At 32.9% G+C, this 72089-nt stretch overlaps 1 protein-coding gene across 1 annotated transcript; it reads left to right on the top strand.

Annotated features, from left to right (window-relative positions):
- The first annotated feature begins 18720 nt into the window (after positions 1-18720).
- Positions 18721-50498, top strand: SLC5A7 (solute carrier family 5 member 7). Its single transcript, XM_051984295.1, has 8 exons — positions 18721-18942; positions 24880-24993; positions 26970-27125; positions 35718-35866; positions 38286-38429; positions 42362-42515; positions 44896-45113; positions 46771-50498. The coding sequence occupies exons 1-8, from the start codon at positions 18765-18767 to the stop codon at positions 47398-47400; spliced, it is 1743 nt and encodes a 580-aa protein (XP_051840255.1). The 5' UTR covers positions 18721-18764; the 3' UTR covers positions 47401-50498.
- The last annotated feature ends 21591 nt before the right edge of the window (positions 50499-72089 follow it).

The raw sequence follows: 72089 nt of genomic DNA, 5'->3' as shown, positions 1-72089 counted from the left end.
TATTGTTTTTGGAAGAAAAGTAGAACAAAGAAGTGGAGGTCTCTTGCTCAGGCAACTCCAGCTGACCTTTTCATTCTTTTTTTTTTTCCTATTTGATTTGTACATCAAATATGGACCATCTTAGAGGTTTAAATGTAGTCCTCTGACATATAGCTTTTTGCCAGTTTTGCTAATTGGAATACAGGGAGTATTTTGAAGGAACACTAACAAATAAGAGTTGAAAGGAATTTTCTAAAATTAAATCACATAGGAGACTGACGTCAGTGAGAATAGACCCAACATTAGCAAAAGCAATTCAAATGATAAATGTAACCTAACCCTAACAGCTTCTGCTAATTTTTCTTTGTTGGTAAGGTATTCTAGTCATTTCTGTCTTTTTGTGACTTTTTTTGAAGGGTTTTATACTGTAGTGGGTTGCTATTTCTTCTGCAGATCATTTCACAGATGAGGAACCTGAGAGAAACAGGGTTCAATGACATGCTCCAGGTCACACAGCTAGTGAGTATCGAAAGTCAAATTTGAATTCAAGTCCTCCTAACTCCAGGCCTAGTGCTCTATCCACTATGTCATCTAGCTGCCTACAAGTTTTCCTAGGTACTGATTAATATTGAGACATGAACGAAAATTGTACTCAAAGATCATGGAGAGATTTGATAATTGAAGACAAATATCATCAAACAACTAATCAAAGATTTCTAGTATCAATAGCAATTGCTTATTCAGCAAAGATGTCCAGCTGCAGAGATATTTAGCAAATATGTCATAGCAGAGATGAGAGAATTGCAAAAGACTGAATAAATCCCAACAAAAAAAACTAAATTAATGTCTCAATAAAGTATAGCAAAACAGCCTAGCAGCTTAATAACATGATTAAAATTAAAGCCTTAGAAATCGTAAGCTCATAGGATTAGAACTGGGAGAGACATTACAGTAGGACTCAGGAAAGTCAATGACTTGTTCAAGATCACACAGATTAATTATCAGAAGCAGAATTATGAACCCAAATCCTCTGACTCCAGAGCAAAGGCACTTTCTATTGTAACATCCTAATACTTTCCATCTTTGCAACTCAACAATTGCTAGCAGAAAAGATAATGTGAACTTTTATGGTATTATATCAACATTGTCTGCTCTAGTTGGCTTGAGTTTATAATATTGTCTTTATTTATATTGATGTCATTATATGTAGTATATATTTATTTATTTACACATATATACTCTTCTTGTTTTGGTCTGTTTTTGTCACTGGGTATCTTCATATAAGTCCTGTTTTTCTGAGTTCTTCATATCTCTTAAAATATGGTCACTTCTCATTAAAGTTTGTTCACACATTTCCCCAATGCTGGATACTTATTTTTTCCTATTTTAAAAAATTACAAATAATCCTGCAATCATCATTATGTTTGTGACAGCAAAGAAGTAAATAGGTTTTGAACCTGTTTGAATAAGTTTTGAACAAAAAACAAAATGGGTTTTACTTAGAGAAGAATGACTAAACAAGTCATGGTAGTCATGATTTATTATACAAATCATCTATTACATGCAAATTATTTATTATACAAATCAGACAAATAAAAATCAGTAAAAATATAATGCAAAGAAATATAAGATGTACAATAAAAATAAGCAGGAAGAATTCAGAAAGCCATGAGAAGACCTACATGAGTTGATGTAGTATGAAATAAACAGAACCAGAAAAATAATACACATAATGAAGACAACAGTATAAATGAAAACAAAAATCACAAAAAAAAACAACAAAAGTAAAACAATATCATATAATTATACTGACTAGCTTGATCCTAGGTGAGAGTTGAAAAAAATAACATTTCTTCATTCAAGATGCAGAAAAGTATAGGTATAAAATAATGCATGTACAATTAAATATTGTAGATGTATTAACTAGTTAACCCTGGGGTTTTTTTTCAGCACATCAAATTTTTGCTAGAAAGGGTAACTTTTTGAAATGGTAATATTCATAAGTAAAAATATTATAAAAATAAAAAGTATCAATAAAACTGGGTAAAATAATAATCAAATGTATACATATGCTATTGTGAACATTTTTGTACAGGGGTGTTTTATTGTATAACTTCTCCTTAGGGATATATATTCCCAGAAGTGGAATCTATGTATCAAAATACATGAATTTTTTTTTTATCTTTTCTGATATCCACAAATTCCAATTTGTTCAAGAACTCTTTCTCAATCTATGGTGGTAAAAGGTATCATCTTCCCTGTTTCTATCATTTATATATAATGTAAGCTTTTATTGCTAAAATATTACATATTTTAGCTTATAAAATTAGTATGAGATACCATTCTAATACTGTCAATCTCCTTTCTAACTTTTCTACAAGCTTTTCATGAATAATTTTCATTTCAAAATTTCAGCAAATGCTATACATGAGGTTTAAATTATTGTCTTGTTAACCATCTAGACTTAAAAAAATGATGTAGAAAATATTCAACTGAAGATTAAGTATAAAAATGTTTTTGCAAGCTTTTTTTTCATAACCAATTGTTAAATATTTAATATCAGAGTTTAGTTCTTTATTCTAGATGTTGAGATCTTTTAGTTCATTAAACACTATGCTATTTTCCTTTCCTTTCCTTTCTTTTATTAATTCTTCCAAAAAAGAGAGAAAGAAAATCAGCATCATATGCTTACTACTTCTTTTGCTGAAAACAAGCCAATGTCTGTCTGCTTTTGTCCTCAAAGATTTCTCTTCTTTTCTTCTATCTACTCAATACTATCAGAAAATTTTGGCAATATCATAGTTATTATTACTATCTACTTCTATTTTTGATGAAGTTGAGAAAAAATTACCTTGTAATAACACATTATCTTTTATATGAACTAGATAAATTAGATATTTTTATCATTATATAAAAGTAAAAAGATGTACGCTTAACTTCTGCAGGTTAATTGAAAAATGGGGATTTGAAACAAATAACTTATTTGCATATGGCTTTAATTTCTTCTATCATCTTTTGAAAGCTTTTATTCCATTATATCCATCTTGGATATTATAACTATTTGGTAAAGTGACATCTATTTAAAATGTTCTTAAATTTTAATGAATTATTAATAATAATAGTTACAACATATAACACTTATTAAGGATCAAGCACTGTGCTAAGTTCTATATATATAATTACCTTATTTAATCTTTACAAATTGATCCGGGAGATAGATAATATTTTCCCTATTTTATAATAGAAAAACTGAGGCAAACAGAAGTTAAATGACTTTTCTAGTGTTGCATGGTAGATGAACTCAGATCTTGTGGACTTTAGGCCTACTATACTAGGCCCACTAGTATCCACTATACTCTTATTGCTTCTAGGAATCTTGGCAGTTGTAGGTCACAAATCTATCTGTGATTATATTCCAGTTTCAGTTCAAATTTAGTTATTGTCTTCTCACAGATATATTTGTAGAATGACAACTTGTAATTTGTTTGTTTATGAAGTATAACATATTTCTCTCTGAGTATTTGATAAGGCCTAAGTTTTTGTAACTCAAATTGGTATATTGTGCAGTTCGTGATGGCATTTTTAATGCATAATATGCATATTCATATCTTCTCTCCATTTCATGAACACTCATAGTTTGTCTTCTTTAGTGGTCATTATCATCTGCATAAAAATATTTTCAATAGGTGAGCAGCAGAGGTGTATTCTTCAATACACAGAAAAATAGAGATGATCATAGCTCACAGATTGCCCAGTGGTAACACCAAAAGACATCAAATATTCTGTGATACTTAAAGGTATTAATTTTCTCAGTCATGATGAATGTGACACAATTAAAGTTAAATTCATTGGTCAATATTGTGTAAATTCTATTCATTTAGTTAAAAAAATACAAACACTTGCCCCTCCCCAAATCTAGAATGCCTTTCTTTCTCTACAGTATTGTAAGAAATACTAATATCAATAATATTTACCCATTCTTTCAGTTTCCAATGATGTCATTTATGTGGGTCAAATGATTGTATGTCTTTAAGCAAGTAATTTAAACTCACTGGGCCTTAGTTTTCTCATCTAGAAAATAAAGGTGAACAAAATGGTCGTGAAGATCATTTCCCAATTCTTTATCTTCTTTTCGAACTCCTTTGCCCTCTTGATAGCTCTTTAAAACAGGGTGTTATAATGCTTAAATAAGATAATGTATTTAAAACAGTTTTTCCAAATCTTAAAGCATTATATATATATATATGTTATATATATATATATAATTGTATTATATAAATTATATATATTATACAAATTTATATTATATTAATTTATGTTATATAAATGCCAGTTATTTTTATTTTAAATTATTGTTATTATCATTAGCATACAGCCACTAGGTCTTTAATCTTGGTATGACTTCATTTTCTGAGTCTTATACTGCCCTCCTACTGAGATCAGACAATGTATATAGAACAATGTAGAAGTATGCTGGTCAATATTTATTAATAGGCTTCTCAGCAAATACCCAAAAAAACACACATACTTTTTCAATTTGATCTGCATTATTAATAATTTTTTGAGTCTAAAATTTAACAAAACAATAAATCAACACTCTATTTTTAGGGTTTTACCAATTTCTGAAGAATAAATGCTCACCCAAAAAATTGAACAATTACTTCTCACAAGTTTGAACTTGGTTCAGCACAATTCTGCTTTGAACTCTATAATTTTATAGAAATCTTTCATACAAATTGGATATAGAAGGATTAGTTAGCAAATCAACCTCTTGAGTGATAAACCTGTGACTTCTATTTTCTTTCTTTATATTTTTCTTTCCTCCTTCCTTCCTTCCTTCCTTCCTTCCTTCCTTTCTTCTTTCCTTCTTTTCTTCCTTCCTTTCTTCCTACCTTCCTTTCTTCCCTCCTTTCTTCTTTCCTGCCATTTTTCCATCCTTCTTTGTTAACTTCCTTTCTTGGATCTTGTAGAAAAATCTGGGAAGATCAGTAGTGTAGCCTAGAGAAGAATGAAGAAGAAAAGCAAGAGTAATACTAAAGACATAACACACAGGTACCTGGCACATAGTAAGTGTTAATAAATGAATAGAAATTTTCTAGTCTTCACTCATAACAAAAAGTAGCAAATATACAGTATCAAAGCAAAAACATTGAATCATTCTGTATTGCTTTTAATAATCAGATCTAATAGAAAATGTACTTTGTGAGTTAATAGTATTCAAACCACTGTTTGAAGAACAGTTGCCTAACAAAGAGATTACTCTTTCAAAAAGTGTCATAGTTTGAAACAAGGAGTTAGGGTCATATAATCTTCAAGGAAATCCTAGATTTACTTCATATTGTAGGTTTTACATTAAGTTACAAAGTAAAAACAGAATCATTTGTCAAAAGGAAAGGGGAAGCTGATGCAAGTTACATTAATGTAGTTAAATCAAAATATAATATAGAGCTTCAAGGACTGGAGGATAAGATAAAGATCTGGTAGCTTCTAAGATTTAAACAATAGAAGTATCATTAGAATAAATTAAATACTATCTTATACTGCTGATGTCTTATGTTTTATAGTGGGTGCTATAATTTGCATATAGGTGATTTGTTTTAATTACTAAGAGCTTACACGTGTAGAAATCCAATACATTTTAGCTGAAGATTTGAATTACTTAATTTCATTTTGTTTGTAGATTTGAAATGCTAAAATATTTTCACTTATAATGAATGATACCAAGCTTCAATTTACCTTTAGTGAATTTGTTCTCAAAAATGAATGCTTAACATCATATGCTAAATTTAATTTTGGAATCTATCCCAAATATTTCAGCACTATTTAGATATTATGAATTATGTTGGTTATTATCCAGCTTGCTTTCTGTCTATAATTCTAATTTGGTACTGCATCAGTTTTGTTATTCTAGATTAGTGACCAGTGAACTCTGAAGTGAATGTCAGAAAGTGGCATGCCAAGGCACGCTGCTTGGCATTCCAACTCATGCCCTGACCTCAACTCCAGCATCAGTACAACGAGAGCCAGACTTTGACTAACAACTGCCTCTCTTTGCCTTAAGTTGTGCCTGCCAAGGCCAAAGGAACATCAGCAATGTCATACTGAGTAAGAGCTACGGATCATCTAGCCTCATAGTTATCTCTGATAGTGTCACCCAGGGACATTTGTGGGAGCTTTTAAAAAGTGTCCCATTACATCATCTTCAAAAGTCAGAAACATCTCCCTGCACCTCAAAGTCCTAGTTTCTTTTTTAATAATTTCCAACAAATGTATATATATATACATATATATATATACACATATACATATATATATGTATTTATATGTTTTCTGTGTATTTATCTAACCCTTCTGAAAAAGAAAAATTCTTTTTCAGCTTCCATCACCTTTTATCACCATTTGGGGGTCACTACTTAAGAATATTTACTGTCTTCTGTAGAAAGAAATTCATCCTCTTATTTTTCCTTAAATCACTTTCTCCATACTTCAAGGCAGGCAAAGGTGATAGCATGGAACAGTAGACAGAAACCTGGATTGGAATCTTATCTCTGCTACGTGGGGTTGTTAGATGATAAAGGGAACAATTGAAGCTGTATCTTCTCAGAACCAGCTTCACATAAGTTCATATAAATCTTTAGGTGTTTCTCTCAATTTCTCAGATTCATTATTTCTTATAATTCAGTAACATCCCATTATATTCACATATTTTGCATTTTACTATATTGACTGGAATTTACTGGATTTTATTGTATTTACAGGAATAATACTGGTGTTAAGATGATGAATCCTCATTTCAGGGAAAATCTGGGCTCATTGAAATTACTGCATAATTTCCCAATCCAATGTAGCATGTTATTTTGTTTCTATTCATCTGTGAGTTGGACCCACTTATTGTTTATTTCCTGTGACCATCCAAGATATGTGTACTGATGGACTATATCAATGCCCATCATACTATATAAACAACAGGCATTTTTTATCCACTCGTGTGCTTCTTTGTATGGATAGATATATTAAACCATTTATCATGATTATAAATTTTGTCTTGGAAGCTTTGCAGTATTCCACGGTTTGATATAATAAGCACAATTTATCCATCAAAAGAAGCATATGAAAGGGATGGGGAAAGGATGGCTGATCATTAATCTTCTATATGAATTCTGTGCAGGATATCCTCTAAACATTTTGGTAAGTATCCATCTTGTGATTTTATGATATGAATATGCTTATTTGATGGTAATAAGCAGAATTATCAAAAACAACTATCTTTTTCAAGGAATACTAGGTGATTTTGACATATGGCGGTGACATACATTTTGATAAAAAATAGCCTTTAATGCAATATCTTGCTTCACTGAAACAAATGTTTTTGATAGTGAACAATAAGTCCAGTAGAATCTTGTATTCTCTGCACTTTTTAGTCAGTTGTTTTGCTACCAAATAGCATTTGTGATATTTGTTCTCTTATATTTGTTTGTGTATATATATGTATAAGCACATGTATGTGTGTGTGTGTGTGTGTGTATACACATATATTATTTTTTGTTTGTTTGTTTGTTTTGCTGAGGCAATTGGGTTTAAGTGACTTGCCCAGGGTCACACAGCTAAAAAGTGTTAAGTGTCTGAGGCCAGATTTGAATTCAGGTCCTCCTCACTTATGGACTAGTGCTCTATCCATTGCACCACCTAGCTGATATATATAGATATAGATATAGATATAGATATAGATATAGATATAGATATAGATATAGATATAGATATATGTAGATACATAATTTGTTCTCTAACAATTCTCTTTTTACTGACTGTTCTCTTGTACCTTTATCAAAGATGCCCTCAATAGGCATTTGGGATATACATATTTGACATCATAGTACCTTGTTTTTATTTTTTATTTATAAAAGCTTTTTACTTGCAAAACATATGCAAGGTAGTTTTTCAACATTGATCCTTGCAAAGCCTTCTATTCCAAATTATTTCCTCCTTCCTTCCACTCCCTCCCTTAGATGGCAGGTAGTTCAATACATGTTAAATATGTTAAAATATCTGTTAAATCATGGGATATTTAATAAATATTTTATAGAGTTAGAAAAATAAGCATATTCAGGCTATAGTTATTAATATTCTCTAAATCATTTTTTCCAATAATAATGGTTGGGGTTTTTTCCTATGCATTCCTTTTCAAAAATATTTACAATTGATCACTCAGTATCCTCATATCTAGCACAGAACCCTGCTGAGAACACTCAAATTCACCTGTTCTGCCTATCTTTTTTTTTTCTTTAGGACAATTTCTACTTCTTTATGTAACTCATAAAAACTATCATGAAGTTGTAACTTCAGTGTACAAAAACTTTATAATAGAGGACTATCTTTCCTATTTTTTGGTCTGCTTATCCCCATCTTCCAATTTTGTCCTCAAAAGCTCTAGGGATGATCTGAATCACTAAATTTTATACTCCCTCCCTCTGCTTCTCATTGTTTTATGCAATAATTATGCTCAGAATATTTCACTATCTTCCTCCATAAGATATCACAAATGAATATATATATTTTAAACTCAAAACTTTTAGCTGTTGTTTTGCCTTTGCTTTGTAAAGTAAAATGGTTTTTTAGCTCTTTTGGTCTTTTTCTTATGATTATTATTTCAAATCAATTAACTTTTTTTAATAGCTTTTTATTTACAAGTTATATGCATGGGTAATTTTACAGTATTGACAATTGCCAAACCTTTTGTTCCAATTTTTCCCCTCCTTACTTCCACCCCTTCCCCTAGATGGCAGGATGATCAATACATGGTAAATATATTAGAGTATAAGTTAAATACAAAATAAGTATACATGACCAAACCGTTATTTTGCTGTATAAAAAGAATCAGACTCTGAAATATTGTACAATTAGCCTATGAAGGAAATCCAAAATGCAGGCGGGCAAAAATATAGGGATTGGGAATTCAACGTAATGGTTCTTAGTCATCTCCTAGAGTTTTTTTTTTGCTGGGTGTAGCTAGTTCAGTTCATTACTGCTCCATTGGAACTGATTTGGTTCATCTCATTGCTAAAGATGGCCAGGTCCATCAGAATTGATCATCATAGAGTATTGTTGTTGAAGTATATAATGATCTTCTGGCCCTGCTTATTTCACTCAGCATCAGTTCATGTTAAGCTCTCCAGGCCTTTCTGAAATCATCCTGTTGGTCATTTCTAACCAAACAATAAATCAATTAACTTTTAATGGTGATAGCTAGTGACCATATTTATTCATTTATCCATTTTTTATTTCTTCTTTTTGTTACAAATATATACACATATATATCTTATTTTGAAATGTCAGATTGGAGCTCTTTTGACTATTCATTTTATCTTGTTTTTTATTCTTTTATTTATATTTTTATTCTTTCAAATTTGACAGTGATTTTGGTCTTTGCTCTTAACAAGTTGATGATTCAATAGATAATTTAAAAGTCCCATATCAATAATTAATCATATCTTATCCACTAAAGATATAATCAACTCAATTTTTTGATGTTACTTCATGCTTATTACCTCTGATGGCATAATATGTAATCCAACAGTTCCACAATCATGTTCCCTCTGAAAGTTACTCCACATTTAATTCATGAATGAGAAATTATGTGCAAAACACTATGTTAAAGAATGTTTTGGATCAGCAGCTACTTAAAATAACAGCTGACCAGTCACTACTGATGTCCCTTTTATCTAGCAGCCAGTGGTTACATTAGTCCAAAGCATTTACTTGAAATAAAAGTCAAGGTCAACCACAAAGTGTTAAATTAAGCAGAGGCATTTCAGGCTTCTAGTCTCAAAACAGCTGCTCCATCCCACACTGGGAGCTGTGTGGCTATATGGCATGTGTGTGTGTGTGTGTGTGTGTGTGTGTGTGTGTGTAAGTCTGAGGGCAGGGTAGATAGAGTAGAAAGGAGTGACCTTCTAAACAACTTCTTCCACATCAAAGCAGGAGAAGCACAAACCAGGTGCTAGGTAAGTCTATATCCCAGCAGCATTTGGCTCTCCTTTTTTGCCCTGCCCCCAAGCCACTTCTTTTCTCTTCTAGTCAGACTGCCTCATCTATAATATTTACTTCTTCTCTTCCCCATATATTAAGATAGTAGAGTGTATTGGACACTGCTTCATGCTAAAGGACAATGGACATCTCTTCCTGTTTCTATTCCTTCACTAGCCCATCATATTCAATTAGCATATTTCTTGTCCCTTCATCTTGTCCCTCCATTATAAAAGGAAGCATTATTATATTGCAAATTATCACACAGATACCTGAGAAATTTAATCCCTAAATAGGATACTTCAGTCATAATATTGTATGATTTATTCTGGTTCTGCTCACTTTGTATTACAAGATACATAAACAAGCTTTCCCAGGTTTCTCTGAAATGATATCTAAGTCATATTCCATTTTATTCATATGTAGCAATTTCTTCAGTCATTCCTCAATTAATAGTTACTATCTTATTTCCCAATTCTTTGCCACCATAAAAATAAATTTTATAAATATGTAAATTTATATAAATATAACAAATATTTTTTTGCATATATAGGTGCTTTTTCTCTTTTTGCGGGGGAGTTTAGGCCATATATATTATGACTAGATCAAAGAGAATGTAAGTTTAGTAAGTTTGGGAGCATAGTTTCAAAATGATTTTGCATCCCATCACTTCTCCTAATAGATGTGATAGATTCAATTCAAAATGCAGAACATGATATACATACATTTTTGCACGTGCAGCATATGAGAATGCATTTTGTTTAACAAATTTGTTAGGAGATTTGTTTGTGTTCCAATAAAGGTGGAGAGAAAGCAAATGGCTATTAAAAATTAATTTATGTTTTTACATACATATACAAATATACACCTATGGAAATATATGAATGAATAATAAAAGAGATTAGATAAACCAATAGATAAGTAGACAGATAGACAGATATAGATAGATAGATAGATGATAAAATATGCCTATTACCCTTACATTATGAGGCTTCTTTTAGTCTACAATGCTTTTTCTTTTGTTGATGCGAATTCATATTTATCAATATGTTATTCACAAGTTTTCTTTACTATCCTTTTCCTTAAATTAAAGTTCCCAAATATCAAAGTATATATTGAGCAAATGGATTAGGCTTTCTCAAGTTCTTTATAGACTTACTCCATGCAATTACAATTATGCAATAGATGCAGATAGATCTATTTCAATTTCCTTTCATGGTATTCTTTTTGGGAATATTTGTCAAGAATGCTGAATGATGAAATGACCAATTGTTCAACAAAATGATGTTGTGTGTATATATATATATATATATACATATATATATATATGTATATATATATATATATACACACACACACACACACACACACACACAATAAAACAAATTTACTAACTCCATTATTTCTCTCATCAAGGAGAATCTGAGTCATTCTTCCATTTAGTTACACTATTTTTGTCTTTTTATTTTGTTGATCACGAAAATGCTAATATTAGTATGATTCAGTTCCTTCATTATGACAACACTGGAGTGCTCACAGTTAGAGTACAAAGAGTTAAATTAAGGTTTATAGAGAGTCTAAAACTTGTATGTTCACAAGAACTCTTTATTACTTTTCTACTACTTCATTGGGCAGCTAGGTGGTACAGTGAATAGAATGCCAAGCCTGAAGTCAGAAAGACTCATCACAAGTTCATATCTAAACTCAGACTTACTACCAGCGTGATCCTGGACAAATACTTAACCCCAATTTCCTTATTTATAAAATGAGCTGAAGAAGGAAAAGACAAACTGTTACATTATCACTACCAAGAAAATTCTAAATGATGTCAAAAGGAGTTGGACACAACTAAAATGATTGAACAACAACCAATTTGCTGTCATCATTGCAGAAACTAAAAGGGGTCACAAGGTACTCAGTGCCATTTTGCATTTTTATGAGTTGTCATAGTTTCCATAAAGTCATACTTAAGTGTCCTGTTGTGGCACAAAAGTGGCCATTGGCTCTCAAATTCTATGCCAGCAGAGTGTGAATCCTGATAAAATCTATCTTGACAAAAAAATATCATTTGCATTTATAAATAGACTATACCCATTTTCCTGGGATCACACTAATTAAATAAAAACAGACTCAAAATTTGCAGGCTGTCCACTACAGGTTGGATACTTTGGTCATGGATAACTTTCTTACACACAAAGACATAAGACATATCTATTCATATTTTTGGTTACTTTTTTAAATATTTAAGTTTTATGTTATCCATCTTGGTCACATATGTCAAAAATTAGTTAGTCTAAATGCAGCTCACAAGGAGGCATGCATAGATATTTCTGAAATCTTGCTTTAGCTCTTCAAAATGAATATATTTTTAATTTTTAAAATGCCATATCCATTTTTTTAGATTTTTATTATAGTCATTTCTGCATATATCTTCTTCCTGACCTAGTCTCCTATCATAATTAAACACTCCTTTGTTAAAAATAAATAAACGATCCTACCAGAATTGAACTCTCCTTTGTTAAAAATAAATGAATAAAGCCTGTTAATTAAAAAAAAATTAAACAATAACCAAGTCCAACAAGATATTCAACATTCTGCCCTCATTGTGTCCTGCCTTTCTTCTAAGAGTAAGGATATATATTTCATTTTCTATTCTCAGGCAGATTATTGGTTTCTTAATTGCTCAGAATTTGACTTCTGTTTATAATGTTCTACTGGCTCTGCTTATTTTATTCTCAGTTCATATAAATCATACTGTTTTTCTGACTTCTTTATATTTGATATTCCTAACTGAACAATAATATTTCATTATATTTATATAAATAGTTTGTTCATTTATTACCCAATTTCTGAACATTTTTTTTTCAAGTTCTTTGCTACCAGAAGTCAAGCTGCTGGATCATTTATTTTGTTTTTGGTTGCTTTTAAATATAAGACCAATATAATAATCAACATTTCAAAGGATATGAATAATTTCACAACTCTTCTCACATCTTTCCAAGTTGTTATCTGGAAAGGCCACATCAATTCACACCTGTACCAACACTGTATTAGATGTGTCTCTCTTTTCACAGTCCCTGCAACATTGTTCCTATTTTCCCATTTTTTAAAATCTTTGCCATTTTGCAAGATAAAGAGTAAACACTCAGAACTGTTTTAATTGATATTTTATAAATTATTATTAGTGATCTAAAACATGCTTTTATATGGTCATAAATAATTGTCATTCTACTTTTGAATGATGTTAATTTATATCTTTTGACCACATATGAGTCAATTCTTTATATGGCTGGGATATCGAGATTTTATCAGCCATATGGGATTTCTCCATTCAACAATTTCTTTTTCTCGTTTTCTCTGCATTGCTTTTGTTTAATTTTATATAACTAAAATTGTCCATTTTGTATTTTGTTGCTAACTCTATTTTTTGTTTGGTTAAAAATCTCCTTACTCAAGAATTGTGATAGCTACTTCTTTTTTCCTCTTCTACTTTATTTTTTTTTTTACATTTTGACCTTTATTTTTCAAGTTGCATATCTATTTGAAAGATATTTTAATATATATTATAAGATATAGGTCAAAAGCTAATTTCTTCCAAATAGAATTCTAGTTTTTCCAGAACTCTTTGTCAAATACTGAGTCCTTCCCCTGGTAATTTATATATTTTTCAATTTATCAAACACCGCTACAAAATTTCACAGGAATCCCTATTTTAACTTCATTCAGTTATTCTAGTTTGTTAATCTATTGAGGGATTTAAATTCGGTAATTCAACATAATTTCTCTCTGATTTGTGATGACACACAATATTCTACGCAGGGCCTAAGCAGGGTAATTAAAGTGCAAGAAAACACAGCGTTGTCTCATGCTTGGGTGGAGAGGAGGCATCAGCTGGGGAAGACAACTTTAGATATATTGAGTCTGAATCTAGAGAGACATTCCTTCATTTAAAAATCCCCCTAAATACCTCTGTCTGATCCAGGAATGGCATCAGAATTGTTTTTTTTTTTGTTGTTGTTGTTGTTTGTTTGTTTGTTTTATGTTGCAATCAAGTAGAAGCTTACTTCTTTTTTGGCTTTAGTTAAATGTTTTGTTTATTTGTTGTTGTCTTTTCATAGAGTGGTATAGATTGGGGCTTCTTAAACTTTTTCAGATCAGGACCCCTTTTTACCCAAAAACGTTTATATGATCCCAGAGGTATATAAAATAAGTATACAAACCAGACATTTATTGATAATAAATGATATTTTGCAACCTCCTACATTCAGTTATGAGATCTCATATGGGGTCATGAACTACAGTTTAAGAAACTGGGATATAGATTGTGATGACTGCATATTTTAAAATCAGCCAGAGTCAAGAATTCAAGTTACATTACATCTCCCGCTCTCTTTTGTTTTAGAACACAGGTTATTATGCCATCCCTGACTTCTCAGGGGAGAGCCCCCGAGGGGAGGTGATCACACCCTCCCTGACTTCTCAGGAAAGAAGATGAAAGCTCTAAAAAGGAGATGATCACATCCTCCCTGACATCTCAGGAAGGGAGATGAAAAGCACCAAAGGGAAGTGGAGGTTGCTAGCAAGCTGTTTCTGGGCTGAAGGGTCTTATTAGAAACAGGTATGCACAAACCCATCAGCATGGGAGTTTTAATGTGATGACCACATATTTTAAAATCAGCTGGAGTCAGGAATTCAGGTTAAGGGAAAATCCTGGATCTTTATTCTTTGCAGAGGTGAAGGGGGATAGTGATAGGAAGTGAGAGCAGTCGTGACACGAACCTGACCAGCAATCTCTCTGCCTCTCTCTCTCTCCCTCCCACCAAAATTGTCTTTATGTCATTTCCTATACAACACATCAAAACTTGCACAGAGAGTAAGTGGGGTCATTCTTTCTCCAAGCATATATTAATAGAGTAGGGTCCAATGGCTATTTAGCCTCATGTGCTTGGGACCTCAGTGAATCAACTTGAGCCTCAGCCCATTACAATAGATGAAAGGCTGAACTACTATCTATTATAGATAAGTAGAAACTAGGTCTCCTAAATACATCCCAGTATTCTTTCCATCATACCTCTTGGCAATCAGATTGATAATTTACCATCCCTTGATCCTTCTCTAATCTTGATTTAAGGAGATTTTTAATGACAGATTTAAATTGATCCATGTGCAAAGATTATCATCTGAAAAAGCACCATTAAAGAAAAAAGCAGTTTTTAAAAAGTGTTTCAATTGAAACATGTAAGTAAACAATGATGCCAAAATCCTTATCCATTTACTTTCTTTCCAGTCTTACTTAGCTCCTTACTAAGAGGGAATAAAGTTATCAACTATCTCAGATACTTTTTCATCAAAAAAAAAAATCATTAGGGTTAATTTGATAGGCCAGATCATTTCTCCTGTGTGGGTCTGGCCTTTGTCTCATTTTCTGTTTGAACACTACAGGGTTTCTCACTTCAATGACTTTATCTGCAGACCATGGTAGGTTTTTTTTTTTTCCTTTTTCTTTTCTTTATTTTTTTTTTTAACAGAGAACAAAGAAAATAGGATGCAAGATAGATATGAAGGTTAGCTTTTGAATCTGGATGGTAATAATTTGTGAGGTAAGCCCTCTGAAACTGTTGGTCAAGTGACTGAGAATTCCACTTACACATTTTTATTGTATCAAAGAGTAATTATTTTGTTTTTCAATAGAGTCCAAACCTATAAGAATCAGCATGGCTCCTGTACAGAGAACTGGTCTTAAACCCCAGAGACCTGGGCTCAAATTCTACCTCTCACACATGCTAGCTGAATGACCATAGATAAGTCACACCTTCACAGTACCCTGGGCAGGTGAAAATCTCTTCTGGGAAAGAAAATTTTTTTTTATATCAATGAAATCACAATTCTGTTGTTTTCCTGCATCGTGTGATGACATTTTAGTAAAGTTAAGGGAAGATTAAGTGTTATCTGCAAGCATATATAGTCAAAATCTTTTTTCCCATTATAATTTTTACTATTTTTTAAAATCAATAAGCATTTTTTCTCTTGCCAATCCCCAATGGAAAAAAAAAGAACAAAATCCTTGTAACAATTTTGTCTTTACACAGTAGCTTTATTTTTTACAGTCGCTAAAAAAAGATGTTGACAAAACTAAGCATTTGTTCTCTTTCCTTGTTTTGTTCTGTTTTTACTATTGTGTGGGAGAATATTTATTTGCTTAGTGACCTGGAGAATATTTATTTGCTTAGTGACCTGGAGAATGATCTTCTCCCTCCTCTTTTGTGAAAATATGGAGGTTCCATACCTCCTCTTCACTTACTCACACAGAGGTGAAGAGTGGAAGACTGCCTGATGAGATTGTAATATTTGATTTAGAAATAGAAGGCACTTTGGGGACTATTTTGCCCAACTATCTCATTTTACAAGCAAGAATACTATGACTCTATCTTACCCAAGTTTATTCCAAACTAATATGTGGCAAAACTGGGATTGAAACCTGAAGCTCCACAACGACTAAGAAAGAGCAAAGGGAAGGAAAGATCTAGAGCAAGGTTGGAAGTTAGGGGTCTTAGGAGGCTGCACCTATTCATTTATGGTTTCCCTTGGAATCAGATATTTCTCTGAACAGAACCTTCTCGCTGGGGCGGGGTGGGGAATTCTCCATTTCCCCAAATATCTCCTTCCTTTATTTTCCTCATATACTATTTCTCTCTTCACAGCCCCCCTCCTCTTTCTCCCCCAGTAATTTTACTTCCTCCACCATCCAATGACTCCTCCTCCTCTCCCTCCTCTAACACCCCGCCCTTCTCACTCTTCCCACTTCTCTCGCTTGCTTTCAACCTTTCGTCTACCCTAAGCGCCCCAGACGGGCACTGTCCCCAAGTACTCTCTCATTCACTTTTCTCTGACGTCCACTCCCTAGCTCTGACGAATACCCGTTCCTTCCCTCCCCTTATAAAAAAAAAAAAGGCGGGGGGGGGGTTTTCTTTAGCTTGACAATTACGTCTAACATCCATGGAATCCCCCAGCCCAGCATCTCTCCTAAGCTCAGCTGCACTCTAGCCTTCCGAATCTCATCTTCCCCATGAACATTCCATAGCCCTGTGCCCCACCCACAAACTAGACTGAAACTCGGGGTACGGAGATACTTGTAGCCTTATTGGGAGTCTCCTACAAGAAACCTGCTGCTGCTCCTGCTGCCTTCAGGGCCGCCACAATTTCATCCTCGGTCTCCTCAGGAGCCCACGAGGAGCCACATCTGTCCTACTGGAGGAGCAGGGAGTGTGTCCCCGGAAGAAGGCTGAGTCCCGAGCATCTTCTGCGGAAGACTCGCAAGGGAGTGAAAAACAAGGTAAGAACAAGAGCTCTGAGTCCCAGCGTCTAGACCGGACTTAGAAATCTTTTTGGAGTTGGTGCCAGAGAGGAGGTACGCTCCCGGCTCCCACTGAGGCGGGGGGCTCATTTTTAATAGCCTTAGTGCTTGAAAGGCTCTCTTAGGGAGATCATATCATACTCTCCGTCCTCCTCCGCCCTGCTAGATCGATCTAAATTAGAGTAGAGATCTAGCAGGTTGGTGCCGGCTCAAGGAGGCGTGGAGACAAAGAAACTGAGAAAGAAGGGGTAGGGGGGAAAAAAGAAAGGAGGGAGAAGGTGATGGCATCAAAGTAACCCACTGGAAAGGGTTAGGAGTTATGTATACCAAAATATTGGAATGAAAACCTGGTGGGAGAGGAAGCTATGGCAGAGATGCAGGAATGAGCATCTAAGGAAATTACTTTTGCAGATTAACAGGCTTAACCTAAACCATTCTCTAGATTTACTTTTTCATAGATAAGTAAAGTGCTTTTGTGCCCACTTACATGTGTGCGTTCTCAGCAACTTGCTTGACTTGATGACAGTGGGCAGGTGTGGCATCTAAAAAAAAATAAAATCTATGGAGAACAGTTAGACTGCTTCCCTCGACTCTAAATGTTTGGTACTTTCGATGATTCTAGGAATTTATCATATTTCTGAGCATTCTGCAACTTAAAAAACAAATCCAGTTTCGTTCATGGAGAGATTTTCTGATAATATTCCATTTTAGGCTATGGAGGGTAAGGAGGGAGAAGATTTTTTTTTCCCCCAGGGATGGGGGTGGGGAGATTCTTCTCCATTAGGTAGTGAACAGCTATAGAAATGATTTAGTAAGGTATATTTGACACAGACTTTCCTAATTAGGTCTAATCTATATTTATCAAATTGTTTTTTTTTTTAATGTATGCTTGATGCTACATATAAAGTACATATATAGTCAGCAAATGAATAGAGCAGTTCTGATTCATTTAAGACAGTAAAAATGATTGAAAACTACTTATAAAATTATATAAAACCATATTCTTAGCAAGTGTTCTTACCAATTTGGTGAGTTGAGATAAGGGTCTTTGTTTCTTTCTCTTTGAAACATCATTAAACACCTGAGAGCAAGGTTATTTATATATAAAAAAATTTTCCATCTTGATTTTCTATGTAAAAATTCTTACTTAATTAAAAAAATTAATTTATAATCATGTTCGTTAACACATAGAAATGGTTTTAGGTTACCTGTTGTCAATGTAATGCTTCTTCAAGCCATGCAGGCTATTCCATTTATCATCACTTGATATTCATATAGCTCTCTTTCTTTAACAATTATTATTAGAATAATTATATTAATGTATTATAATTTTTATTGTATGTTTTTTTCTTTAGAATCCTTAATGAAATAGCCAACTTGGGAGACAAATCAAGATCTCCAGCTGAGGATGGCTTTCCATGTGGAAGGATTGATAGCTATCATTGTATTCTATCTTCTGATATTGATGGTTGGAATATGGGCTGCTTGGAAAACCAAGAACAGTGGCAGTTCAGAAGAACGTAGTGAAGCGATTATAGTTGGTGGCAGAGATATAGGTTTGCTAGTTGGTGGATTTACTATGACTGGTAGGTGCCAAGATTTCATCTTTCATTTCCTTGGCTACCTTTAAATGAAAACTGTGTTCATGCTTTATGACTTACATAGCGATAAATCCACAGAACTTGTTTTTCAACTTCATGTATTTAGTGATTTGAAGGAGGCCCTCCTACTAGTTAGAATAATTAGTAGAATAATCTAAATGATTGTTTAAAAGTTTTTTTTTAACTAAACTAGTTTAAATACTGAGTCATGAAACTTTATAGCAAAATTGATTTAATAGCAAAATTTTAGTAAAATATCAATAAATACATAGATTGAAATATGGATCAAGCAGAGTTGGCTTTAGTTGATGAAATGCAAACAATGGAAAAACAAAGAAATGGAAGAAAAGTTTAAATCAAACCTATTTTAAGATTAAGATGAGTAGAACATGTAATCTCCAGTAATAAAAAGGAAACTAAACAGGACCTTTTAATGCCAGTAGATACTAGGATAATATTGTTTTCAGTAAAATCTTAAATGACAAAAGTCAATGAATATTATTGATTGATTTGTCGTTTTAAAAAATCTAAGCTTATATAATCAGGATTAAAAATTTCCACTGCAACGAAATCTTAATTTATGACCAATATTCCTGTACTAAAAATTAATTTACTAAAAAATGGAAATTGCATAACATTAATATAATGCTCTAATGTAAGATCATTTAAGATGTATATTTCTGAAAAAGAGGGGGGAAATCTCTAGGGAGTGCCCTACTAGAAATTCCACTCTGATCATTTTCTCTTCTCCACCAATCCATTGTGTTCTAAAGTACTGTCCACCTTTTCTTCCTTTTCTCCAGAATATCATTTCAGGAGAGAAATAAAAATTAATGAAAAAGCATGTACATATGACAATATTTGATATACATTCATTAACATCTAATGAATTGTGTTTTTAGCACCTTTAAGTCTATAGAGTATTAATACCTTTTAAAATGATTGCAATGCCCTTTACACTGACAGTCTTTTATTTTTCCTCCCAGTAATACATTTCAGAAGGTCTGAATTCTGAGCCCTGAGCCCTGATATTCTATTAAGAATATGTATTTTTACATAGCACAGTTATGTTGCCAAGACTGAGTCAGCAAAAAATATTTCTGCATCTTAAATATCTGACTGACTTTGCCTGACTTAAATCTAAAATATTCTAGAATGATTTATTGGATATAATAATTCATCTTTCAGAAGTTTATATAACCAACATATAAGTATCTGAGATAGAATTAAAGCCCTGGAAACACTCCCTTCATAGAACTATAAACATTACTGGGGATAAAAAAAAATTACTAGATGTGGATTAAACACCTGCTGATTTACTATGTCTATAACAGAATGACTCTCAATTTGTTCTTATGCCACTTTTCCCCAAGATATGTTCCAAGTTACTAAAATATATTGGAAATATTTAGTTTCTAATAATTTTTATTAAAAATATTAAGAACTTATCTTCTTAGGAGCCCTGTTTTTCGCATAATAGAGTCTATGGTTTTATTATTTTTCATTTAAAATTTTTCATTAGGTTTTCTGCATCAACACTACAAGGAAATAGTGTTTTAAAAAATACAAGTTAAGAAAAAAATCATTTTTCTCTATCTCCAAGCCTTTCACATTTATTGCTTACAATTACATAAGGAACTTTCTTTTTTAATTTGTTTTTGAGTTTTTCTAAATAATGTAATTCATTATTTTAAAACTTTTTTCTTTCCAAATTTTGAATTCCAGATTCTATCCTTAGCCCACTCACTGATAAAGCAAGTAATTTGATATCAATAATACATGTGAAACCATGGAAAACATTTCCATGTTAAACATATTTTAAAAGAAAATTATGTCTCAATTTGCACTCAGTTCATCAGTTGTCTCTCTGAAAATGGATAGCATTTTTTCATCATGAAGAACTTTGATTAGAAAATACTGCTTGATCAAAATATCTAAAATGAAGAATTTTGTACATTCAAATGTTAACCATACTAAAATTATGCCATTATGAGTTATAATCAGTCTGATAGTAATTTTCACTTTAGCCTAGAGGACAAAGAGATCACTGTGATGAAAAATTGTGTTTGTGTGACCAAATAGTGCTGGTACAGTTGTCAGCTTCAGTTACTAACAACTTTGCCTGGAAGAAATATAGATTTTGTATCTGTTAAAATACACTTTTCCATGTTTTGGTACTCTTAGTAGAAGAGTTTTATTTAATGAAAGCATATATAAATACAAAACTGGAAATTGTAACAGGATTAGAAGTGAAGAAGAAAACTATTACTTGTTATTTATTAAATAGTAACCAAGAAAAATAATATTCAGGATCAAGGTGGAACACAGGGAGGATAGATGACATATTGTCCTATATTGGATAACTCATTTCAAATAATCTCATTTATACAAAAAACCTTACATTTTTAAATATCATTTAGAGACATATTTTGTTATTGCTTTTACCTTTTTAAAATAACAAAGTCTAGAGACATTTAATCTCATGAAATTTCATTTTGAGTTTCCCTAATAACAACTTGGACCACAATAATAATAGTGCTAATAATTTATTGATAATATATATTATAGATTTAGATAGATATACATAAAGCAAACTTTGTAAACCTTAAAGCATTCTATATATGTATGTATGTGTATGCATGTGTGTATGTGTACACACACATCTCACACCACTCATTATTATCCAGCAGACCAACATAGATGGCAAATAGGAACAACTAGGTTGTGCAGAGTGCTCTATAGCACTGCATCTTCTTGACCTCAGTTCAAATCTAGCCTCCCACACTAGCTATGTAGCCTGGGCAAGTCCCTAAACTCTATTTACTTCATTTTCCTCATCTATAAAAATGAACTGGAGAAAGAAATAGCAAACTGCTCTAGTACCTTTGTTAAGAAAATCCCCAAATAAGGTCACAAAGAGTGGGAATCAAATGAAACAACTAAACAACTAACAACATAGGTATAATAGCAATTGAGACTAATTGGTCTGTGCTAAAATAACGACAATTGTATTGTCATTTTTTTATTAAAAAGTACATTAATTACAGTCAAGTTCTAAACTCAGCCTACTTGTATCAAATGAGGCCTTTAAGAAAATTAGCTTCATATATTTTTGTGGAGTGTTTTGAGGAAATGTCATGAGTGCTAGAGATTTTAAGACAGCAGAAAAAAAATGAAAGAAAAAATAAAAGGCTCTCTACCCCTTTTCAGATTTACTGGAAAACATCACATTTTTTTTTTAATGCATTGGTTTTAGTCTCTAAAGTCAAATTTGAACAAGGAGATTAAGAACAAAAATATAAACAAAAATACAGAGAATCCCATGGTAGTGTACATAAATTTTGCAAGCTTTAAAGCATTATGTCAGTATTAAATCTATATATGTATCTGCATTATATTTATAAATACATACACACATATGTGTGTGGCCTTTAATTATCATCAATATTACCATTGTGGACCAATATGTTTTTTTTATTTTGGACTTTCATACTAGACCTGTTACCAGTTATTAATACTATTTGGCCTCAAAGGTCTTTTCCATGGGTCAGTGGACCTCTTATGATCCTGTTGCCTAGTTTTCTTTGTTGTTCAGTTGTGTCCTGTTGTTTGTGACTCCATTCGGAGTTTTCTTGGAAAATATTTCCTTCTCTAGCTCATTTTACAGATGAGGAAACTGACAGAGTTAAGTGACTTGCCCAAGTAAGTGTCTGAGACCCAAATTGTGCTGGTTGAGTCTTCCAAACTCCAATCCTGATAACTGTTAGCTGCATATTAGGTAATGCATATTTAATAAATGTCTGTTGACTGACTATAATTTTAATAGTGATGCTTCATTCCCCTTCATTAATATTCCCTTTTTATTATCCTCCTTGCTATTGATAGAGTTGAATTTTATTTCTCTTTAACTCCCATAGCTTAGCACAGTGCCTGGTATATAGTAGGTACTTAAAAATTTTTTTTGAGTAAATGAATATTTATTTGTATATCTAATCCATTTGTCTGTTGTTTGATGTTAATTTAACTTGTTGTTTTATTCTTATGGTGTAATTTATTTTAGTTTTTTTGGAAATAAGAATTTCATTTCAAAATCTTTCCTGGCACCAGATATGGTTCAGGTGATTCCAGCATGCCAGTTTGCTAGTTAATTGAGAGCTAATACATTACCAACATTTGATTTAAGAATAGACACAATTTTATTTAGGGAAAGGGAGTATTCCTTATTTCTTGTTGCTAATGAAAAAATAGTCTAAAAACAAACAAAAAATCATCAGAAGTTTTAATTATCCTATAGCGATATAGGATGATGATGATGTCATAGCACATCTACTGTGTCAGGCACTGTGCCAGACATTTTACAAATATTATCTCATTAGACTGTCGCTACAACTCTGTAAAATAGGGTTGATAATAAATATTATTATCAATCCCATTTTGCAGTTAAGAAACTGAAGCCAACAGAGATTAAGTAATTTGCTCAAGATTCCATATTAAGAAATGTCTAAGGCTAGATTTGAGCCCAAGTCTCTCTGATTCCAAACCCAGCCTTCTATCCGCTGCATCACCTAGCTTTTTAATTCATAATAGCACAAGAATTAACCCTACTATTATACTGAATATAGTTCATTCATTTGCTCATCAAATATTAAGCTACTAAATGCTACATGCTATGTTTAGAAACAAAAGAGATAAAACCATAGAAAAGATAAGGAATTTGCCTATAATCCAGTAGGAGATAAGACACACACACACACACACACACACACACACACACACACACACACATACACACACACACACACACAGATAAATAGGATGCAAATTATGATATAAATATATGATGCAATGAGATCAGATTAGGAGAGGCAAGGATAATAGAAAGAGTCTGCTTGGATTTGAAGTCAGACAGTTTGGCTTTGGTATTTATTGTTTCAGTGACTTCACTATCTACAATTTCTGGAAAATGAGAGTTGAACTAGGTGATTAGAAGTTTTGTTAAACTATAATTCTATGATCCTCTGAGGTAGAACTGTTTTACATTTGGGGTGGCAGATGATCAGGGGTAGCATCATAACAGAGGTACAAGTGATTAATTGTTAGGATAGCAGTAGGCAAAGATTTTGGAAAGAGAGTATCATAGGCACAGGATACCATGAGGAAAGTTTGGAGCCAGGTCCAGCTCAATTCGGTTTAACAAATATTAAATGTTTACTAGATACTAGAGATACAAAGACAAAAACCAAGAAGTCCTTGTCCTCAGGGAACTTTTACTGTATTCTCTCCTGGCACATTGACTAGTGTTTATTGAAAAACAATAACCATTATTACCAGTAAACATTCCATGCAGGATTGCATTATGTACACAGAAATTACAGAGTTCCAACTCAGCAGAAGTTTACATTCTAAAATGGATAATATTGACTTTCTAAGCACCAAGGAAAGGAGGGTTTCTTATATTTTAAAATTTGTATTCGCAATCCTTAACAAAGAATCTGACACATACTTAATACATATTTGTTGATTCATTGATTGGCACAGACTTGTGGAAGGGATATACTACCATAATGTAAACATCCCCACTTTAGAATAATTATGAATATCAAGAACTGAGCAAACATGTAAACTGGAGGAGGCTGTAGGGAAATGGAATCATAACATCACAGATTTAGAGCTAAAAGAAATTTTAGGGATCAACTAATTCAATCTCCTTTTATAAATGACAAAATCAACCTTGTGGTGAAAATAGCCAAATATCTGCCTTTGTAAAGACATTTTAAAAAAATTGAGAAAGGTTGCTTATTTTATTATAGCTCATATATTTTCTTGTGTCATATAATGAATAAAAGTAATGGTGGTCACTTAAAAGGTTAAATGATTGTGTAATAATATAACTTGATTTCTTATTATTTTATTCTGTTTCAGCCACCTGGGTTGGAGGAGGTTATATAAATGGGACAGCTGAAGCAGTTTATGTACCAGGTTATGGTTTAGCTTGGGCACAAGCACCAATTGGATATTCACTTAGCTTGATTTTAGGTAAGGAAAAAAAAAACTGGAACATAGTAACTAATTAACTAGATGTATGTGGATCAATGATCTTAGTGTGGCATGCTCTCCATTGATAAAGTTTGAAATCCTATACTTTATCATGCATAGTTCTTATAAATTTTTCATCCCTTCTTCATAAAGAAGCATTGGATGAGCTTTCTCTGAATTTTTGAATTTTAAAAGTCACAATCGAGCACATCAACTATCCATCTATCTGTCTTGGCTTGTAATTGACCTACGTCATGTCTTGGATAATATCTTGTATATTTTTCCTCACATAAATTGTCATGCTTCAGCCTGTTTATTGCCTCCATGAATCTTTCCATTAACTTTTAGTCAACAACCAGTAATTTTGCATCATGATTCACCAGTATGTGGTGACATAAAAGTTTATTGCTATGGATAAGTGGATTTTGTGGTATTTCTACCATCACTGCAACATTCTTTCAATGCCCCCAAAGTCAAATTTCCTGGTAAATTGAGGGTTCAAATCATTGTTCTGCTACTCAACCCATTATCTCTATGCATACATATTCATTGAGAGAGAAAATAAGGGAGAGAAGGAAAAAGGGGGGGGGGAGTTGAAAATGGGAGGAGAAAAGTAAAGAGGAGAGGAGAATAAAGGAGCTAGAGGAGAGCAAGAGCAGGAGCAAGGTTAATTTAGTCATTGTTCTATCAATTGTTACATGCCATAATTGGGGGGGAGGGGGAGACATGCATTTTTGGTCCTCTTTGTTTTATCAATATAGATATGTAAGGAAACATGTTTTAAACATTATGTATTTCATTGTGAAATTATTATAATAATCATCATTTCCGAAATCTAGGCCTTTTTCTTTCTCTATACATTGAGGTTTTTTGGTCCAGACTTATGTGATACATTGGTAAATGAAATTCTTAATGGTAAAACTCCTTCTATCAATACATATATGCAACTATTTTGAACTAATAGAGAGAGATGTCTGGGACATGGAGACATATAATAACTTAGCCATACTCATACTCAATGTTTGGCAAAGATATAATTTGCATTCAAATCTACTGGACTCCACAGATGGCTAACTACTACATTACATTTATGTAAGGAGTATAAAAAACTGTATAGAAATATGTAAGTAAAGTATTTATGAAAAAAAATATAGATCTGCAAACAGCAGAATTTTAATATATTCATAATTTGATCATTTGATTACAGGATGTCTCAAAGAATTTCCTTTAAGATAATGACAATTAGAATGTTAAGAATTCGATGAGTTTTATTTCTTATTTAACTTTTTTCAGTTTTGCACACAGGTAGAGTCTAATTTGAATAGAGTACCACAAAAGAAAAACAAGAATGAAATAAGAGAGTAGTAAGAACTAAAGGAATTGCAAGTATTCTGAATTTGTAATCTTAGTGATTTGCTTAGGACCCTGAGTTAGCCAAATTAATAATAGTCTGGATGTCAGAGGTGAGAACTGCATTCAGATCTTTCTGAAGACTTGCACTGAGTCAAGTAAGAGCTTCTTCCAGGATTGTACACTCATACAAAATTCATTAATAATATCCTGAAAATGAAAATATTATATGTTGAATTTTGGAATATTTCTTTAGGATAATGCCACTGGAAGGACCTCTGTGTAATTTTAATAGGATGAGTTTTTATAGCTTTAATTTTTCTACTGCTAAATTCTTCAGATTCAACTTTATGCAGAAATTATTTTAGACTTTGAGTTCTGTTCTACCATTTTTCTGTGCATTTAAATTTCACTGAGGAAAAAAATTTCCTTTTTTCTCATTTTTCCTCTATCCCCTAATTTTATGGCTTTCCCAGAAATTATTGGAGTCCCTTAGGAACATTTTAAAGATATAGATAGGAATAGATAGATAGATAGACAGACAGACAGACATATCTTATGGCAGATAATAATCATATAGTAATTTTTTTAATTTTAATTTTATACTTCTTCTGTTTTGATTTTAGGTGGTTTGTTTTTTGCAAAACCAATGCGTTCCAAAGGATATGTGACTATGTTAGATCCATTTCAGCAACTGTATGGGAAGCGCATGGGTGGACTCATCTTTATTCCTGCCCTAATGGGTGAAATGTTCTGGGCTGCAGCTATTTTCTCTGCCTTGGGTAAGGAATCTAAAGAATTATCACTACTACTGACTTTGGACATAGATCATTTAGCCTTCTTAAGCCTTGTTTTTGTTTTTTTTTTTTTTTTTTCCCTTCTTTGTGATAGAAACACTTCCTTTCCCATATTTCCCCCTGAAAGTTATTGGGAAGATTAATGCAATCATTTATTTTACATATACATGCAGTATTAAAGTATAAACAGAAACATAATTGGGGATGGAAAATCAGAAATTTTATCCCACAGTGTTAAGCCCTTGTACATGTTATTTGTCATGGAAACAATTTTGCTTATCATCTATTTAACAAGAAAAATTAACTAAAATAAAAAGCCCACAGCAGCTTGCTCCTCCTATCTGCCTCATCTCAAGTGATGTCTTGCTCACTTCTACATTTCTATAATGCCCTTTTTCATGTTTTTATTTCCCTCACTGCTTCCTCCACCGTGCTTCTATATGAATTTGTCTTAATAAGCTGACTTGAAGGAATGTTCACACTTGCCTGTCCTAGGCACAAAAAATGATAGCTATAACACTGGCCAATATGCAGAATTAAAGATATTATCATTTCTGGAGCTTTTAACCTTTAAATTCCATTCCCTCTCATTCAAAAGATAAGTCTTCTACTGATAGTATTTGTAAACTCCAATAGAAATGTTAGGAACTATTTGGTTTTTTTTTCTTTATTTCCCAAGTATTTTGGATAATACTTTTTACATAATAGATGCTAAATGCATGTCTATTGATTTAATTTTATTGAATTGAAAATGTTACTTTGTAGAAAAAAGCAAACATAATGAGAAACAAGGCAATCTAGGTCGTCATTCAAGGAATTGAATGATTGAGGAATTTGGATATCATTCTAGTGTATTATAAGTGGAAACCATTTTTAAAATGAATTATAGCATAGACAACATGCCACCAATTCATGTCAATGATTTTTATACACATACACACACAAACCAGCAGTAGAGAAAATTATATTATAGTAGTTGTTATGAAATAATATCATGAAAACATTATATAGGAATTTTTGTATGTTGCTTTCTAGAACAGAGTTTCTTAAACTTTTTCCATTTGTGTCCCCTTTTCATCTAAGAAAGTTTTATGTAACCCTAAGTATACAAGTATACAAAATATATATAAAAGCCAATTTACTGATGATAAATCTTATGACTCTCCCCAACATTTAGTTACATAACTCCATACGGGATTGTGACCCACAGTCTAAGAAACTTTATTCTAAAATATTAACTGGTTGGTGGGATCTTATTGGACAGGTTTCTGTCAATAAGGAACTGTGTTATGTTAGCTCTCAATTACCTCTTAACTACTCTCTTTGATATTTAAATTGCTGCCAGTAAATTACTAAAATTCTCAGGAGAATATACTTTACTGGTCCATTGATCCTTATGCCATGTTTATGAATCATTGTATTGCAGAAGTGATACTTTAAGGTACCATCTGGTCTTGTAGGCAAGATAAAGAATTTTTTTTTTTGGTATCTTAGACCATTTGGATTTTTGTTATTGTTGTTCAGTTATTTCAGTTGTGTTCAACTCTTTATGATCTTTTTTAGGGTTTGCTTAAATTGATTTTCATTTTCTTCAGCTCATTTTACAAATGAGAAACTAAAGCAGAGTTAAGTGACTTATATAGGGTCACACAGCTATTATGTGTCTGAGACCAATTAGTTTTCCTAACTTCAGGCCCAGCATTCTCTCCAATGGCTTTATTAGCTGTTCAACGCCTTTGGTAATATGATAAAATCTATTGATTCTTTCTTTAAAGAGTCTTTAAATAAAATAAGAGCCTTTAAATTTAAGAGACTTTAAATAATGTGTTTGAAGGCATAAAGCAAAATATATAGACATAAAAAGTAAATGAACTATACTTAAAATAATTATCAATAATTGTTTTAAGTGACTGATTTCAGATCAGTTCTTGTATCTAAAACATGCAATCATACAGCTTTGTAAATTAATGTAAGATTTTCAAAACACTTTGCCCATAAAAACTCTGTTAGGTAAATAATATGAATGCTGTATTTATATTCCCATATTATAATTGAGAACAATGAGACTTAGCAAAGTTAAATGACTTCATCATAGCTTCATAATTATTGTGTCAGAGTTAATATATGAACCCAGATTTTCTAACCCAGATATTATTAAATTACCCACAATTGATGATTGCCTGTTTTTCTTGAATGTATAGGATCAAAAATCTGGAGATGGAAGGTTATATAGAGATCATCTGGTCTAGCTCCCTCATTTAGTAGTAGAGAAGTGAGACATAATAAGATCAAATAATTTTATAAAAGTCTTGGTCTTAGACATATGAAATATCAATTAATTTATTGAATTCTTAATTAATTTAGTGTGACCTGAGTTAAAAATCTTCTGAGGAACTTATGGTTCAGGTGCCCATCCTTGCATTCTACCTATAAATTCATTGCACTCAATTTGTTCAGGAGTAAGAATAACTATAAATGACAAAAAACCTCAACCTTAGTACTCACTGTTTATCACTCAAGAAATAGGACTTCTAAGTGGTCTTTTGGGTCAAGGAGGAACAGCATACTTGGGTTTTTGTATACTCTTGAGGGAGAGACCAAGATAACAGCAGACAGAGAATAATGTTTCAATCATACTTTAATAAGGCACAGAGAGCATATAGACATGGGATGGTAGAAGAAGATAGGCAGCACAGGGAAGAGAATGGAGAAGGGGAGAGGAAGGGAAAGAGAGAGTATCTACATAACCATAGATTGAAATTGGGAGGATTTGAATAGCATAAAGTTATACAAAGGAGTCTTACTCCAAAGTCAAAGTTTCGTTGCCTTTTTTGTTTTGTTTTGTTTTGAGACCCTTTAGGTTTCTTCTTCAAAGATTCATTCTACTGCTTTCATTTTTCTGATGGTCGTGAATGCTTTGTATATTTATAAGGAGGTTATTGAGCAGGAATGTGCTTCTAGACAAATGTTTCAATAATTAATTCTCTTGGAGAAAATGTACTTTTAAATATATTTTCTCCATTACTTTCTTAAATCTAATTAACAAAATAACAAATTAGCTCCTTTGCTGATTGTTTGAGTTATATATACAATGAAAATTTAAGTCAAAACTCCCGAGCCAAAATGACTAAAAATAAACTCATTCTAACATATGCCTGGTATGCAAGTAAGAGGTACATAGAATCTATGGTTTGAAGTCATCTGAGAAGTCATCATGTCCAACATACTCACTCTACTTTGTGTGGTATAGCAAGTCCTTACTCAAAATGACTACTCAGAGATTTCTCAAAGAGAAGAACAGTAGCTTTATTAGAATCTTGGGAAAAGCAGCCAGTCCACTCACTGGAGTTCTAGAGGAGGCCAATTTCGCAGAAGTCAAGGGCGATTATATAGTAATAAACCACAAGAATTCATCCCCCCCCCTTATCCAGTTAATTTTCACTGATTGCTTAGATGCAAACACAGGTTTGCTAAATTCTAGTTAGACCAATATAGTTGACTTATTGCAGATGTGTTTGCCTAAGTTTATGGTGGTAATCAGTTTTACAAGGTTTACAAATGCTTACTTGAGCTAGTGTGAGCATTCTATTATAAGGTTTGTATAAAGAATTTCATTTTCCAAACCCATCAGACTTTCATAAACTAAATTTAGGTTATAGGTTCAATCTACCTTAGTTAATGATTTTATGAGAAAACACATAATTTCTCAGAATAAGAAGATTTATTTAGAGGTAAGTAATCCATTAAGCCATAGGAGTTAGAAGATATCTAGAATAACTAAGGAGGCTTAGTTTACCTCAGGCTTCCTCAATCAACAAGTAGAAATAACTAGTTTGGAGACTTCTTGAATACTCCAAGCTATTAAATAATTAGTCATGTTTTTCTCTAAGCAGTTAAGTAAAGATCCAGGAAGTTATCTCATATATTTCTGCTAGAAGAGCAAGTCTTTTGCTTTTCTTCCCAGAGCCTTAATGATTAACAGATCCTTGGTGCTGAGTGTTGAATTTGCCACAGTTATTATTCTGAGAAGTCCTCAGTTTCCTATTTCACTCAATTTAAACTTCACTAGGCAAAGAAATATAAGGGTAAACCATTGTATCATGTTGGGATGAACTGGATTCAAATTCTGCCTCTGACATTTATGGGATTATGGACCAATAACCTCTTTGTTACCATTTGAAGAATGGGAATGGGAAAAAAAAACTATCTCACATGGTTCTTAGAAGGATAATATGAGAGGAAGTATATAAAGCCATCCTTGAATATGTATTTATTATCTTTAACTTTGATAAGACCAATTTGGCCAACATTAAGCATCAATACAGGAGGTTGGTTATAATTTCATTTTCTTATAGTCACAGAAAAGGCAGAGACAAAGACAGAGACAAACAAAAGGAGACAGAGGGGGAGAAAAAGAGAGTCAGAAAAGCAGAGAAGAAGAGAGAGAGAGAGAGAGAGAGAGAGAGAGAGAGAGAGAGAGAGAGAGAGAGAGAGAGAGAGAGAGAGAAGAAACAGAAAAAGGAGGAGAACAAGGAGGAAGAAGTAGAAGAAGAAAGACAGAGAAGAGGGATAGAGGAAAGGAGGAATGTAGAGAGAGGGAGGAAGAAAATTTTAAAATATTACTAAAATACCTTAAAAGATTGTAATTGCTAGTGCTAGTGCCTACCTATTCTGAGTAATGATGCTTAGCAAACACTGCTGTTCCCACTTAGTAATGGAATTCTATGCAGAAGTGTGACTTCTTTCTTGTTCTGCCCTCATTAGTTCAAGAACTACAGGGAGCCTTTTGACCATTATTTAGTGGTTTTCAGAACAAATTACCTACTGAGGTGACAGGGAAAGAAGGAGTGGGCTGGAGAGCTTGGAGAAAATATACAAAGTTCACTCTTACTGAATGAAGATCAATTCATTTGGCAAGACTCTGAAAGGGAGAGAACAGGATTCATTAGCTAATGCTTTAAAAGTAAATTTTGAAACTATAATCCACTATATCCATAGTTTGAGGATTACTGCAACATCTCAGTGACTTGATTTTTCTGGAGAGAGGAACATAGAGAAATAAATAGAAAGCTGGTATAAAAGCCAAGAAGATATGGATTCAAGTCCTGTCTCCGATGCATATTAGATGAAGGATTCAGGGCAAATGATTTAATCTCTCTAAGCTCTAGGTAACACCCTTCCCTAGAATTGTTTCCTCACTTGAGAGTTCATAGGTACCAAAAAAAAACCATAGATCTAATTCTAACTTATAACTGAAAGAGTTATTGTATCAACCAGATTGATAGTTTTCACTTTGTACAATAATTATTGTCATGGCTTAATAGTTAATAGTAATAATTCACATTTTATAGCACTTTACAAAATATTTTCCTCACTGTAATCGAATGAGACATATAGAAAGAACTTTTGATGTGTGGTGTATCCAAGGAGTACTAGCATCTCTGGTGAGGGCTTGCTGAGCCTTTTTCAAGTCTACTCATCTGGTTTCCATCAGTTATTCAATTCTCACCTATGGCTCCAAAGAGCTATAGCATGTATAGCAACCACACCCCAATAAAACCATCAAAGGACTTAAACCAAATTGAGGGTAACTGACAGGCCTCAAACCTGTGAATAAATAAACTCTCCTCCAAGCATGGAATATATGGAATACATGTAGATGAGAACATTATGTTCTAGTGACCATGAAGGTACCTGAAGTAGATGCTATAGAATACTTAGAGCTTGGTCAGATGCTAAAGATAACAAGATCATTCATTGTACCCAGCATTATTGCCAGTCATTCTGACTTTTGTCTTGCCATTGAGCTTGGAAAACTCTGGAAAAGAGAATGAGGCTACTGATTTTGTGCAATTCTTAAATCCAGTTTATACACCAGTCAAGATATCACCCTGATATATCATTGGTTCTCTTCAAAACAAGGGATGAACAGCAGCTTATTTTACAGAAAATGAAAAGTAGATTCAGAGAGGTTGTAAAGCTTATAAATACCAGAGCCAACTCTTGAATATACTCCTTTTGGATATAATGCCAGCTCTCTTTCTTCTATGCCAAACTACTGCTGTGACAACTCAACTTTGTTTATAATATGTTCACACGATGATGTGTGTGCAATAGTGATTTGTCTAAGATTATTAAGAAAACACAGTTGATAATATAAACTCAGAAACAGCTCTGTGAATTAAAAGATCAGTGGAATAGTGAATCATTGTTATCTTACTGTCATACAATAAATTAATTACTATTTACCATTACATGTATGAGAAATACCCAACAGAAGGAAGTTTCATCTTGATGCTTATAGAATATCCCAAATTGAAAAGCTTTCCAGCAATGAAATTGTTTTATTAAGGTTTTTTATAATAATGATGACAATAGCTAGCATTTATATAGCACTTTAAACTTTCCAAAGTACTTTATAAATATTATTTCTTTTTATCCTCACAATAATTTTAAAAAAAAGCTGTTATGAACCTCATTTTTTAAGTTAGAAATTGGACCAGCAGTACAGTCAGATAGTAGGGGTCACAGGGACACATAGATAGTAAGTGTCTGAGTCTGGATTTGATCTCCAGTAATCCTGATTCTAGGCCCAGTATTCTATTTACCGTGCTGCGTAACTGCCTCTAAAGAGGTACCTACCCAGATTCTACAGAATTTCTTTTTTTTTTTATTGTGATTATGGATATCAATATGGGGGCACTTCAATTCCAACTGAGGCTTCATAGTGGATTCACCCATTAATTGATATTCAGAACAAGACGTGTATAACAATGTCATTTTATAATAAGGCACAGGGGTATGCTTTCTGGAAGTATAGGGAAAGCAAAATAAAATTAATTTCAAAAGGTCATGGTTAGATCTGAACTAGTCATCAACTTGGAAAAATAATTGCACAATGCTAATGGAGGTAAAGAATCAGGCAACAAAATATTAAAATGAAGAAAATGGACAGAAAACATAATGAAGGCCTAAAGCAGGTTATCAAACTAAAAGTATGTGAAAAATCAATCAACTAATTTGTTTTCTAATTTTTAAACAAAGGCTAATATTTTATCCTTGTCATTTAACCTTTTAATCTGAGAGTGAACCCATTATTCTACTGGCATGAGTTTCTCCTTTCAGGGACAATTAAGGGCAGTGGAAAAAGTACTGGGCCTTTTTCACATGCCTAATAGTTGTGTGATGATCCTGCACAACCCTGTTTGCCTCAATTTTCTCATCTGTAAAATGAGCTTGAGAAGGAAATGACAAACCACTCCAGTATATTTGCCAAGAAAATTCCAAGTGGGATTATGAGGAATCAGACTGAGATGACTGAACAACAAGAATTCCCTTCTCTGACAGACATATCTCACATCTTTCTCTTGCTACACAACTTTTTTTCTGTTTTAAAAGAAAATGTACTTATAGTTATTAGTCAGCTATAAGTCACAGTTCAAAACAAAGGTATTTAAGAAAATATCAAGTTTAAAAAAAACAAACAAACAGTGGTCTATCTCACACTCCCAAATTTGGATCTCACTTTCCTACAAATACATAGACCATCAGAGGGAAAAATGAATATATATAGGAAACTCTCATGGGGAATCACAAATAAGGAAAACATGTGGCTGGAGCACATGCTTAGAAAGTCAATTTATGCTTCTCATGCTGTAGGGTGTTGATGTCTTCTGCTGAAGACATATTACTGTCTGGACCAGCAGTGGGAGCTGTTTCTGGCTGGGCTTATACTTGAGTACAGCACAATGTCTCTGGTCTTTCTGTTGAATATTATGTTTTTCTTCTCTTCTTCTCTTTTTTCTCTTCTTTTTCCTCTTTCTCTCTCTTTTTCTCTTTCTTTCTCCCTGATACTACCATTGGGCATGTGGCCCTATTAGTATTGTTATATAGTAACCATATTAATGTATAACCATATGAAATCCTTAGGAGACATAATTTCCAAAATATTTGTGAACAAAAAAGTCCTAAAGATAAAGAAAAGTATAATTTATTTCTAAAACTAGTCTAGATTCTTATTTTAAAGACTACTCAGAGAAACAGTATTTTATATCTGATTTTATGGTTTGTGGAACAAAAGTACAACTGGACAGATCCCTTTTCAAATGTTAGCAGTAATAATAATAAGAACTAGTACTAATATTTGCAAAGAGCTTTATATATGTTAATCATTTATCTTAACAACAACTCTAGGACGTAGGTACTACCATTATTATTCCCATTTTTCAAACAAGGAAACTGAGGTCAGCAGGCTTATACAGGATCACATAGTTAGAAAGTATCAGTACAGGTATAGATATAAAGTATCATCATTTGTAGAAAATAGTTTTCTCCAGTGTGATAAATTAGAAAAAAACACTGAATTTAGTCAGAAGCCTTGAGTTCTAATTCTGGCTCTGTTTACTACTGCTGTGATTTTGGACAAGTTACTTCCTTTTTTTTTTGATTCTCTGATATCAAACTACACATAAAATAAAATTTAATTGTTCCTTATGCTTAACTCCTTTGACCATTCATGGTCTTAAAAAGAAAGTACAACTCATAACACTTCAATTATAGTATTTTCTTTCCTTTCAGGTGCAACCATCAGTGTGATTATTGATATCAATATAAACCTTTCAGTTATTGTTTCTGCCTTGATTGCAATTCTGTATACCCTGGTGGGTGGACTCTACTCAGTTGCCTACACGGATGTTGTCCAACTCTTCTGCATTTTCTTGGGACTGGTGAGTTTGGCCAACTATTTTTCCACTTTCAAAATAGTGGGTCTGTATGATAAGTCAACTCAAAGTCAGTTGATATGCATTTTCTATCATGGAGAGGATGGGAGATAGATGAGGGATTAATTATCACTAAGAACTAAGTAACTAAGAACAAGATATCACTACATTTTTGGTTATTTTTCTTGCTTCTTAAATTGTTTTCAACTATTAAAACCTGTTTATCCTTCTCTCTCTCTTTTTTAAGTGTCCCTCCTCAAAAATTTGTTTTGCTTCTAACCACTATCTCCCTTAATCCACCTTCCCTTTTATCCTGCATCTCCTTCTCTTATTCCTTTTGCCTATTACTTCCATATGGTAAGATAGAGTTCTATTCCCAACTGAGTCTCTTTGTGTGTCTTTATATTTTTTCCCATTTTGAACCAATTCCAATGAGAATGAGGTTCAAGTATTGCCTACTCCCCTATCTTCTCCTCCACCATAAAATCTCTTCCTTGCTTGTCTCTCTTATTTAAGATAATTTCCCCCATTTTTCCCCTCCCTTCCCACAGTATCTTTTTTCACAGTATCTCTCTTTGTCAACTTTTCATTTTTTTGAGATCATCCCAACTCAATCAATTCATGCCTATGTCCTCTATGTAGACTTCTTTTAACTGCTCCAATAACAAAAAAAAAAAATATATTAGAAATTATATGTAGATCTTCTCATATAAAAATCTAAACTTTTAACTTTTTTAAGTCTCTTGTAATTTCTCTTTCATATTTCTCTTTTTATTTTTCTTTTGAATCTTATGTTTAAATGTCAAATTTTCTATTCTCTCTGGTCTTTTTATCAATTCCTGAAGGATTATATTTAAGTTAGCTACATAGATTATTCTTGGTCATAATCCTAATTTCTTCACCTTCCAGAATGTTATATTCTAAGCCTTCCATTTATTTTAACATGGAGTGTAATTCTGAACTCCATGGTATCTGAATGTTTTTTAATGTGGCTGCTTGACCTGGGAGTTCTGAACTTTGGCTAAAATATTACAGAAACATTTTCATCTCTTTCAGGAGATAACCAGTTGTGTCTTTACATGTCTATTTTATCTCTTAGTTCTAGAATATTGGGGCAATTTTCCGTGATAATTTTTAAACTATGATATCTAGGCTCTTTTATCTTTTATCTTGGCTTTCCAGGTAGTTTTAAAATTTCAAGTAATTCTTAAATTTTCTCTCCTAGATTTATTTTTCAGGTCACTTGTTTATCCAAGGAAATATTTCACATTTTCTTTTTTTAATTCTTTTTATTTTGTTATTTTTTTTTCTTGATGTCTCATTGAGTCCAATTCTAATTTTTAAGGAATTATTTTTTCAATGAACTTTTATATCTTTCTTTCTATTTGGCCACTTCTGCATTTAAAGTTCTTTTCTTCAATGAATTTTTGTACCTCTTTTACCATTTTACCAGTTCTGTTTTTAAGGTGTTATTTTCATCATCCTTTTATGCCTCTTATACCAACTTATTATGAAAAAAGATCTCATTTCATAATTTTCTTGCATTGTTCTCATCCACCTGCCATTTTTCTCTATCACTCTTAATTTTTTTTTCTTTCGCTCTTCCAGGAATTCTTGTTGGGTTTGTGTCCAGTTTGCTTTTTGTTTTCCATTGAAACTTTACCTGTAACTGTGTTCACATTGTTGTCTTTTAAATTGTGTTTTAATCTTTTCTGTCACCATAGTAGATTTTTTATTATCAGTTTCTTTAGTTGTCATTCAGTCATTTTTTCAGCATATTTCTTGACTTTGAAATGAATGTTAAAATGGAGCTTATGACAGAGAGGGATAAAAGAAACATTGTCCCCACATTCAATTTTTGCTGTGCTGTTTTTCTCCTTAACTATTTTGGGAGTCTGCAAGTTTTCCATGCTTCTAAGATAGTTTGATTAGAGAAGGGAGGTGATCGCTGTTTTCCAGTTCTCTACTCTGGTCTTTACTAAGGAAGGACCCCATATTCTTGTGACAAAAATTACTAGTGCTTCTCTACACCCCAGACCTGCAACCCAGAAGTATATGGAGGCAATACAACAATGTCCTGCACTCAGTGTCAGCTCAAGGTCCCCTAGAATCTTCTTCTGACCAATTGTCTAACCCCCTTACAATCTCTGAAATGAGAGCTGCTGAAGCTACTACTACTACTTGTTTCAGCAGCCTCCATGACCTGCCACTGCTTCTAGATGCTGCTTTTTCCATCCAGTATCCTAAATTTTTCCCTTCTAATCACCTAAGTTGTCTTGGGCTAGAAAAAATGTTACCCCAACAAAAAAATCGATTTTGCCATTCCAGAATTCAAACGGACATGATATTTTAGGGTTGTTTAAAGAAGAATATTGGGAAATTTATGAAAACCTGAACATGTTATAATGTTAATTTTTTGTTACAGTGGATCAGCGTACCTTTTGCGATGTCACATCATGCTGTTGCAGACATTGGATTTACTGCTGTGCATAAACTTTTCCAGGAACCTTGGTTAGGATCTCTTAAATCAAATGAAGTATACACTTGGATTGATAATTTTCTTTTACTGGTAAGTGATAGCTTACAAATAAAATATCTGGTTTGTCATGGAATAAATCTTCATCTTTTGACAGAGACAATAACTGACTAAAAGTACCTTACTAAACCAGATGTCAGGTGGCCCAGGAAAGCCCATATTCTGTCACATTCTGTCAGATGGGCCAAGTAAGCCCAGGGAGTCTTTTCATTTTCAATGAAGCATCAAATGTATGTGGCAGCATGGTGACAATAATGAAAAGCAAATCTTGGCCCGTTGATGGAGTTGACTGATGCTAAAGTTAGAAAACAAGGTCACAGACAAGGGTAATAACTTTGGCTCTGGGACTAGACTGTTCTTATGCATAGGTGAAATAAGCAGCTGTCTACACATTATAATTTAAGAAGCACAATAAGACACACGGCCAATTATTTTTCCACCAGCCTATCACAATACTTTTTAAAATAAAGTAAAAAAAAATAATTCTGACAACAATATGATCATCTTAAAAGTATTCCCTTGGCTAATAATCCTTTATTTTAATTTCATAGTATGATTAGATTTAATATTATCACATTAACTTAAGAATTCTTTTGAGTTTTAGTGATTACTACAACTTTTTTTTTTTAATGAAGGTTATGCTTCTATCTTGCCCAAAGTTCTAAAATGAAATCTTATCAAAGATGTCTGAAATAGAATCGGGAATTTAAAAGAATAAAAAAAATTACTGTTTGCTATTTTTTGCTTACAAAAAAAAGTATTTGACTCCATTGAGAATGCCATAGTTTTAAAAGCTTTCTTTTAACAAGATATCTTATATACATATATTAAGTCTTAGTTAGAAAGTCTTAGTTAAACAAAAACATAGAGATAACTTTTGAACAACATCAGAGTTTGAAAAAAATGATGTTGCTTTTTTGCTTATTGGAGAAGATGCATTTCTAGCATATGAAACAGCCTAAACAAAGGTAAGGAAATATTATAGTAAAACGTATTTTTAAAAGGCAGAAAATTTTATAATTTGATTTGAGCATAAAGGGCATAGATACCAGTAATATGAGTAGAATGATAGAGTGGGACTGGGTCTTAACTACCAGGCAGAGGAACTGAAAATTTACTTAAAAGCCAGGAGAGAACTACTGAGGATTTTTTAGCAGAAGAATAATATGACTATATCTCTATATAGGAAAAAAATATATACTCTAGATGAGGAGGAAAATATTTTAAAGAAATATAGGGGAGTTTGAGGGATTCTTTTTCTATGTTCAAATTGGACTAGATGCAATCTGAGATTCTTTCCAGCTGTGATATTTTATAATTCTGTAAAAGTTGATGGAAAGGACCGAAGGCACAGGAAAAGACTAAAGATGAAGAAGTGTAGGGTGATGACTGTTGAACTAAAGTCTCATAAAAAGCAGAAGGAAACTTAATAGAAAAATATTTAAAGGAAGCAATAGGAAAGTTTCTTTTGTGAGCAAAAAGAAGGATATTAGAAGTACTAATGAATCTGAACAATATAAAATGGAGACTAAGGAAGGACACATTAGTTATATTCAGTATTTTTAAAGAGAATATACCCACTGAGTCTAGAGAAAAGAAGACTTTTAGGGAGGGGTGTTGTATACGTAATACCTGTCTTCAAATACTTGAAGGGTTGTCATGTAAAATAAAGATTAAATTTATTCTGTTTGACCTCAGAAAATCAAGTTAAGCCCAATGGATGGAAATTTCAATGAAGCTGATTTAAGCTAGAAATTAGGAGATAGTGAGGAAAAGGGTGAGAGAAGCATTGCTTAACAATTGAAGTTCTTCAGAAGTATCATGAAGAGATGGTAAATTTTGAAGGTCTTCAAACAAAGGCTAGTGAATCATTTGTCAACTATGTTAGAGTAGAGATTACTTTTATGTATGAAATGAGTAGTTGAGTTCCCTAGCAAATCTAATATTCTTGTAGTTTGATTCTTAGTAAAATACAAGACCAACTAATATAAGCATGGAGCTTGTTGATGGATTTAGTCGAAAGTGAAGAATAAAATATTTAGAATAGCCTCATTGCAAATTATGAAATGAATGAGTTATCAATACGGATAGGAGTGAAAATTTTTCATACTTCAACAAGATTTCAGCTGAAGTTAGCTACCATATATAGTGATCACAGTCAGCAAAAATGTACATTTTTTTTCTCTACTCATGTTTACAATGATATTGAGCAGGAAAGGAAAAATCAAAGGACAGAGTAATAAAGAATATACATTCATAGATAAAACACTACATAAAATAAGAGAATATTCTAGAGTATCTATGTAGTAAAACAGTAGCAAATAACATGACTAAGGCTGGGTTTAAAAGAAAGCAAAGTCAGACTGAGAGATATGGACTTGGAGAAATAGGATTATTCAAGGGGCAAAGGGACACAATAAAGTTGAAAATTTGGCTATAGCATGTATGAGAGAAATAGAAGAAAAGAAAACAATTGTGACTAGTTGGAGAATGTAATTTTAGAATTCTGGATCTTGGAGCTAATGTAAACCTAATAAATGATATGGCATAGTTAGAATGAAATGTAATTAATATATTGTGGGAAAAGAAGTAGCTGGAGTCAAGTAAACTGATAGTCATCGAAAATAGGAGAATAATGTGAAGATCAGGATATGACAGCAACAAGGAGAAGGAGAAATTGGTATAATAAGACAATTGTCACCAAGTATTTATTAAGTACTTACTATATGCCACAAAGTGGTTTATGGACTGGGGATAAAAAGAAAAGAGCAAAAAGTAAGTCCTTGTTTTCAAGGAACTCATAGTCTAATTGGGGAGACAATAGGTAAATAGGTATGTATTATATACGTGTGCACATGTGTTGTGTATATATGTGCATTTGTGTAGGTTTTTGCACACAAAATTATGTATATATAACTAAAATGAGAGAGAGAGAGAGACAGAGAGAGAAGGAAAGAGGGAGGGAGGAAGGAAGAAAAGAAGGGAGGGAGGGAGGGAAGGAGAGAATAAGAGAGGGAAAGAGAGAAGATCGAGACAGAAGAAGAAAGAGAAAGTAATTTTGTCTGAAAAAATGAAGAGAATTATATTTAATATAATGTCTTCTAAGAAAAAAAATTATAGTATTATAGATAGAGGGCCAATTTAGAAGTAAAGTAGAACCTGGTTCAAGTCCTGTCTTAGATTTAAAAGAGCTTTGTAACCATAAGTATGTCATTTAATCTCAGTGTCACAGGCACTTACCACAACTATAAATTACCAAATAATGCCATTCTAATAGAAAATATTTATACACAAAGAATTCCTTACATTGAAGAAATCACAGATCTCAGAACACACCTGCCATCCTCAAGCAATATTTGAGATAGATAGATAGATATAGATGTAGATATCGATATAGATAGATATATAGGTATATCTCCTCTCTAGAAAAAAATCCTATCTTGTCCTAGAGTACTTTGCCAGCTAGGCTTTCCCATTAGCAGCACTGGGACCTGATACATTTTGATTTTCAAGTTCTTTTTTTAATCAATCTTCTAAAATTGGTATTATTTTTTAGTGATATTGTACAATGTTCAAGGTTATAGCTTCTCTTCTATTAGTCACACTTTCCACTAGCACGTACCATTACGGAGTCATTTTTAGCCCCTCACTAAGATAGAGGGCTCTAGTCTAGTCAACAGTAAACTTATAAAAATATATCTCGATGACTTATGATATAGAGATTTCCACAGAATCCAATTGTATTTATATGTGTGAATTCTTGTAATTCCAGTTTTTACAGGAATCAAAATCTGTACCATATTTCTGGCAACTTAGTATATATGAGATAGATCCTATTCACTATCTGCAGTACAATAGTCATCCTTTGGAAATAAAACAATAATTAGATTATAGGGAAGCATATTGTAGCTGTCATTTCTGGAAATGTTTTCAGACCCAGATGTAAGTATTTGATTTTTTTGCAGATGATGGGAGGGATTCCATGGCAAGCCTATTTTCAAAGAGTTCTGTCATCATCTTCAGCAACCTATGCTCAGGTTCTATCCTTTTTGGCAGCTTTTGGGTGTCTAGTGATGGCCCTCCCTGCAATACTTATTGGTGCAATTGGAGCATCAACAGGTAAAATTTTATCGTGTTACTGCCAACACTATGGTCATTAATATATAGACTTGGAACCCCATGTTATTTGGTTGATATGGATATTGGTTTCCAACCTTTGAATTTACTTTGACATAAAAATGAGTCATACATCAAATTGCAATAATCTCTAAATGTCTATGTGACCTAAGAATAAAAGATAATACCTTTCATAATTATGGTGAAACAAAGAATTCTTAACCAAACAAGTGATACAGATATTCACAAAGAATAAAATAATTTTAGTCACACAAAATGAAAAATCATTTACACAGAGTAAATCAATCAAGATAAAAGAAGGAAAAACTTTATTGGAAAAATATTCACATCAAATATTAGTGATAAAAATTGATAGCTAAGGTACATATATACACATGTAAACACACACACTGAAACAAATATGTAATACTAAATCATTTCCAAATTGGTAAAAGGATATGAAGTTTTCAAATGAAAGTTTTTAAACTATAAATTACCATATAAAATCATATTCCAAATTACTACTAGCTATAGAATTTAAAATTAAAACAACTCTGTGTTTTCACCACAAACTCTAGAAATTGCCAAATTTGACCCCCCAAAAAGATAACAGAAAGCATTGGAGAGAGTCTGGGAAAAGAGATAAAGTGTGATTGGAGTTGTCTATTGATCTAACCATTCTAGATAACTATTTGAAAATTTTCAAGAAAAATGACTAAACTGTTCATACACTTTGACCCAGAGATCTGACTAGTATTCCTTTTTCCTAAAAAGGGAAGAAAGAAAGATATAAAATGTGCCAGATGTTCATAGCAGCACATTATGTTGTGGATTAGAAACAAAAAAGATGCTGATCAATTAAAGTATAGCCAAAAAGAAATTGCAAATAGAGGGATTTGGGAAAAACACACAGGAAAATTTTGTTATGTGAAGAAAAATGAAATATTCAGAGCAATACCACTTACAGAATGATATAACAAAGGGACAATAGTCACTAAAAGGAAGTCTGATTCTGAACAACTGAAAACCAATAATGATCTCAGAGAACAGATATAATGTCATGTATAACTTTCCTCTTGGGAAAGAAATGAGGAATTACTAGAATATTTTATTTCTTACCAGATACCACTGTATCAATTGTATTTCTTTAATTTTTTTAGTCTTTTTTGTTGTTGTTACAAGGAAAAGTTTAATATATCTTGAGTAGGAGGCGAAAAGAGAAGTGTATTGCTTTATACAGAAGTAACTGTAATGTAAAAATAAAAGGCATTAAAAAAAAAAACTTTTTAATGAGCCCTGAGAAATGTTGGTTTTAAAGCTTCCATGAGTCAAATAGCCCAAATCACTCTTCAGGAAATGTGGGTTAAATTTTAAAATCTTTCATGACAGTTGTCAGAGGAGAATATTCTGTAGGCAAATGCACACATCCTTGAGACCTTGGCAATTATATTTATTCTCTTAGAAACATTCTCTCAAGAATGTTTTAGAATTCTGCAGTGCCCAATTGGCATACCAGTTCATTCTAATGGGAAGGTAGAAAAGTAATAATCTAAGGCACAGAAGAAATAATGTTCACAAAGTAGCAGCTTTTAAAAGAAAATCTCTTTATTCTTATTTTTCAATAAAAAGTACATGTTTGTTCTCTATATATTTATTCCCCCCCAAAAAAATTTAAACAATATTTAACTGCCAAATGATTTGGCATCTAGTCTCAGAGAATCTTTGAAATTGAGTATTCAAGAGCCCATCCAGTCCAAATCATACCCAGGAAAAATTTGCCCTATATCACATTGAATAAGTGATCATTTGGACTTTGATTAAAAGTGTCAAATGAATGAGAATTCACTCCTTCCCAAAGCAGTCCATTTGTTTTTGGTTTTGCCAATTCTAATTGTCGCCAAGTATTTCCTTATAGTGAGTGTAAATTTTCCCCTTCTCAAATTTCACCTGTTTCTACTAGATTGCCTGCTTTTTGTGCCCAAATAGAAATAATCTATTCTCTCTTTCATGTACTAATCTTTCAAACACTTGAAGACAACTATCATGTCCCTTGCTGCTCTCCCAGGTCTTCTCTGGGTTAAACCAATCTTCACCTGACATGAAGTTGAGACTTTTTGCCCTCCTTGTGGCCCTCCCCTGCATATTCTTCAGTTTGTCAATGTCCTTCCTAAAATGTAGACCCTGGAACTAAAGATCTGTATTTGAATTCCAGCTCTGTCTCTTTTACTTTGGATAAATCACTTAATCTTACTGGGAATTAGTTTTCTTATTTATAAAGGGAAGGCTTTGGGGAGAGAATCCTTTCTATATTTTTTTCTACTTCTATATGCTTTGAATTTGAATGAATAGTATATCTGATTTTTGCAAATTTTCAATCCAACAGATTGGAATAAGACTACATATGGTCTTCCAGAGCCCATAGAAAGGCAAGAAGCAGATATGATTTTACCCATTGTGCTGCAGTATCTCTGTCCAGTATACATTTCTTTCTTTGGTCTGGGTGCAGTATCAGCTGCTGTAATGTCATCTGCAGATTCTTCTATCCTATCAGCAAGTTCAATGTTTGCTCGAAATATCTACCAATTATCATTCAGACAAAATGTGAGTACTATTTTAAAAATAATCATTCTGTCTCCCTTTTCCCTAAGGGATTCCTTATTTCCTATTTCATTTAAGAGCATAAATAAGCTGCAACATTCCCCTATCCCGAATATTTTGTTTAGCTTGATGACTTACTTAATATCTATAAGTATGCTTAGCAATATCCTTTTAGCCAATTGACTAGATACCTTACTCAATGCAACCTGAGGTTACATCTCAATTCAATAGACTTGTATTAAGCAATAATTATTTATTGCAATTTGTGTCAAGTTCTGGGCACTGGAGATACAAAGAGAAAATCCCTCTTCTTAAGTTTATGGCATAGATAACATGAGTAATACATTTGAATACTAAGTAAAATCATCTAATATGGCCATTAGATTATAAGAAAGGACTATGTATAGAAGATGTTACCTAAGCCTTGAAAGAAACTAAGTATCCTTAAGAAGGGAGTATATTTCAGTCATGAGACAAAGTCTATGCAAAACCACTCAGCCTGAAAAGTAGAATACAGAAGTATCTAGATGGCAGAGTGAATAGAGCACTGGACCAAAAGTCCAAAACATCAATTTGAATCCTACCTCAAGGAAAGTTACATAGTTTCTGAATGCCTCCGTTTTTTCATTTGTAAAATAGGGATGATAATAGCACCTACTTTTCAGTGTTGTTGTAAGGGTTTATAAGATAGTTGTAAGTATTTGTAAGATAGTAAAGTTCTTTACAAAACCAAACATTAATATCCTATATAAATGCTAGCTATTGTTATATAGAGTTCAGAGAAGAAATGGCTTTGATTAGTTTGGTTAACCAATTTAGCAGCAGTATAACATATGTGAAGGGAGTAGTATAAAATATAATCTGGAAATGTATCAGACTTCTAAAGGGAATTTAAGCATCACCTGAATGATGAAACACATACCTGTCAATAACAGCTGGCATTTATATAGTATTTTATATTTTTCAAATATATTATTTCACTTGATCCTTGGTGTAGGTGCTACAAGTATAATAATATTATTATAAAAACTCATACTGCAATAAGGTCACTGAGGCTATGGATATAACACTGAACTTACAGAAGTCTAGCATTTTATCAACTGCAGCATTTAGCTGTCCCATTTGGTCCAATAGTGGAGTACTACATTATTTCCTTTTGGAGGGCATGGAGAACTCAGAGAAAATAAGATTATCAAATGCATGTTTATTCTCCAATTCCTATTCCATGATACCCTTGGCCATAATGCTTTTAGGGAATGTTAAAGTCATTCATGCCACTGAATTAAATAATGTACAAAATGTGTACAGTGAAATAAATCTTTCCTTATTATATTAACTATAAGGAGAAACATTTAAGTCGTTCCTCCATTCTTGTAGATGAGCTTATTTTTCTCCTTTCTTATCTCTGTAATAAGAAGGGACACAAGCTCATAACTATATTCTTAAATCTTTTAATTATAGAATACATATATAATCTTTGAAATGAACCCCTACTAGGAGAGCACCTAGTACATTGGACATAGTCCTACGGTTTAACTTGATTTTTGCATAAAGCTCTCTGAACCACTGAAAACTGCAAATTTTTTAAAATAAAAGAAGATAGCTTTTTTTTTTTAATTGAAGTGAGTCAATCCATTAATATTGTGAATTTCTCTTTTAGGCATCTGATAGGGAAATCGTCTGGGTTATGAGAATCACTGTGTTTCTTTTTGGAGCAGCAGCTACCGCAATGGCCCTGTTAGCCAAATCTGTTTATGGACTCTGGTATCTCAGTTCTGACCTTGTTTACATAATAATCTTTCCTCAACTCTTGTGTGTGCTCTTTATTAAGGGAACCAATACATATGGTGCCATGGTAGGATATGTGCTTGGTCTCATATTCAGAATAATTGGAGGAGAGCCATATCTTTACCTGCAGCCACTGATCTTATATCCTGGTCATTACCGTGATGAAGATGGCATTTACCACCAGAGGTTTCCATTTAAAACATTTGCTATGTCCATCTCCTTCTTGACCAATATCTTCGTCTCTTACCTTGCCAAATACCTCTTTGAAAGTGGAACCCTGCCTCCCAAATTAGACTTCCTTGATGCTGTAGTTGCCAGACACAGTGAAGAGAATATGGACAAAACAATTCTGGTCAAAAATGAAAATATTAAATTAGATGAGCTTGCACCTGTGAAGCCTCGGCAGAGTTTGACTCTCAGCTCAACTTTTACAAATAAAGAGGCCCTCCTTGACATTGCATCCAGCCCAGAAGGGTCCAGTACTGAAGATAACTTACAATGACTCCAATGAAATGAAATACTGTTTCCCTCCCCATACAGGGTATTGCAATCACATAGCCAACAGAAGATGAAATGCAGCATTTAAGGAAAAAGATTAAGTATAAGTAATACTTCAGAACATTGTGTAACCAGAGTTAAATACCACTGCACCAATCCAAGCTACGTCAAGAGGGATGGGTGGGCAGCCTTCTGTGAAATCAACATTTACATTTGACTGACACATACATTTCTAGATAACTTTACAAATTTGTGGGAATAAAATCATATTCTATTGAAAGAGATAGCAGCAAGGGGTTTGTAGAATATTTTTCCAAATATATGTATTCTGCAGGGTCTGCAAGGGGAGTAGATGTTTACAATTAGAGAAGCAGCTGGAAGAAAATTGATGATCTCAATCAAAGTTTTGGGAGGAGATGACCCATCCAGAAAAATAAGTAGCCATTATTTTACACTAAGCGAACAGCCTAATGTCACCCCTCAAAAAAGTATAGTGAATTAGCCACTAAATTGTTCTTGAAATGAGATTTCAGAAAATTCTATATTTCTATTCAAAATAGAAGACTGAAAGTCTATCGGCTACATAATATAGTTGTCTTTTTTTCATTTGAGGATTTTCATAGTAATGGCTGCTAACCTATTGTTCTGAGCCCAGACTCCAGATATAAATTCATGACTATCTTTAAGATGTTTTCTGATGTTCGAAGTTTTCAACAAACAAAATCTTCTGTCAGAGACAAATTCTTTTGGTTCCCTAAGTAAGCTCAGCACTAATATCTATTTATAAAGTATACCTAGGAGCAGAAGAGATTTATTATTAGAAAATTTGGAAGCAATAACTTGAACTAGAAATTCAACAAAAGGGAATGCCTGAAGTAAATATAATTTTGCTGTCGTGAAAAAAGAACAATTTCTGGCTTCACTTTTGAAGTCAGTAATGGAAGAAAATAGCAAGGTAGATGAACATAAATGTTACCAGCACAGCTCAAGCTAAGCTAACTAAAAAGCAAATTGCTAAATCATTATGCATTCTACTAAATATTTCCCATCAGCTTTTAATTTCCCTGGCAATCATATTAATAATAGGAAATCTAGAAGACTAAAAACTACCCACCTTGGTTTTGGGCTAACAGTGCATGGCACATTGTGGCATTTACTCACTCCCCAGCTTATTCTCCAAATTAAATGGATAATCACAATACAAGAGAATCCAGTGAATATAAAAGCCAAGATGAAAGTAGAGAATCAGAAAACTGGAAATAAATCCTGCTGCCAAAAGGAAGAAGCCATCAATTTTAACATTTGATGTTAACATAACTTTCATGAGGTTGTTCATTATATTATTTTTGCTCCTTTTCTGGAGTTTTAAAAATATGTGTACATATTAGTATATATGTATAATTGTATACATTCATTATGGAATCTTAAAATAGTTTTTCCACCAATTACATTTCAGTAGTAACATGATTTATTTGTAGGGGGGAAAAGAGTGAAGTTGAGAGCTGAGCAATTAGCAAATAGAAAAACTGAATCATTTTGGCCTAAAGTCTTTGTTCTTCCAATAACTGAGTTTTGATCCTATATAGACATCCAAGTTGATTTAGCTTTCAATGTAGAATATCAACATTCATATTCCTGAAACAACAGTTTCCGAATTTCCTTTGCAATTTTCTCAAAGTTTTGAATGAAACATAGATAACTTTCATTCTAAGCAAGCTTTATATGTAGAATTGAATTTTCAGAATACACATAATAGGAAAATTATTCACTTTTTCATCACATGAATTTCCAGATTCTTAGGCAGGAATTTATCACGTATTAAATTATTTGGCAATCTTTATGAAATGGGATGGTATGCTCCATTTCCCAATGGCCACTAGAGATACCCAGATACAAGGAAAATTCAGTCTGAATATTTAATAACACAAGAGAAGAGAAGAGAAAAATTCTATAAGCAGAGGCTTTAGAGTCAAGGAATCTCCAGACATGGATAAATTTCTGCTAGTACAGGAGAAGCATTCTGAGAAAGGGGAGGAAAGAGCCCAAAGCAACACAATACTCGAAGTTTCCAAGAAAAAGTTGAACTGCTGGGTACAAAAAGTGATTCCAAGAATAATTAATGATGCAGGTATATTAGAATTGCCAAAATGTCTAGAAATAATCATTTAAAATCCTTTATCACCATACAATTTACATTTGGGATAGGGCGTAGTATTTTTTTTTATCCCCATGAAAATATAACTCTAAATTTATAATGAAATTGTTAGGGAAATAGTCACTTTACCAAAATTTTTTTTTCAAAATCCTGGAGTCTTCTGTAACCTTGAATCAATGATTATATGATGTGAATAGAATTTGTTAGAGTATGCATTTTGTAAATTTAAAATTTGCCTGCATCTATATTGAGGTTAAGGTAGGTTCAGACCTGTGATTTCATTGTATTAGGAATTCCTAGGTTAGGAACTCTTTTCAAAGCAGATCTACATTTGCTCTACAAAATAGAGTACTGAAGAGTTAGGCCTACTATTTATAGATAAAGCATTCTTATTATGATTGCATTCTTCATTTTCATGTGTTTTTAAATGATTGGGAATGACATGCTTCCATGTTTCTAGGTATTTCAAGAATTGATACATAACCTCAAAATGTTTTTGGTTAACTGAGATGTTAAAGATTAGTCCAAATAAGCTATTCACCCTGTTGTCTAAATCCAACAAAATATTTGGTATATGTATGGTTAAGATAATCTTATATGACTGGACAGAATGTAAACTTGAAAGAATTGAACTTAAGTTTGATGACTATTGGATTTTGGTTATTATTTTTATGCAGTGAAATGAGGTAATGTTTTAAAAATATAAATGATCATTTTCCCCTCCATTCTTCAAGCTGATTTGCTCTGGTATAATGTGCAATTAGGAACCAATTTATTGTAAGTCTGCTATTAGCCAGACTATGCATATGGTGGTTCTAAAATATATATTTTTGTCTGTCAAAAGTATTATGTAAAACTATGCTAAATATTAAGTAGATTAAAAATAATAGATGTCTATGTTTTCAATGTAATAGTACTGTATTAAATTGTGCCAATATAATTAAGGATATCATTGTCTAGGTTTGCCTTTTTTTTGGCTGATCCTTGAATAATAGAAATGTATTTTATTAGCAAGTAGGGTAAATGGTGCTTTATGAATACTATGCAACAGAAAATAAATAAAACTAATCCATTAATGAAGTCAGTGCACATGCTCAAGGAAACTGCTGCATTATATGGGCAAAAACATGATGATGTATTCAAATACTAAAAGAAAGAAAGAAAGAAATGATAAAGAAAATAAGCACTGTACTCAGGCCTTTAGTAATGTACAATAGTGTCCAGAAATTCAAGTGATCATGTAGTTTAGCTTCTTTTCTTTGAAGAAGGTTTCTACCTAAATCTAAGACAGCTAACTGCCAAATCTCCCCTTCTTGCATTTAACCTCCTGAGAAAGACCACTGTTCAAATACTTCATTGTAGCATTTTTAAGTACCTTTCTGTCTGAAAAAATCTTCCACATTCCTATCTAAATCTCTCCTATTACTTTTTAAATTGTATTGGGCAGATTTCTCAACCCCGGGTTTAAAAAAGATATTGTTGGGTGGATGTGAGAAATAGGATACTAATAATGAACTTTTGAATGAAAGAAGAAAAAGATCTATAAGGGTTGGGAAATTTATCATATGACCTTACTCTCTGAGAGACATACTTTTTGTTATTTCTTCCATCTTTAAAATGGAATATGTGGGAAAGGGGTAAGAAAGAATGCAATGAAATACTAGGGGAGTATTATTGTATGACACTGAGCCAGATGGGTCATTCTCATAAGAGAAATCTAAAGTGAGTTTTTTCAAGTCTTAGGGTTCTACTTGAAATCATTCATAAAATTAAAATAGAGTTTTAACTTCCCAAGGCAGAACTTTAGGGCCCTAGGGAAAAAGATAAAACTCCTTCAGATCCATTTCCCAAGGCTAACTTTTAACATTTGAACATACTTAGCAAAATAATAGAGAAGGGAATGGAGAAAGAAAGGGGAGAGGGAAGGGAGGAAGGAAAGAAGAGAGAGAGCTACATACAAAAACAAAGGCAGACATAGAGAGAAAGAGAGAGAGAGAGAGATTTATCCTGTGGAAGATACTGATGCAGTTTGAATGATCTCAATTCCTGATGGTCAAGAGGTTAATGGCAGTAACAGAGTTGATAAGAATCCCCTTTAAATCGGCCACAGGTTTAGGAGTGAAAGAATTCACCCATTCCCGAATTATTAGTTGCAAAACGAAAGTTTATTGTTGGATAGTAATCAGTTTACCAAGAGACTGACTTCTACAGTGGCAGATCTATTGAAAATTGGAGTTTTAGCACTGAGAATGTTTTCTCAGTAGGCAGAAGGGTCCTGGCAGCTCAGTGAGCTGTCTAGGTCCATCTGCAAATGGGTGGACCTAGGTGAGGGAAGTTGTTATATTGGGTATCTTGATGGGGGCTGGGATAGTCCGAACTGATCAGATCAAGATTCCTCAATTGAATGAGAATGTAGAATTTCTATGGAAGTTGATTTGCCCCTGAAGTATCTTGCTTCTCTTATCCTGAAAGGTTTGGGCTCTGTCTCAACTCCTTGGAGCCTGGGAGATCCTGATCAAAGGAGACACAAATCTCAGAGTGATGATCTTAAAGGAAATAGTTCCCCTCCTGCTTCAATACTACTACAAGGAAGAAAGAATTCTTGCTCATAAGGAACTTATATTCTAATATAGGAGAATGACACATAAAACTACAACTAGAAAAATGACAGGAAGTGGAGGTTGTGCATGATGAGAGTTAAAGTTCACCTATTGTAGTCTGTCATCAATGAGGCAGATTTCACAGAAAGAAAATAAGGATAATGGTAAGAATGTAGGCAAGATGATGTGAAGACATCCAGGAATTAAGCTTAATGACTAAATACTTTACAGTAGTGGAAGATTAGCATAAATAAATCTCCAAAAAGGATCTAGGGAGGGAGTAGGAGGAAGGGAGGAGAAAAGAGACACTCCTCAGTTACTAGTCTTCACAACTGAAAGGAAAATGTCCACTCCCAGTTGAGACTTTTCTTCCATTATATTTGCTGCCATTCTATTTATGGTATCTGATAAAAGTTGTTATTCCAGGGGAATCTTAGTAAATATTGATTACTCTTGAACTTTTTCAGTCTTTGATCTGCTCTACCTCTCTGCTGCCATCACTCTCAATTTATTACTCCTTATATCTGTTTCCAGCCTATCCCTGATGTTCTTTTTGATGAGGTGTGAGAACTGAGGGTAATCCCCTAATAGCAATGGGATCCCTTGGTGGGTTGTGCAGGTTTAAACCCCAATAATTACAGGAAAGAGATTTGTGGCAAAGAATGGAATTTATTTACACTAAAAAGACAGCTTGCTAAGAAATCAGCCTTTTTAGTGGGCAAGATCCTAGTAGGATAATTTGCAAAGACAGGTTGACACTGAGAAGAAAATACCGTGTTTCCCCGATAATAAGACCTATCCCGAAAATAAGCCCTCCTCTTACTGTGTAAGATTCCTCTAAAATAAGCCCTCCCCAAAAAATAAGCCCTATTGAGATTGTTACTGTAGTGAAGGTGATCCCCTGCACTATACGCTACATTACGGTACCCTCTGTATGCACCATCTCTTCCCCCTCCCCAGGTGAAAGGCAGGCCAGGCTCCGAGCTGCATCCAATCAGAGCTGCAGCAGTGAGCGCGTCATCTTGTTCTTCCCCAGTGATTTGCTTGCTGGTGCCATTGAGAGCATTAAAATAAGCCCTCCCCTGAAAATAAGCCCTCTGGTGTTTTTTCTGTCCAAAAAATTAATAAGACAGTGTCTTATTATCGGGAAAACACGGTATCTTCATCAGTGAGCAAAGTCCAGAACTGCAAATAGCAAAGATTGGGATTTCAGAGTCACCTTTGTCTGGGGCTTCTTTGAACTTTGGCCCCAAGGGTGGGCCCAATCTCTGGATAAATCTGAGAGACTGATTTTCAATTCAGTTCAATTCAAAATTGAATGAGATTACTTATCTTGAATGAGTATAGCCCCTCCCAGAAGCCAAGAGAAATTGAGACTCTGAATCACCCTTCCCCCACATATTAAAGGGGACACAGTTCACATCAAAGCCTTTCCAACCCTTTCCCCAAAAGATCTCAGTTTATATCATTGCCCCTTCATTTCCAATTGAATAAGATTATGTGATTGGGGGTTGTCTAGGAAAGGTGTGCCCCTCCCAGGGTTTGAGACTCAGGTAGACCCTTGCCCCAAAGATTCCTTTCCAACTCTTCTCCCCCCAAAGATTAAAGGGGACACAATTTACATCATTTTCACTTTATCCTAATCTAAGTAAGTAAGGAGGGGACTGAATTCTCAAAAAGCCCAGTTGACATTAAAAAGATTTGCTCTAGTGATGTCCCCAACCTTGCTCAGTATTGCAGAGCATTATGGAAAAACATTAGGAATTTTATAATATCAGAAGTGGAAGGACCTCAGAAACCTGAAATGTCTAAAAGTGACATTTCAATCTCAAAACATTTTACTAATGAAGAACTTGAATTGTGACAAGGTTTTTCCCCCCACTTTTGAAGTTAAATCTTTCTCTTTGCCTTTTCTACCAATTACCCATTTCACTGATACCTGGGTTTCCAGGTAAGTATTAGCAGAAAAAAACCTGAAGCACTGATAGAATTATAAAACTTCCTGAGGCAAGGTGGGAAGGGCTCTGGTGGACTCAACTCAGGCTTAAATTAGCTTTCTGTTTTTAAGTAGGCCTTTTGTTCAAGTGAACTTTTGATTACAGTCCCGCCTCTCGTCTAGGTCTCTGGAAATCCCATCTTTAGTGTTTCCAAACAGAAAGCCAAGTTATGATGTCAAACCCCTATAAATGATCTGCTCTTACAGTAGATCTTTGTAAACTTTGCTATTAATGTAGCTCTCTAGTCAATGGCATGCTATCACATGGGCTTTTCTTTTTAATGTTGTCTTCCTCTTGGTTACTTATGAGTTCCATGAGGAAACTTGTCTTTCCCCTTAATTGCTAAAAACCCATTTCCTTGTGATATCAAAAGACCCTGTGGAACTTAGCAGGACTGGAGAAACCAGGCTGATGTTGGCCACTGCTTGCCTACTGCTTCTCCAGTTGCATGTCTAGGAGTAGTGCTAACATGCAATGATCTTTTAGAGTGAATGAAGAATCCTTTATTCGATTTTCAGAAGATTCAGGTGTCCTCACTGACACAATGAATACAGAATCAGGAGCAAGTTTTATATTGTTAGTTTGGTTCTCTAATCCCCCCTTCAAGATTCAGATTGGTTGAATTTATAGTCAGAATTAGTTACAATTGTTTGACTTTACAATCCAAATTACAATTAGGTCATTTTTTTACAATTAGAGTTACAATTGGTCGATTTTCACTTCTCTTTATTCACCCATCCCTTATGTCAAAAGGCTTGTGTCCTTCATTGATCCAAGACAGTTTGGGCCAGGTTAAGTCTGGGTCTCTTTGTCAGGAACTTTATAGTTTAGTCAGTTTCTTCACTCAGTAATTGGTTGGAGATAGCATAATAAGATACTTTTCCCCTCCCTTCCTCCTGTTTTAATATCTGTGGAAACCTAACTTCACACTCCTCACACTTGCTAGCTCCTCTTGGAATCTACCCCATTCTTGGCAGCATAATAAAATCTTTATCACTTAATTTGGAGGTTTATATCTACAAATTCTTTTGAAATGACTCTCAACACTGTCCTGTAATCCCAATATTCTTTTGGGGTATCACTCTACCTCATCATTTGATGTCTAATCCCATCATTCTGGTGACCTGGTATGGAAAGAATCTGAATGAACCCTGTAACTTCAACGCCACCATTACTATTGGGCAGAAGCAGAAAAATATAATCATTCTATATATTAGCCTTTGAAATATTTGGAGCCAGCTTTTATGTTCCCTGTAATATTTTCTTCATACTAAACAAAATTAATTCCTCCCACCAATCTTCATATGGTAAAAACTCTTTTTTTCTACCTTTCTGGTAACCTTTACCTAATATGCTTCAATTGTCAAGATCCTCTCTAAAATCAAGTGCCTAGAAGTGAGCATGGTATTCTATGAGTTGCTTAACCAAAGAACTACTCAATTGTAGTTAATACATTTCTAGATGCAAGATAACCAAAATTAGCTTTTTAAATATTATGTCACGTTACCAAATCATATTGATATTGTAGTATTTAAACACTTAGTTCTTTTTCTTTTTTTTTAATAACTTTTTATTGACAGAACCCATGCCAGGGTAATTTTTTACAACATTATCCCTTGCACTCTCTTCTGTTCTGATTTTTCCCCTCCCTCCCTCCACCCCCTCTCCCAGATGGCAAGCAGTCCTATACATGTTAAATAAGTCACAATATATCCTAGATACAATATGTGTCTGCAGAACCGAACAGTTCTCTTATTGCACAGGGAGAATTGGATTCAGAAGGTAGAAATAATCTGGGAAGAAAAACAAAAATGCGAACAGTTTACATTCACTTCCCACTATTCTTTCTTTGGGTGTAGCTGCTTCTGTCCATCATTGATCAGTTAAAATTGAGTTAGATCTTCTCTTTGTCAAAGAAATCCACTTCCATCAGAATACATCCTCATACAGTATCGTTGTTAAGGTATATAATGATCTCCTGGTTCTGCTCATTTCACTTAGCATCAGTTCATGTGAGTCTCACCAGGCCTCTCTGTATTCATCCTGCTGATCATTTCTTACAGAACAATAATATTCTGTAACAGTCATATACCACAATTTACCCAACCATTATCCAATTGATGGGCATCCATTCATTTTCCAGTTTCTAGCCACTACAAACGGGGCTGCCACAAACATTTTGGCACATACAGGTCCTTTTCCCTTCTTTAGGATATAAGCCCAGTAGTAGCACTGCTAGATTCAAAGGGTATGCACAGTTTGAAAACTTTTGGGGCATAATTCCAGATTGCTTTCCAAAATGGTTGGATTCATTCACAACTCCACCAACAATGCATCAGTGTCCCAGTTTTCCTGCATCCCCTCCAACATTCATCATTATTTTTTCCTGTCATCCTAGCCAATCTGACAGGTGTATAGTGGTATCTCAGAGTAGTCTTAATTTGCATTTCTCTGATCAATAGTGTTACTTCAGAATAATTACAATAATAACATCAAAGATGACTGCTCACAAATCACCACAACAGATATAACAATAATAAAAAATTCTGATATATGAGAATTGACAAAATGTGAGAGGTACTATGTAAAGATATATGGTTAAGAAAATGATGCTGTTAGACTTACTCAATTCAAAATTGCCACATATCTTTAATTTGTTAAAAAAAAAAATGCAGTGTCTGAAAAGCACAATATAACAACATATATCTATACTTGAGCTTGCAAAGAAAATAATATTACATAAGCTATACCTCACACCCAGAATGTTCTACATCCTCAACTTTGTCTCTTAGAATCCCTATTTTCATTCAGAGTTTAACATGTACTATCTCTTATATCTATAGTTTTCTTAATCTGCCCATTTTCAGGGTTCTCTCCATACATAAATTAGAATATATTTATGTATATGTTTAAATATTGTACCCTTCAGTTGAGTTTAAGAAACTGGAAGTCAGGGGACTCTACAGTTTTGATAGCCCAAGTTCCTTAAATATAGTTCTTTAAAAATGTTAATTAAGAAATGCTTATAAAATTGAATCACAACTTTTCATGCCACTGAGATAAGCTCGCTGCCTCCATCTTCTCCCTCCATGTGAGTAAGACTTCCCTGTCTCTTGCTTCAAGTGTAAAAATTTTAAGTTAAGCCTCTACCTGTGATTTCTTAAGGCCAGGAAATTTAAATTCAATAAACTTATATAAAGAAACAAGACAAGCATAAAGACCCCCAGAACTACAGACAGACGGGAGATTTTATTTTGCTTTGTTTATTTTGCCTCTGTTCAGATATTCTGAAAATAACACAAATGCACATGCATACTTCTGAGAAGGTATATTAAAATAACAAAGTAAGAAGTGTAAATCAGAGGGTTTCCAGCATTTCAAAGCCAAGTTTAATTTAGATTATTTACAACATATATTTCTGTGTTTCCTCTTCAAAGATAAGCACATGATTCTAAGGCTCCTGAAGAGGGTAATAAAAGTAGTCAAGGTTGTGGTAGTAAGACCTGAAACATTTTAAACTACTCAGACTTGGCTTTGATAGCTTATGGAGTTGGAAAGAAGGATTATTAAAACACAGCAGTAAAACTCCTGGAGAAAAATGTATTGATTGATAGCAATAACCTTTTGCAACTAATTTAAAGACAGAACTCATGGGTTATCTATTCTCCAAAGATTAGACTTTCTCTTTATGAAGATCTTGCTGCTGACCCACAAAACAAATGACCACAGGCACAGAAATGAACACAAGGGTAGGAGAGAATATTCTGAGCTGAAATCAGGGAAAACAGTACTCAAGTACTGTTGTGTTTGTTCATGGAGTCAGAATAGGCACACTGAATGAATTCCCTATCCTTTTTCTCCCTTTCTGATTGTTAAAATTAAAGAATGGAGTCAGAATACAATAAACCTTAGCCAATGGAAAATTGATATAGTCATCAAGTTTTCTTTCTACTGTTATTTTTATTCTGTAAAGTCTTAATCAAACAGAACCTTTGTTTAAGTTTGTTTAACTGAAATTATTTTCCATGATGTACACACACACACACACACACACACACACACCACACACACAAGTTCATATCTGAGACAATGTTGGTTTTTATTTAATCCAGTTTTTTAGATAATGATCTAGCATTATATCCTCAGGGTGATAGGACTTTCTCCAAATTAAATATAACTCATTTCAGTAATGAAGTGCCATATAAAGGACGTCTATTTCTTCACCATCTCAGCTACTTTGTTATGTGCTTGAGTTTGTCTTTTCTAAAATATGTGCCCTAGAATAAGGGAAAATACTCGAGACATGTAAAGTACTCATTCTAAACTAAATATCCTCTTTTTTATATACTTATATCACAGCCTTGTTTAATCTTCATTTTATTAGACACAGTTTACAATTCAACCCATAATTCTGATATGTTAAGATGATTTTGGATCCTGACTCTTTCATCCTTCATATTAGTTATCTCTCCCAACTTCATAACATCTATAAATTTGATCAGGGATGGGGCCTAGGTCTATGATCATATTGGCATTACCAATACAAATTATCATCCTCTTGTAACAGTCTGAAAGGTTAAATTATTTGTCAGAAAATATGTCAGTTGGGGCAGCTAGGTGATGCAGTGAATAGAGCACCAGCCCTGAAGTCAAAAGGACCTGAGTTCAAATCTGGTCTTAGACACTTAACATTTCCTGGCTGTGTGGCCCTAGGCAAGTCACTTAACTGCAATTCCCTCAGCAAAAAAAAAAAAGAAAGAAAGAAAGAAAGAAAGCATGTCATTCAGTAAGCATTTATTAATAACTAAAAATTATTTGTTAAAAATAAATAAAGCATTTATTAAAAATAAACATTTATTAGATAAATAAATAAAATTATTCTTACTCTGTTCCAGGCACTGTGCTAAATATGGGTATACAAAGAAAGATTAAAAAAAAAGTTCCCGCCCTTAAGGAGTTCATGATTTAATAGGGAGATAACATGTAAATAAATATATGCCAACAAGCTATATGCAGGATAATGCAATTCTGTGATTCTAGTAGAGTGAGATAATAAACCTGTATTGCACTATGCTACTTGACAAATCTCTAAGATATCATTGTGTTTAAGATAGAAAGGTGTGATCTTGAAGAATAGTACTATTAGAATGATTTTCAATTTTTGGATAACCAGATCCAAAGAGTAATAGTCAATGAAAAAAATAACAACCTGAAATGAAATCTGCAGGAGATTGTCCCAGACATCTGACTTGATTTTCTGCTATTCACAACATTTTTAATTAATGAGTAGATTCAAACATAGAAGTCATTGTTATAAAAATCAATGAGAATTGGAAGGGGTAAAATTAATATAGTAGATGAACAAGTCAAAACCCCATAAAAAAAGATTTTGATGGGTTAGAGGAATAGAATATATATAAAAAGATACAATAATATAATATAATAATGTGTAGGATAACTGTAAAATATTACACAAGGGTTCAGAAACCTACTACAAAAGCATACAATGAGGATAGCTTGACTACTAATAGTTTGCAAAAAATGTGGTGGCAACAGTTTACAAAGTCAAAATTAGAGATAATAATAATTGGACTACCTGAAAGCTACAAAAGAAAAAGAATCTATATAAAATAATACAAGAAATACACTTCAGTTGTCCTGAAGTGTTAGAAAAAGAGGGAAAAGTAGAAATAGAAAAAATCCACTAATCTCCACCTGAAAGAAATCCTATGAGGAAAACTTAAAGGAAAATAATAGCCAAATTCTGAAAACTCCAAGAAAACTCAGTTCAAATACAACAGAGCCACAATTAGAATCACACAAGAACTAGTAGCAGTTATAACCAACCAAAAATATAATGCCCAGCAAAGTTAAGTATGAATTTCAACAACAGTAACAAAAACAAGAAGGCCTCACTTTCAGGATTTTGTTGTAAAAAGACTTGAACTATATACAAATTTTAACATACAAGATCCAAGGGAGATATAAGGTAAACATCAAAGAAAAGGTACTCAATAAGGAAAAAATGTTTATATTTTATATGTGGAAATGTAAACTATAAGTCTAAGCTTGTCCATTAACAATTAGATAGTTTGACAGAAAGTTTGGGATAGAGCTAAGTATGATGTGATTCTAAAAAACAAAATTGTATAGTAAAAAGTAAAAAGAGTAATTGGATTATACAAATGAGATATGAGAGAAAGAATTGACACAGAGGAATTGGGTGGGGGAATAGGGCTGGTAGTTTTGGAACCCTACTCTCATTAGGAATGGGTTAAAGAGGGATACATATGCACACATACACCTATATGTATAAAAGACTTTTAAATTCAGAAAGAAATAAGAGGTTAAGCAGACAGGGAGTAGAGAGATGACAAGACAGGGATTTTTTAGAGGGAACCTACCTATATTAGATTTGGTTTAAAGAAAGAATAACATGAACATTTAGAAGGGAATAAAAATCTCCTAAATTTGTAAAGAAACAAAGAGTAAAGGAATAGATTAAGGGAGGGCATATAGAAGAGTAGGTAGATTAGTGGGAATGGGTAAATTGTATAGTTTAACAGGAATGGGATAAAGAGGGAACAATATGTTGGGAAGGCTATGAGAGTCTTCTAAATTCACATAGAAATGAGAGGGCAAAGGGAAAGAATTGGGGGGATAAGGTTAAATAATAGGTGATTAAAGGTAAAGCAGAGAAGTCAGAAGGGTAGGAAATAAGAGATATACACAAACATAAAATAAAGATCAAAACTAGCAAAAAAAAAGGGGGGGGGATAGCAATCACAATTTCAGACAAAGTTGAAGCTAAAATAGATTTAATCAAAAGAGAAAAACAGGGAAACTACACTATATGCCAGTGTCATATTAATCAATGTTGCTTTAAACTAATTAAACTAAATGTATAAGGTTGGAATTTTTCTGTGGTGTATGAAATGATGAACTAACTGGTGGATATAAAAAAATATAGAAAACCTTGGACTTAAGAAGGAAGATGTCATCCACCTTCAGAGAACTAAAGGACAAACAAACATGGTCTTATATAGATGCATATAAATGTATATGTATATTGTGAGGGATGTAGAAGACCCTTATCCAAAATGACTACTCAAAGATCACTCAGTAGAAAGCAGAAAAGTTGTTTATTGAAATCTCTGGAGCATGAGCCCTCCTACCACAAGCTTTCTCTTTCTAATCTCGAGATGGGATGGCTCATCCTCTGGAGGTTTTTATATTTTTATATATGTATTTTATATTTGGGTGTATCTATACATTCAATCTGAGTCAATCAGCACCCAAACAATGACCAAATGGGGCTTGGTTTGGGACCTTTTGGAGATTAATCAATAAGAATCATAATGGTTTTGCTTTAAGGCATGATCCTGTTTTAGCCAGAAAGCTCTCTCCTCTCCCAGATTTATTTATTTAGATTTTTTTTTCCTAAATGAAAGAGGAGATTCTTTGCCTCAATTGCTACTCAGCTTTAATCACTGAATGCATGTGGCCTCGGCCAAACTGAACTGTTGAAGGTCTTAAAAAAAAAGCCAAGGTCTTCCATTGAATCCAGGCCCATCTCCAGTCATCCTGATCTCTATCAGTGGTCTTGTACAGTCCTATCTCATTTAAATCCAATTCACTTGCATGTCATGACATCACCTCCCTGATGTCAAAGTCTTCTTTCAGAATAAGGGACAAAAAACCCCAATATATACATGTAGCCTTCTTGGATGGGGTAAGGAGAAGTGGAGGAAAATTAAGCAAAAAGTCCACAGCAGACAACCAAAAGAAAAAAAAAAAGCCCTACCAGGTAGACTTTCAGCTCCAAACACCATGTGTAATATTTATTATATAGGTTTTCTTGAAATGGAAATTTATTGCTTTATATTTTTGAATCCTCTCATTCTGCTGTGCACATGGTAATGTTTTTTTTCTTTTACTATTTTGTATTTAAGTTTTAAATAAATAAATAACAAAATCAATCTGAATCAAAATGATATAAATAAAAATAAAAGAAAAAAACAAACCTACTTAGATTTAGCTAGGTCTTTTTCTATATTAATAGGAGTATAGTTATCAGAATAAAGAAAACAGTCCTATCATCCAACACTTCAAATTTACTTTTAGAGCTCACATTTCATGAAAGACATTGACAAAATGGAGCATGTTTAGAGGAAAACAAATAAAAAATTGTAAGAGAAATTGAAAATTTGCGGGGATGAATGAAAGAAAATGGGAATTTTTAATATGAAAAAAAGTAAATGAAACATGATAGCATTAGTGTCAAATATTTGAAGGTCTATCATGTCAAAAAGACATTATACTTGTTAAGTTTGGCCCCAAAGAATTGAACTAAGATTAATGGGTATAAATTGCAAAACAACAGATTCATTTTAAGAATAGACTTCCTAACTATTAAAGCTGTTGAAAATCTGATTTGAGAGGTATTGAATTGCCTATTATCTTTGACCTTCAAGTAGAATTTAGTTGACTATTTGCCAGGGATATTGTTGAAATGTTTGAAGTGTTTCCTGTTCATAGTGAGGTTTGATTAGATAACTTGAGCATCCAAATACTACCAAAATTCTATGAAATCTTAATTTAATCAGTTTTTTAAATACTCACCATGCTTTTTATCAGCTCTTGGAGATAGTGATTTATTGATGTCTTTCTTAAAATATCAAGTCTAGTCTTGACAATTATTTTTGATGTAGCCGAACCAGAGAGGAAAAATATAGTTATTGTATTCACCCTGATCTTCTAAACTTGTAAATCTATGTCTTTGAGTATACCGTTGTTAGTTGACTGATATTTAGAATATAATTACCATTGTTACTACTAAGAAAAAAAATGACATTATAGAATGTCTTTAAAAGAACTTTAAGTATCATTTTATCTTTACATCAACCCTGTGCAATGAAGAGTGCAAACATCATTATTCCTAATTTATAGTGAAGCTGAGGCTTAAAGGATTTGAATCCTTACACCATTCGAAAATTATGGAATCTAAAATTCAAATTCATTTCTTTTAAGTTCAATTCCAATATACCCATGTAAATGAAGATGAGAGAGCACCTATGAACATCTTTGGAAAAATTCTGAGAGACAGAGATTTTTAATGTTGTGCACAGTCTGCCTCCCATTCCCCAGAAAATTGATGTCCTATCAGATTCATATTAGCAGAGTTACTTTGCTTATCTTTGGATCATAAGGTACTGTACCACTAGATTCAAAGTCCAGATTTGGTGCTTGGGATTAAATGAGATTCCTTACCAAATTTAAGATGGACCTCTAATTCAATTTTATTATTATTTCTCTTAGATAATTTTCAACAATGATTTTCTGGGAAACTAAAAAAGGGAAAAGTCATTCTTTATATTATGTGATTTGATGCTGGCTTCAAGGCTAGGAATATTCAGGCCTCACTTTCACATACACACACACACACACACACACACACACACACACACACACGGTGGTAATACTTAAGTTCAAGTCTTATTTTCATGCACACACACGTGTATATGTGTGTGTGTGTGTGTGTGTGTGTGTAAACATTGGCAAGTATTTAACTTCTCAGTCTCCTAAGTCCTCTAAGGTTATAAGTTGCAGAAAAATACCAACCTTTTTTGATAGGCATATTCCTTCTACCAGTGAATCAGCAGGTTCAGACTGTCTCCCAATCATATATTGATAAATTTGCAGATGATAAAAAATTGAGAAAAATACAACAAAAAGAGAACAAAACACAATATCAATAAAATATAATACAAGACCAAATCTATTAAAATTGAATTTAATGTTTAAGATTTATATCAACAATAGGGTAAAATCAAAAGAAAGATTAGCAGAGTAAAAGTAAAAATGGTAATCATATTATACAAATGAAGTGCAGAGGAAGAACAGACACAGGGTCATTAGAGAGGGGAGGAGGGCTCATAGTTCTGAAAATCTACTTATATCAGGAATGGTTTCAATAAACAACACTATATATACCATGAAGGATATAGCACCCTGCAAAAATCTATAAAGAAATAAGAGGAGAGGGATAGGTAGACAGACAAGCAAAGGGTGAGAGAAGAAGACAAGGAAGGGATTGTTGGGTGGAGTGAGGTTAAGTAATAGTAAGCCAAGTTATGGAGCAGAGTTTAATGAAAGAGTCAGCAGTGATAGGATAGACATGTGTGTATCTAGGGAATGTGTATGTGAATATGTATATGTATGTATATATCTACATATGTATATGTAAATATATCATTTTTTAATGATAGCCTGCTGGGGGTGGGGCGCTGAAAGGAGGGGAAAAAAATAAACTAAATAAGGTGTTCAGGAGAGAACTAAATAATTTATGAGGAAGAAAAGAAAATACAGACACTCATGAATATAATTTCTTCTACTAATATATATACTTTCTGAAATTGGTGGTGTCATATATTTTGAATCCTCTCTGATGTTCTGCTGCACACATAATAATGTCTTTTTTGTTTCATTTTGTTTTATATTGCTTTTCTGTTTTTCTTTTTGCTTATACTATTTCTTCAAATAAGATAAATTTGGAAAAAATGAATTTAATTGTAATAAAGGAATGTAAAGCTAACATTTGAGTTTAAACAATCAGTTTCACAGGTACAACTTAGAGGGGAAATGTCTAGATTATAGTTCACCTTAAAAATGATGAAAAAAAATGATAGTTTTAATGCAATGTAACTTCTAATATGAATCAATATGATTTGACAGCAAAAAACAAAACAAAACAAAACAAAAAAAATCAATATGATCTTATCCTGAATTGAGAGATACATTATCCAGAACTAGGGAGGTAAAATGCTACTGTATTGGTAAGACAATATCTCATATATTATGTTGTATTATGGGTAACAGTGAATTTCATAGATTCAACTGTTCCCTTACCTTCACCAATATTCCACCCTTTACATTTAATCATTTGTTCAATTGTGTTGATTGTAACTTCATAAAATCTCTAGAATTCTTCCTTCTACATATTATTTCCTGCCCTCATTGCTTTCTGTTTGTACTATGGCAATAACATGCTGATCTATCTATTTCTCCAATTCATCCTCACCAACTTCCAAATTGATATTCCTAAAACAAAGGTCCAAATCCCTTACTTGGGAAGGTCCAGAGATTGCCTGCTATCTCTAAAATAATACTTCTCAAAAAAAAAAAAAAACAGTTTTTGTAATGGAACAGATTACCATTTTTAGCTCACGATATTTTAAAAAGACAGCAAGCTGAAATCCATATTATTGAAGAAAAATTTTTCCTTGAACATCACACATGCATTAAAGAATCAAAGCAAATGAAAAATGAAATAGGAAGTAGAAAATGATGAGATTTCTGTTTTCCTGATTTATTGATCCAAATCTACAAATTTACCCAAGTCTACAAAGCCTTCTTGAACTCTAATATATAGAAATTAAGAATTAGTCAGAGGCAGAGGTTCTAAACATGCCATGCTATGCCATTCCATGCCAAGGAAGCCTCTGCTCATTGGATACTATTCTTTTCCAGTGTTACCCTCTCTTTACCCTCACCTATTTCCCTAACGAGACTTTATTCCTGTCAGGATTTCTAACCTTACTTCCCAATCTCTATAATAAACCTCTTTTATCAATCTAAAAAAAAGAATTAGTTAGAGAATGTTTGGAATATAGATATTCTTGTGGCATCATTTTCCCATTATTTAATAGTAGCTGAGATCTTAATTGAGTTTTGAATTCTTTAGAAAATTTATCTTCTGGGAAAGTAGAACTAAATCTTCCTCTTAAATCCCACCACAAAATCATCATTGTTAGCCTGTTCTCCTAATGGATGGTACAAATTAGACAATTTAAGTAAATAGGTAAATCTTAAATCTCATTTTAGCCACAACTGTTTACAAGTATCTAAATTGATTGGTCTATGCTATGTCTCCTGGCTGCTCCTACACAGTATATGCTGAATGGTCTAACTAAGCAAAAAAAAATATATTAAAAGGTCCTGCAGCAGGAAGGGTAAAGAAAAGTTCTGAATCAGGATAAATGAAATATGAATAATGATTCCCAAGATGATCAAAATTATGTTCTATTTTCCAGAGAATTCTCATCTATGTTTAGGTGTGGTGCTGGCTTAAAGACCATGAAAGCTTCAAATATTACTGTTGACTAAGACTAGTAGAATAGCTCAATCATTAGTTTCTTCTAATATTCTTTCTCTCATCATTCAGCAGTAAAATTTTGAAGTGCACTTGTGGAAATTATTAAATCTGACAACATATTGTAAATATTCATTCTCTAAGAGGATAATAATAAAAACAAAAAAGTATATGTGTATATGTGTGTGTAAATTTTAAAAATGCCTGGAAAACATTATCTTAAAAGCTAAAGTTAGTCACAGACATTTGGGCTGAAATTATGCATGGGGAGCTGAAAGGATTTAACATAGTGGAGCTTCTGCAGTTCCCAACATATTTATGAGAATTTCCATAAGCTAAATCAAAACCAAAATGACCTCTATTATGATAGTAAATGAAGTATAAATACATAGAATTAGAGGTCCCTAAATGCATGTACCTGTTCCCTCCCAATGCATGATGCATGTACCAGTTAAATTATTTTTCTTAGACATGAAAAATTTACCCACATAATTGAAAACTTAAAGGAAACTGTCACCTTCCCACCCACCAGTCAAGTCCTACTTCATGCCACAAACACACAGACACACAGACACACACACACACACCCCTAATACTAATATAACTTGAATAAAGAATCAATATTTCTATATTATATTTCTTTAAGAGCAAGTATCAGGTAATTGAAATTGTGTTAGATTTGAAGTCAGAGGATCCACTTTTGAATTTTGACTGTGTTACTTGCCAATTGTATAATGATCTTGGGCAAGTTACTTTACCTGTCTGGAATTAAAAGTGGGTGATAGGGCAGAGTGGATGATTCCCTTCCAATTCTAAATGCTAATCATGACAATAGGAAAAGAGCATGCAGTAGAAATGATACACCAACCAACTGAATCAATAGAAGGAGCTTCATCTACACAATGAGGAAAATAAAAAGTCAACATTACACCAGTTTTAGAACTTTGGCTTTAGTTCTTTATTTGAAATCTATAGTTATGATAATGTGCTTCCAAGAGCATAGTTTCCTTAGGGGGGGGGAAAGGAATTTTTAGAAGTGAATAAATTTCTGTAATAATTTCATTCAGATATCCCCCCTCAAAAGTGCATTTATTTAAAACCAACCTTTTCACGTGTCCATACCAGCACTCTTTTGTGTTTTGTGTGCTAGGCAGCTTGCCTATCTTGTTAACCTTAATACCTATTCTATTTCCTTCTACTTTCTAAATGAATGATACAATGTAGCATCATATGCTTTTGGCTGGAGAAAAAAAGAAAAGTGTTTTGAGTATTGAATGTGATATGTGTATATGTATTTACCACAGTGTTCACATACACACATACACACACATTTACCACAGTGCTAACTGCTGCTAGCATATATTGAAAGATGAGAGAGAAATAATCTGTGAATTTATTTCATTCCTTTCACCCCAATCAAATACAAATTAATTTGTTACTAAGTAATCTGTTCATCTATAACTCACATATTCACAAGCTATTAATCTTCTCTAAGTGGAAACCACATACAATAATTTGAAATTCTTAGTAAATATGGCAAGACACTAAACAATCACCTTAGTTCAAACAGATTTCAAGTTAATAAATTTCTCTTAACTGTAGGGGAATTTTCTCTTCTTTAAACACCTCTTTCTTCCCCAAATCACTTTTCTTCCTAATTTCACTATTTTTGCCAATGGTACCATCATTGCTACTACTGACTTTGCCCTCTCCCTTAGCTTTTCATATCCAATGAATTATAAACTTTAGCTTCTGGAATTCCTCTTATATCTGTCCTTAGTCTCTTTTTTCCTGTACTATGACTTTAATAGAGATCCATATTCTCAACTATTTCAATTACTGCCATAATTTTTAATCATGTTCTAATAACACTCTTATATCCATTTCCTTCCTAATACAAGCCATCTGCCATAATATAGACATATTCCCAATAAGCATATCTACTCATGTCATTACTTTGACTTTTTTTTTAATTGTATTAAGTTTATGAATCATGTTAGGAGACAAAAATCAGAGCAAAAGAGAAAAAAACATGGGAGAGATAAAAAAGAGAGAGAGAGAGAAAAGAAGTGAGCATAGCATGTGTTGATTTACATTCAATATACTTAGATCTTTTTCTGAATTCAGATGACATTTTCTATCCAAAGTCTATTGGGATTGCTTTGGATCACTGAACTGCTGAAAAGAATAAAGAGAATATTTTAGAAATGAGACCTTTATCAGAAATATTGGCTGTAAAGGTATATTCCCATAGTTGTACTTCCCCTTTAATCTTGTTTCTATCAGTTTTGTTTGTGCAAAACCTAATATAATCAAAGTTGTCCATCTTGCCTTTCATAATATTCTTTAGTTCTTTGGTATAGTTTCTCCCTTGTCCAAAGATATGATAGATAAATTATCCTTTGTTCTTCTAATTTGTTTATGGTATCATCCTTTATGCCCAAGTCATTTTGACCTAATTTTGGTATGGAACATGAGATGTAGATCTATGCTGATTTTCTGACATTATTTTCCAGTTTTCCCAGCAATTTCTGTCAAATAGTGAAGTATTAATCCAGAAGCTGAAGTTTGGGGATTTATCAAATACGAGGTTGCTATAGGCCTTGATTATTATGTCATGTGTATCTAATCTATTCCACTGATCCCCCACACTATTTCTTACCCAGTACCAAATGGTTTTGATTACTGCTGTTTTATAATATAGTGTTAGGTTTGGTACTGCTAAGCCATCATCTTTTGTATTTTTTTCCCATTAATTCCCTTGATACTCTTGACTTTTTATTCTTCCTGATGAATATTGTCATTATTTTTCCTAGTTCTATAAAATAATGTTTTGGTAGTTTGATTGGTGTGGCATTGAACAAGTAGACAAATTTAGGTAGAATTTTCATTTTTATAATATTAACTCAGCACAAGCATGAATGGTTGATATTTTCTGTTGTTTAATCTGAATTTTTTTGTGTGAGAAATGTTTTGTAAATGTGTTCATATAGTTCTTGGGTTTGTCTTGGCAAATAGACCTGTGAATTGTTTCCAGTAAGTTTTTAGATGATTTTCTAGGATTCTCTAAGTATATCATCATATAATCTGTAAAGAGTGATAGTTTTATTTCCTCATTGCCTATTCTAATTCCTTTATTTTCTTGTTCTTTTCTTATTGCTAAAGTCAACACTTATAGTACAATGCTGAATATTAGTAGTTATAATGGTCATCCTTATTTCACTCCTTATTTTACTGGAAGTGCATCTAGCTTCTCTCCTTTACTTGCTGTAGTTTTTTAGATAGATACTGCTTATTATTTTAAGGAAAGCTCTCTTTATCTCTATGTTCGTAGCATTTTTAATAGGAATGGGTGCTGTTCATTGCCAAAAGCTTTTTCTGCATCTATTGAGGTTATCATGTGTTTTCGTTTGGTTTTGTTATTGATATGGTCAATTATGCTATTAGTTTTCCTGATATTGAACCAGCCTTGCATTCTTGGTATGAATCCTACTTGGTCATAGTGTATCAGTCTATTGATAAGTTGTTGTAATTTCTTTGCTAATATCTTATTTAAAATTTTTGCATCAATATTCATTAGGGAGATTGATCTATAATTTTCTTTCTCTGTTTTGACCCCTCCTGGTTTATGTATCAGTATCATATTTGTGTCATAGAAGGACTCTTTCTTTACTTTTTTTTTTTTTGCAAATAATTTACATAGTATCAGAATTAGTTATTCTTTAAATGTTTGGTAGAATTCACTTGTGAATACATCTGGCCCTGGAGATTTTTTCTTGGGAGTTAATTAATGAATTGTTCGATTTTTTTTTCTAAAATGAGATTATTTAAGTATTTTATTTCCTCTTCTGTTAATCTGGGTAATTTATATTTTTGTAAATATTCATCCATTTCATTTAGATTGTCAGACTTATTGCCATAGAGTTGGGCAAAATAACTCTTAGTTATTGCTTTAAATTCTTTTTCATTGGTGGTTAGTTTACCTATTTCATTTTTGATGCTGGTGATTTGATTTTTTTCCCTTTCCTTTTTCTGACCAAATTAACCAAAAATTTTAATTATTTTGTTAGTTTTTTTTTTCATGAAACCAACTCTTAGTTTTGTTTATTAGCTCAATAGTTCAATAGAACAATAGTTCAATATTTTATTAATCTCTATTTTAAGTTTCAAAATTTGTAATTTGTTATTTAATTGGGGTTTTTTAATTTGCTCTTTTTCTAGCTTTTTTATTGCAAACCTAATTCATTGATCTTCTCTTTCTCTATTTTATTTATATAGCTTTTTAGAGATATAAAATTTCTCCCAAGAACTGCTTTGGCTGAATTCCATAGATTTTGGCATGTTGTCTCATTATTATCATTTTTTGGATGAAATTTTGGATTGTTTCTATGTTTGTTGTTCTTTAGAATGAGATTATTTAATTTTCAATTGGTTTTTAATCTATCTTTCTCTGGCCCTTTATTGAATATAATTTTTATTGCATTGTAGTCTGAAAAGAAATCATTTATTATTTCTGCCTTTTTGCACTTGATAGTGAGGTTTTTGTGCCCTGATACATGGTCAATTTTTGTGTAAGTGCCATATACTGCCAAGAAAAAGGTATATTCCTATCTGTCCCTCAATTTTCTCCAAAGGTCTATCATATCTAGGTTTTCTAGGATCCTATTAAGCTCCTTAGTTTCTTTCTTGTTTATTTTGTGGTCAGATTTGTCTGATTCTGAGAAGGGAAGGTTGAAGTCCCTCACTAGAATAGTTTTGCTATATATTTCTTCTTGTAATTGGCTTAAAATCTTTTCTAGGAATTTGCCTACTCTAGCATTTGGTGCATACACATTTGGTATCATTACTACTTCATTATTTACCATACTGTACTCTTTTAATAAGATCTATTTTTACTTTTGCTTTATCTGATATCATAATTGCTACCCCTGCATTTTTTACTTTAGCTGAAGCATAATAAATTCCTTTCCAGCCTTTTACCTTTACTCTTTATGTGTCTCTCTATGTCAAATGTGTTTCTTGTAAACAACATATTGTAGCATTCTGTTTTTTAATCCACTTTGCTATTTGTTTTTATTTTATGGGAAAGTTCACACCATTCACATTAACAATTATAATTAATAGCTCTGTGTTTCTCCTGTATATATACTTTTGTTTTCTCTTTTCCTTTGTTTTTTTAACCCATCACACCCACTATCTTATCTCCTACTACCCCTCCTCCTTTCTTTTAGTAGTGGTTTTTTAACCCACTGTACCTTATCTTCTATCAACAATTCTCCCCCCCTTTCTTATCTTTTCTCCTAGTGTTTCTGCTGTCCCTATTTTGTCCCTCCATTTTCTTTTCCTCTTTCTCTTTCTATTTCTTTATAGGATTAAATACATTTCTATACCCAATTGAATGATTAACTTATTCCCTCTTAGAGCTAAAACTGATGAGATCAAGCTTCAGCCAATGCTCATCCCTCTCCCTTTCTCCCCTAGATCTTTTGAGCCTCTTGGTATGAATTAATTGTCGCTTTAAACCTTCCTTTTCCTCTTCTTCCAGTACAGATCCCTCCAAGTCATTTTATCTGATGTTATAACATCAGAATCCATTCACATCCTTAGTCCATTTGATGCCCCCCCTCTGTCTGCCCCCATGTCTGATACAGTTCTCAAAAGTTACAGATATTTGCTTTCCATTTAGGGATGTAAACAATTTAACCTTTAAATACATTTTTTCTCCTGTTTACCCTTTTATGGTTCTCTTGAATTCTGTGTTTGTAGCTTAAATTTTATGTTCAGTTTTGA

Source organism: Antechinus flavipes, chromosome 3 (genome assembly GCF_016432865.1).
Source record: "Antechinus flavipes isolate AdamAnt ecotype Samford, QLD, Australia chromosome 3, AdamAnt_v2, whole genome shotgun sequence".
NCBI classification, from domain to species: Eukaryota; Metazoa; Chordata; class Mammalia; order Dasyuromorphia; family Dasyuridae; genus Antechinus; species Antechinus flavipes.
Note: the sequence above shows the minus strand (reverse complement) of the source record. Positions and strands in the feature narration are given on the sequence as shown.

What these genes read in the sequence shown, in the direction of transcription:
- SLC5A7 (XM_051984295.1), top strand. Translation starts at nt 18,765, where the DNA reads ATGGCTTTCCATGTGGAAGGATTGATAGCTATCATTGTATTCTATCTT. An exon ending in TTCACTTAGCTTGATTTTAG is followed by an intron (nt 24,994 to 26,969) that starts GTAAGGAAAAAA and finishes TTTTGATTTTAG; the next exon opens with GTGGTTTGTTTTTTGCAAAA. An exon ending in AATTATCATTCAGACAAAAT is followed by an intron (nt 45,114 to 46,770) that starts GTGAGTACTATT and finishes TTTCTCTTTTAG; the next exon opens with GCATCTGATAGGGAAATCGT.